Source organism: Solea solea, chromosome 19 (genome assembly GCF_958295425.1).
Source record: "Solea solea chromosome 19, fSolSol10.1, whole genome shotgun sequence".
Lineage (NCBI taxonomy): Eukaryota > Metazoa > Chordata > Actinopteri > Pleuronectiformes > Soleidae > Solea > Solea solea.
In genome coordinates, this window is record NC_081152.1 from 12,218,951 (window position 1) to 12,289,698 (window position 70,748).

The 70,748-nt window shown below is 40.7% G+C and overlaps 5 protein-coding genes across 10 annotated transcripts; 3 read left to right on the forward strand and 2 right to left on the reverse strand.

Moving 5' to 3' along the window:
* Positions 1–4,854: 4,854 nt before the first annotated feature.
* On the forward strand, positions 4,855–20,086 carry arvcfa (ARVCF delta catenin family member a). 3 transcript variants are annotated; one of them, XM_058618026.1, is made up of 16 exons: positions 4,858–5,340; positions 8,767–8,937; positions 10,150–10,766; positions 11,689–12,167; positions 12,247–12,430; positions 12,531–12,648; positions 13,249–13,417; positions 14,144–14,161; positions 14,299–14,370; positions 15,208–15,335; positions 16,235–16,385; positions 16,474–16,666; positions 17,392–17,503; positions 17,763–17,850; positions 18,857–18,933; positions 19,157–20,086. In XM_058618026.1, exons 1-16 carry the CDS (start codon positions 5,320–5,322, stop codon positions 19,247–19,249), a joined length of 2,691 nt encoding a protein of 896 aa, XP_058474009.1. In that variant the 5' UTR covers positions 4,858–5,319; the 3' UTR covers positions 19,250–20,086. The 3 variants fall into 3 exon arrangements, with proteins under 3 accessions (XP_058474011.1, XP_058474009.1, XP_058474010.1); XM_058618027.1 differs by lacking the exon at positions 14,299–14,370; XM_058618028.1 differs by lacking the exons at positions 17,763–17,850; positions 18,857–18,933; positions 19,157–20,086 and having other exon boundaries at positions 4,855–5,340; positions 16,795–17,481.
* Positions 20,087–20,780: 694 nt separating this feature from the next.
* Positions 20,781–24,810, forward strand: LOC131446395 (bone morphogenetic protein 10-like). Its single transcript, XM_058617586.1, has 2 exons — positions 20,781–21,279; positions 21,636–24,810. Exons 1-2 carry the CDS (start codon positions 20,940–20,942, stop codon positions 22,691–22,693), a joined length of 1,398 nt encoding a protein of 465 aa, XP_058473569.1. The 5' UTR covers positions 20,781–20,939; the 3' UTR covers positions 22,694–24,810.
* A 2,028-nt stretch (positions 24,811–26,838) lies between these two features.
* smad4a (SMAD family member 4a) lies at positions 26,839–33,907 on the forward strand. Of its 2 annotated transcripts, XM_058616580.1 has the most exons (12): positions 26,839–27,188; positions 27,584–27,643; positions 28,016–28,348; positions 28,457–28,631; positions 28,934–28,963; positions 29,052–29,255; positions 29,468–29,575; positions 29,676–29,726; positions 29,839–30,022; positions 30,131–30,299; positions 30,458–30,596; positions 31,701–33,907. In XM_058616580.1, the coding sequence occupies exons 3-12, from the start codon at positions 28,109–28,111 to the stop codon at positions 31,910–31,912; spliced, it is 1,512 nt and encodes a 503-aa protein (XP_058472563.1). In that variant the 5' UTR covers positions 26,839–27,188; positions 27,584–27,643; positions 28,016–28,108; the 3' UTR covers positions 31,913–33,907. The 2 variants fall into 2 exon arrangements, with proteins under 2 accessions (XP_058472563.1, XP_058472562.1); XM_058616579.1 differs by lacking the exon at positions 27,584–27,643.
* A 54-nt stretch (positions 33,908–33,961) lies between these two features.
* On the reverse strand, positions 33,962–50,421 carry rfx3 (regulatory factor X, 3 (influences HLA class II expression)). Its single transcript, XM_058616578.1, has 17 exons — positions 50,284–50,421; positions 45,822–45,934; positions 45,575–45,663; positions 44,538–44,796; positions 42,679–42,753; positions 42,197–42,378; positions 41,983–42,102; positions 41,783–41,907; positions 41,536–41,651; positions 40,759–40,874; positions 40,477–40,631; positions 40,262–40,359; positions 39,975–40,124; positions 39,662–39,870; positions 39,430–39,583; positions 39,242–39,284; positions 33,962–38,913 (listed from the first exon to the last, which is right to left on the reverse strand). Exons 2-17 carry the CDS (start codon positions 45,927–45,929, stop codon positions 38,633–38,635), a joined length of 2,280 nt encoding a protein of 759 aa, XP_058472561.1. The 5' UTR covers positions 45,930–45,934; positions 50,284–50,421; the 3' UTR covers positions 33,962–38,632.
* A 2,357-nt stretch (positions 50,422–52,778) lies between these two features.
* glis3 (GLIS family zinc finger 3) lies at positions 52,779–68,810 on the reverse strand. 3 transcript variants are annotated; one of them, XM_058616604.1, is made up of 12 exons: positions 68,515–68,810; positions 68,177–68,228; positions 67,330–67,723; positions 66,498–66,663; positions 65,295–66,411; positions 60,077–60,238; positions 59,882–59,992; positions 57,771–57,912; positions 57,587–57,659; positions 54,736–54,860; positions 53,798–53,968; positions 52,779–53,705 (listed from the first exon to the last, which is right to left on the reverse strand). In XM_058616604.1, exons 3-12 carry the CDS (start codon positions 67,700–67,702, stop codon positions 53,584–53,586), a joined length of 2,562 nt encoding a protein of 853 aa, XP_058472587.1. In that variant the 5' UTR covers positions 67,703–67,723; positions 68,177–68,228; positions 68,515–68,810; the 3' UTR covers positions 52,779–53,583. The 3 variants fall into 3 exon arrangements, with proteins under 3 accessions (XP_058472587.1, XP_058472585.1, XP_058472586.1); XM_058616602.1 differs by having other exon boundaries at positions 66,498–66,666; XM_058616603.1 differs by lacking the exon at positions 68,515–68,810 and having other exon boundaries at positions 66,498–66,666; positions 68,177–68,243.
* Between the last annotated feature and the right edge of the window lie 1,938 nt (positions 68,811–70,748).

Here is a 70,748-nt window from a genome sequence, read left to right on the forward strand (position 1 = left end):
TTAGTTATCGTTAAAAGTGGTCCATGGTGGTCCAACATGGCTAGAAACTGTTCCTGATATATAAATATATAGGAATGAAATCTGTGGTACTGCAATCAACTCACTGTACACTCAAAAAAAAAAGAAAAACGCCAGAGACCTCAGTTAAATTATTTTTATATGTCCATATTTGCCAAAATGGACATATTTTCTCCCCTAAATTTCACACGGTGGACCTTTAGGTTGTTTGACCCTCCACCTCCACCAAAACATCAACAACCTGTCTCTTCCTTCAGTCTATTATTACCAATTAAATCTCATAAATGGTAATTACCGTCAAGCAGTTTATGTGAGGAAAGCTGCGTTCAGGATCACCCCGTGACACGAGCTGATTTCAGTCTAATAAATCACCCTAATCTTTCATTATACTTCATCAGAAGCTGCAGAGTGACCTACATTTGTTGCTGCTGACTCTCTCTTTAGCAGTGGGTGTTCTCTCTCTCCTCTCTCAGTCTCTCTCTCTTTCTCTCCCTCTCCTCTCTCAGTCTCTCTCTCTCTCAGCTCATTGATATGCCTGAGCCTGATCATCTGAAGCATCGCTGAACTGGCTGATTGTCATTTTCAGCTGCAGTGCCTCTGATGCATTTCATTTCCTCTCTGCCCTCGTTGCTGGTGTGATTAAGCACTCGATGCACTTGACACTTGACAAAGATGAGTTGCATTAATAGCGACTACGGCTCGTTTCTGCCTCAGATGGAGTGGGTGGTGGTGGTGGTGGTGGTGGGGGGGTTACTTATCAAATCACAGTGAAGACATGTGCTGTTGCACTGCTGCTGTTCCTGTATTGTGCCGAGGGGGAGCAGCAGTTAGTTGACGTCAAAGTCAGGCTGTCAGTTGTTGCTCTGTTGTTTGTAATCTGGCCGATAAACTCCTCAGGTTCTCCTGCGGCACAGAGGGAATAGTTTGTGTTTAAATGTTTGAATGTGGAAACACAATAGTGACACTTTTTTCCTCTGCAGCTGATTTTCATGACCTTTTCTGGCATTTTCCAGTGGTCCCCCCCCCCCCCCGTACTGAAAGCATAAAGACACCGGCGGCGGCACCAAGTTTTATACATTTTTTCGTTTTATGTCTGTGTGTTCAACTGAGTTGACCTCAGCTTCACATGCCAGTCTGTGCAGAGCCGAGGTGGTCATGCAGTGCGGGGGTTTTTATTAGGATAACAATCTGCACTGACTGTGCCTCTGTGTGTGTGTGTGTGTGTGTGTGTGTGGCAGAATATACAGAGAAAGGATGTGAGTAAATGCTCGGCTGATCATTAAAGACTGTGTGGGCATTTCATATCAAACAATTCAGCACTGTTCAGTGTATAGTAGTCAGCAATAATATACAGTATATATATATATATTCATCTCTGTTACATGGTGGAGGCATTTGTTATCATCTAGTTAGTGTGTTGATTGCAACTGCACAACAACAGCAACAACAACAAAAGACCTCATATTTATCACTATACTGCCAGTTTTTGCAGGAATTATTCTCTCGTTCTTTTAGGAAGGAAACATTTTGAGGTGAGACTGAATCCGTTATTGTATTTTTCAGTATACGACATTCATTAGTGCATTCAAGGCACAAGGACACAAACAAGACGATATATTATTGGATACACTTTCTGTAAGAATGTTGTTCCTCTTTGAAAAAACAAAGCCTGACAACAGGGAGCAGCGCCAAGGCTGCAGAGAGTGACATGAGGTTAAAAAAGAAATAGGAACCCAAACATGCCTCTCTCTCAACCTCCAATTATTATTATTGTTATTATTATTATTACACTTACTAAATACATGTGCCAGACACACATTCTGCAAGTCTTTCAGATTTTTGTTGTTGTTATAAGTTCAAAAAAGTTAAAAGTTTTCATTTTTCATTTTCCATCTTGGTACAAGTGCAGTTGAAGCAACTCATGGTCTGTGATTTTGCTCCATTCTGCAGATTTACTATATATGTGGTTGAGCACTCTTGATTCTGCTGTGGTACACAATTTAAGGATGCAAAAGAGCTTTGATTTATTTGCAAAGAAGAAATGGAAGTCACTTTGAAAACAGGGTGGGATTTTATGTTGTTGTTATGTTACGTAAATCTTAAGCACAAAAGTATGAGCAGAACGATGGAAAACGCCACCTGTATATGACTATCACAGATTTATAGTGTAGAGCAGGGGTGTCGAACACAAATGACCTGGGGGCCAATGAGCATCTAGTCTGGTCAAGAGGAGAAAAAAAATAAAGAATACATAGAAATAGAATATTTATGATATAAATAGAAAATTTAGCAAACAATGACAAGGATAACTGTGATTTAAACAGCTTAAATATATATTTAATGTTGCGTGTAATACATTTAATAAAGCAATGATTGCTAGCAAATACATTTAGTCTTATATTCTGTCTATATTCCATCACCTCGCTGGCAGCTGTGTGGTGGGCCGCATGTAATCGATCGGAGGGCCACACGTGGCCCCCGGGCTGCCAACCAGAAATGAATCAAACCTGATTTTGGGACTTTGAAAATCCCAGACAGCTATCCATCCATCTTCCATCTGCTTAATCCTCAGGGCAACAGGTGTGGTTCTCACTGGACGGGTCGCCAGTCCATCACAGGGCCACATAGAGACAAACAACCATTCACGCTCACATTTACCCACAATTTAGAGTGTCCAGTTTGTCTAATCCCCAAATCTGCATGTTTTTGGACTGTGGGAGGAAACCAGGAGAACCTGGAGAAAGATCTAAATTAAGATTGAGATTAAGCAATCACGTCTCATGTGAGATTCACCTGGAATAGGAAAGTGGAAAGACTCTCATGGCGACTTGAATATATTTATTATTTTTCCCCACAGATATATTAATAAACTCAAGGTAATCTCCGTAAATCTCTCAGAAAATGTCAAAAGAAAAAACCCCCAGTCTATTGCCTTGTGATAGAGTAGAACGCTCCCATCCATCATCAGTGTCACTGTCATCTCACGCTGCCTTTTCTTCCACTCCACTTCTCCGTTGTTTTGACAGAACCAAGGTTAGATACAGTTCACGTCAATGTGCTACACGCAGTTGTCCCGATGACAGCGAGAGGATTTATCGTTAGGTTGTATAAATGTTCCTTATTAAAGCACAACACACTCAACTGTGTCTTTCATTTTGTTAATTTGTCCAAATATTATGGGTCTTTGAACAGATTATATGTCATTTTGTGCCTCAACAGTAGTACAGTGTATTTTGTAATATAAGCCATTTTCATTTTCCAGCAGAATGTCACTGAGTTTAAAACAACCTGCGGTATATAGTCGTGTAAGTGCTCGTCTGTCACAGACCTGCACTTGATGCTGGTGTTTTCCATTTGCTGGAGCTGGTATTTTATTCGAGTGTGTGGATGGAGAGAGTGAGAGCGACAGAGAGAGAGAGAGAGAGAGAGAGCAGTGAACATCATCCTGTCTGGAACAAATGGATGTCAGGAAATCTTTCTAACGCTTTACTCACATTTCACTACAGAAAGATCAAAGTTTTGGGTTCTTTTTCTTATTAGGGTTTTTTTTTAATTAAAAGCCTCTCAGACATTACCTTCTCTCCACGTAGGGAGGAGCTTTTATCTTTTCATTTTTTAAAAACGGATTTATTGATGAAACAGGTCACTTATCTTTTGAAGTCTGAATCCAAGGTTTCTGCTGCTGCTGCGGCACTGCTCTGTGAATTCGGAATTTTCCAACAAAGAATGAAAGAAAATGAAAACAGGAAAGGGCCAAGTATAATGTCACTGTATTATCAAAGCTGTAGAGAAGTCGTAATTAAAGAAATACCACAAGGGTTTCTCAATGTCGGAGGATTATTGATATCGAGAGCTGCTCCTATACATGAATCAATAAGAAGGATATAAATCTGATAGGCAGCACTGCTCTGTGGATGATTTACTTGGATTATTGCGTTCTCAGTGTCCTTTATGATTCCTCATTTTTGACAGTGAACGATGGTAAGACCCTGGACTTTGTCGTGGTCTGTGGGGCTGTGGATCTTCTTCCTCTCTTTTCGTGCACTTTGAACCATCGTGAGAAAACAATGTCATCAATATAAATGAATGAGCCAGGAGCTGGGGGCCACACGGTTGGTGTATAGTGGTCAGCAATCTTGCCTCTGTAGCAAGAAGATTGGAACAAGGCCCTTTCTGCATTGGAGTTTGCATGTTCTCCCCGTGTGTGTGTGGGTTTTCTCCCACAGTCCAAAAACATGTAATATAGTAAATTGGACACTCTAAGTTGACCGTAGGTGTAGAAGATGGATGGATGGAGTCAGGACATCTGGAAGTGATTCAAAACCTCATGATGATGAAATGTACCAAAAAAATCCAGAAGTGCTCTTATACCTAATCTGAATGCAGGATATGTATTCTCTGTTTACACAGTTGTTGTTGTTTTCGGGTGCTGTATTAAGAGGATTTGTGGGCAGACGGTTGACGGTTGGCAAGGGTTGATGATATTCCGTTAGGTTCGTCTTGCCGTGTGAAAGTGTTGGTCCAGGGAAGGAGTGTGTTCCTCCTGTGTCTGGTGCAGTGAAACTGTGCGTTAATGCACCTTCCCCATCCCTCACCCCTTATTATGCTGCACATGGGTGACACAGGACGTAGACTAGAGTGGGCTGCTCTGTACTCCAGCTGCATCTACTTGTGAGCCCACAAGGAATACTGCATGTGTGTGTGTGTGTGTGCGTGTGTGTGTGTGTATGTGAGTGTGTGTGCTCTGCCTGCTGCACACCAAGGCTGCCAGAGAATACGGGCATAGAGCGCAGGGATTGCAGGGCTCTGCACTTCCCCGAGCCATTCACAGGCTCAGCATCACACAGTTGATTCAGCATCTTGTTAATAGCGCACACATTAACTGCAGCACAGATCAGAGGAGGAGTGCAGTAATAAGAGAGAGGTAGAGAGAGTGTGTCTGGCATTGGAGTGTTTGTGTGTGTGTGTGTGTGTTTATGGATGTGAGAACGTCGGTGTTGAACAAATGTGTGCATCAAGTATGTCTTTGTGAGAGAGAAATAGAGCCAGAAAGAGTGAGGGAGGGAGGGAGAGAGAGAGAGAGAGAGAGAGTGAAAAAGAGAGGGGTATAGCGGACATGTGTTAGTAAGAGCTGGGAGGGAAAGGATGGCTGCTGATGTTTGAACAGCCTCAGATGCTCAACACAGACAGAGTCCGGGCAGAAAAACTGACCAGAGGCAGAGACGACGGGGACGTCTCACTGGGGGAAATAAACATCTTGCTCATCATCTGTGCTGGGAAGCAACAGAAAATATTTGGACCATGCCTGCAGAAGTGAAAGAGGTAAATGTGTGTATGTGTGTTGGAATGGCTCTATTTGCTCCATACCCTCCCTCCTCATCAGTTTTTTTACCCCCTCTCCTCCTTGCTGCAGAGAACTGTACTGTAACCGTTCACACGGCTTTTTGCGTTCTGCCTCAGTCATGATTGAATGAAGGAGGCATCAATCGCCTCACTTCCTCAGTCAGTGGCTGCCGCTCGGTGCAGTCTCCTTATGTGCACGGGGACATGATGCTGTAGCATCTTCATTCAGGTGTGTGTGTGTGTGTGTGTGTGTGTGTGTGCGCATGGCTATGCATGTGTGCAACATGCATATAGGCATAAAAGCATGTATATAAAGGTGGTGGTGGGGGGGTCTTTGATTGCAATACGAGGAGAGGTTGTCCCTATAGCTGGAGATGGTGCACACAGTGTATTGCCTTCATGTATCTGAGACACATTAAATCTGACCATGCAGTACTTAACTATATCAGGATCAGGAGCATAATCAGGAGTCGAGAAACGGAAACTTTAAAAACAGGAATATGCTTTTTCTTCCTTTAACAAAAAAAAAAAAAAAAAAAAATCATGTTGTTTTGAATCAGCCTGGTTGCATCGGGGGTAAACAATACAGTACTGCATTACAGAGAGTGCTGTTTTTGCAGGAAATGTGGCCTTTTTTTTTTTTTTTTTTTTAAACAATGCATCTGTTATTTCAGTGTCATTTTAATTCACAGAGGTACGTTGTGTAAATGAATCGTGGCCATCGTGTGCATCCAACAGATAGTAGAGGGCAGATGAGTTGTGACAAAGTTGTGATTAATGTTTTGTGACATCAGTGGGCTGATGTCATGTTTTATTATCCTGTGGTGGGAGGCACTACATGCTCTCTCTCTCCCTCTCAGACCCCACAGTATCATAAAGACAAACTGCAAATGGATTCACTCTGAAGTTTGGCCACAGTGAAATGTTTCAGTGTCTGATCTGAAATGGAAAGTGCTCAGTTTTATTTTCCCCTGAAATTGATTTTCAACAAATTTGACTCGTGGCTTGTGTCTGTCGTGCCCTTGAGCTGCATGGTCCCCAACATCTGACCTCACTCGTCAGCATCAGTGATCAAGAGTCTGTGTCTCTCGCTCCCAAAATACCCTAAAATACCCGGCCTGTAGCTCTGGCCTTGATTCTAAAAGTTGACAGGAGGAAGATGCTAATCGTGTCTTTCCATCTCCTGCATCGCTGCTGCTGCACCACCACCTCGATATACCTCAGTTATTTTCTTTCAGAATCATCCTCTTAACCTATTTGGCTCTGTGAGCACAGTTAGTTAGTGATGGTGCAGTGACTTATTTAAATGAGCCTTGACTCAGTGGGGCCCGGCCTTCCCGTGAGCTCAAATCAGAACACACAAGCCCCTGTCCACTCCAGCCTGTCATCATCCTCCAAATCCTTAATGATGTCTGTCTTCTTTTTTTGTTTGTTTTATTATTAGCCAAACAACCATTTACAATATCCAATCAACCGCCACCTCAGGTGTTCCAACCATGATCATCTCCCTGCTGCCAGTTTCTCCACAGTGATCCTTTCAGCTCCTCTTCCCTCTGACTCCAGCATTTTTTTTTTTGCATTTGTGTTTTGGTGTGGCGTTTAAGAAAGTGAATCTCCCTCCATGTTCACCCAGCTGTTCACTGCAGCCTGGTTTGATGCAGTGGAGTCAGACTTCGGGGGGAACTTGTTCGGTTTAACGGTGAAGCCTCAGACTGACGACGTTCAAGAAAGACATTTTGACAGTTTATTTAATCTTTTATTTTTTGTAGCTCACACTTTCATCTCAGCGCATCGTTGTGTCTGGATAATTTACATCAATGTCATTTTTCTTAAAAATGAAAATTGATTCCGTGAGCAGATAAGCAATAAAACGGGTCATAAATGATGCAGTGGAATTGATCTCCTCCATAATAGAACCTTTTAATTATGGTCTAATGTTTTGATGGGTTGTTTGCGTCACTGGTTGTCCTAGATTCCAGATAAATCCACCTGCTGCGACCTAACACGGTGTGTCAGATAATCAGATAGCGATTGAAATCATTAGAATATGATTTAATTTTTTTGTACGCACACTAAAATGAACGTGAACAGTCGGGGAAAAAATGCATTTACAGTCAAAAACTGCCTCCAGGTCTTTCTCAGACCAAGACGCTGAATAATTAATCCACTCTGTTAAAAGACACTTGTTTTGTTGAAAAGAGAATTTAAGCTTGTAGTGTTTGAAATGAACAAGTGGACATGACACTTTGATTTAAGAGTTGTGTGAGTTGAGTGTGTGCAAACAAGGAATATTGATTTCTGAAAACAACCCATGATTTGAATTTTTGCCAAAAGACATACAGGTACATATATTGTTGTATTTCAGGTGGAAGAGATGCCAGGTGCAGATACACCTACTTCTGAAATGGGTTGCTTTGCTTGCTCGCTAATGAATTATTACCACACACTACACCTGTTTATTTTTGTACCGAAGAAGACTGCAGCAAGCGCTTTTAACTGAACAGTGGAATTCATGTTGCCTGATGTGAGATTTTTGTCTCGTCAGTTCTTGCTCTTGAAATCATTGTTAAAACATTGTTTTCGTGTTTACGAGTTGCAGAAATTTCCATATAAATGTAAAATTCAACCACAACTAAAATGTATTTTCTAATGGAGCCTTCAGAGTAATTATGTTTGGAATCAGACAGCGAACACAACATATATAGACCAATGATGAACTATAAGATATGCCATTACCACTCATTTAATTAACTAGTTGTTATGGTTATTTCAGTACCATATATATATATATATATATATATATATACTGTATATATACAGTATATACATACAGACATTAATACAGTATATTCATCAGTTATTGGTATATGGACATAAAATGCAACATAAAAGCAATTCAACAACTAGGAGAATTAAAAATAATTAAAATTAAAATATCATTGGACAAGCTTCTAATACAGCAATACATTATTTGCTACAGTATTCAGATCATTTATTTTAGCAGATTTCAAAAAGACAGTCTGACAATTCAAATCATAAACCTTTACAATGAATATTTACTAAAGTGGACAACATGGAACATTTTCACCGCTGTTTGTTAAAAAAAATCTGTGTTTTTTTTTGAACATATGCTTTCTTTTCAACACAATCACTGCACTTTCTGTTTAAAAATCACTCCAATGATGTGATAATTGAGTGGAAGTGAGTTGTCAGCACAGCACTAGAGCCCCTCACAATGCAGCATCACATGCAGTTATCTGTCATGTGTAAAACAATCTCAGTGACATAGAGTGCTATGAAAACTGTAGATGGCGTGCATGTGTTTGTGTCTGAATGATGCCACTCTGCAACAGGACCTCATAATTTCTCTCCCTGTGTGTGTGTGTGTGTGTGTGTGTGGAGCAGAGTTCAGAGGGCCCTTCTTCACTGTCTTTGCACCAGGAGGCCAGAGAACCCACTCTGGAAACCCCGTCCACGACTGATGAGCTGGACACGCCCACCTCCATCGCCTCGGTGATGACCTCGACCAATGAGAGCTCCACGGAGACCGACACCCCCCAGCAGACTGATACTGAGGTGCGTGAATTTGTTTGATCGCCACCCACTGACTGTCCGAACAGCTTTGAATAATTGTGTTCTTTCAAAATAAAATAGTTAAAAATGCTAAAAATGTATATAGGAAATGTGATTTTTGACATCAAATTTAAGTGCTAATGATTTTAAAAGTTAAACTTTAACTTGGGAAGTGTAAAGACATTTTTATATTTATTAACAAAACATTTAATTAGTGGCAAACTTGCAATAGTCAACTTAGGCAACTGTTACGACTTATACTTGTAACTTGTAAATGCTAGTTAAAATAATTTGGAAGTAAACGTTTGCTTGACAAGATAAAGAATGTTTAAAGAGCAAGTGATCATAAGTTACCTTGACCTTCTTTGTTGAAACAATATGTATCATCAAGCTGAGTTTATACTGGGGCTTTTAAGGCAGCAGGTGAACTTTCATTTCTACTGTAAGTTCAACCACCTTGAAGGATGAGAAAATTAGAGAGAATAGTAGTTCAGCAAAGTATTTGACAATTTCAGTTAAGGCAGTAAAAAATCCATTAAAAGCTCTTTATTTAAATAATTTTACTCAGTGTATCATTTATTATATCAGTATGTGTGTATTGAATCAGTTGTGAACACAGAAAGGGGAAGCAACAAATAACTCAACAACAAGCTGAATTTTGTTGTGTGGAAGACAGCAGCAGACTGGGCTGTAACTCAGAGTTTCAGTTACTCTGACAGTCGGTGGATGCCAAACTGCCCTCTGGTATAAAGTCACCATGAAATCTAATCTAATTAGGTTCTATTTCATTGGGTTTCTACATTATCTGCATGCGATGCCCTCAAGACAACAGGCTTTGCTCACACTCTGCAATAAAATAGTTAAAATCAAAATCAACGGACTAAAGCAGACAATTACATTCTCTGCAATTTACTCAGTGGCTGGACTTCACAGATTTTCATCAAAGTCCAATCTAAAATCATTTTCAACAAGAGGGATTCATTATCTCGTGGCTGAAGAGAAGAATTCATTATGTCTGGTGGCTTGCAAGGCCAAAGTGCTGAAAAGATGATGACTGATCATTGCCATGAAAAAGGAGCTGGTATGGGCTGCGTGGTTTAAATAAGAAATAAACAGTGTGGGTAAAAACAATTAAGTCTAAATAATTCCTGCTGTGATGGTAAACAAACAAAGAGATGTTTTCTGATTGTAGTTGTGGTGCGTCCTTCGCTGTAGGAGTTCAAGGCTGTGGAGCAAGAGGGCCTGAGTGACACCCAAGAATCCTCCAGGACACAGCTACAGAATTTACAGATTGCCGACGCACCTGAGCTCACATCGACTCAAGACAAAACTCCTGCAGAGCAACCAATTCCAGAAGCAAACACTGAGCCGGCTGTGTGTCTCCCACAGCCCACTGAGTCTGTTACACCAACCACCACGACCAACACCACCACAGCACCGCCACAGCCTCAGGTGGTACTGCAGTCTGGAGAGCCTCAACCACTGAATCAAGAAAGCCAGAGCAGAGTGTACACCCTGCCAGACAGTTACAGGGGCATCGGGGGTGAATTGTGCCCAGGGTATGGAAGCCTCTCCCGTGCCACCCTCCACAGCTACTGGCCTGCCAAAAACTTCCAGCCTGGGGCTCACTACACCTTACCCTTCCTCAGGGACAGCTATGCTCCTGCAGGACTCAGTGGCCAGACAGAAGAGCATGGCTCCAGCGAGCAAGGAGAAAACCCTCTGAACATGAAGACTGATCACCCAAATGCCAGCTACCCGACACTGGCAGGGATCCACCAGTTCAGGCCTTTCACCACCATGGAGCTTCTCAGAGAGCCGTCAAGAACCAGGTAATGTTAGATCAGCCTTTATTCATCCCATTTAAGGAAATGGTGCAAACAGTTTTTGTGGTTTGGCTGGTGCCTTTATTTAGGATCAGGAAACTTTGATCTCACCCAGAGTCACTGAAATATCAATATGGTCCAAATAATGAGTCCACTTTTAACAGAGAATAGAATATATATACACTTTATTAATCCCCTTAGGGAAATTATTTTTCTGCATTTGACCCATCCTAGGGAAATTATTTCTCTGCATTTGACCCATCCTAGAATTAGGAGCAGTGGGCTACCACACTGAGTAGTGCCCAGGGAGCAATGGGGGTTGGGTACCTTGCTCAGGGGTACCCCAGCCCTTACAACCTGGTGGGGACTTGAACCGGCAACCCTCCAGTTACAAGCCAAGTTCTCTTTCCACTTGGCCACGGGTTGACAATATATCATAAGCTTAATGTGACCACATGTCAATTCAGAGAAGACTGCAACACTGGCCCATAGATGACTTTCTGTGATAATAATGCATGCTACATGTTACAGCCTCAATAATCACCTTTGCCCTGTTCCTGTGAGTGAGCCTGGACAACAGAAAGACAGATGAACAGCATTTAAGTAGCAGCTGGTATCAATCAGGCAACGTGCTGCAAACTCAATAAATAAGGAGGTTTCACCTGCTAGTGCCTGCCACAAGCGTTTCCTTAGCCCACATAAAGTGCCAGACCTGTTTACAAAAGATACAACTCACAGTTGCAAAGCTCAGTGAGGTAGTGAGAGTCAGCTCCTTCCATTCGCTCTGTTGAATACAAAAACAATTGTTTGACATTTTGGGGAGAAGCATATTCGTTTTTCCTCATCCCAAAGAGTCCAACTCTTCACTCTTGAATGATGATTTGGCAGGTTTGTCCAAAATGACACGGGACTTTCTATGTCTTCTCAGAGGTGGCTATGACGATGCTTTCATGGCCCAGCTGGAAGGGAACCTGAATCCTTATTTCCAGGCCATGTGCCGAGCGCAGACCCTGCAGTTTCCTCACAAGCGCAGCAGCATGGTCAGCCTGGACGGCATCCGCAGAGACCCGCGCTGGAGAGATCCCAACTTACACGAGGTCATCTCAATGCTCAGCCACCCAATGGACCCAGTCAAATCCAATGCGGCCGCCTATTTGCAGCACCTGTGTTACGAGAACGATCGCATCAAGCAGGAGGTGCGCCAGCTGAACGGGGTGCCAATGTTGGTGGAATTACTGGACCATCCAAAACCGGAAGTCCACCGCAAGGCCTGTGGTGCTTTGCGCAACATATCCTTCGGAAAAGACCACAACAACAAAATGGCCATCAAGAACTGTGATGGCATACAAGCTTTAGTCAGACTCTTGAGGAAGTCCAGCAGCATGGAGGTCAAAGAGTTAGTCACAGGTACAGTAACATTTCTTTATCCTTAATTTATTCTGCAGTTCTTAATTTCATTAACTTTTGTACCTTTTTCCTCCTGCAGGCACTTTATGGAACCTCTCCTCACATGAGCCTCTGAAGATGTTGGTGATCAATCATGGTCTTCAAACACTGACCGATGAAATCATTATCCCACACTCAGGCTGGAGGAGAGACTCAGCCGATCCCTCTAAAATGCAGAGCGCTGAATGGACCACAGTCTTCAAGAACACGTCAGGATGTCTGAGGTAATCTCTGCCGCTGCTCAGGAAAGGAACCAGTGACATTATTCTCTAAGTTCACCAGAAGGAGTTTGTGCACGTTGGGTAACATAAGATATTTCTGCAGGAACGTCAGCTCAGATGGTGCGGAGGCTCGGCAGAGGTTGAGGGATTGTCAGGGACTCGTGGATGCCCTTCTTCATGCCCTTCAGTCAGCTGTTGTCCACAAGGATATGGACAATAAGGTCAGCACACTCATTTACATTTGACATTCAAGAAAAACATCCACACCAAGATGTGTTGAGAACATGGTACTTTTAACTTTTATGTCTTTAAAATGATCCTGAATTGAGCTGCTATTTCAGAACACTCAATAATGAATCTTACTGAAATGAATTCTACACCTCCATTTTGTGCATTCACAAGGAGGCGTAGAGTGTCCCACTTTATGAAGTAGAGGGGTAGGGTGAAGGGTTAACTAGCTCACAGTGTTTTTATTTTTCTGATGGTGACATGTTGAATCTCCAACAGAAACGTGGTGTGTCTGTTCGGGGTGTCCATTTCGTAGGGGAGGTTAAAACCGAAAGTATTTAGGGTTAAAACTGAGAAGTGGGATTGGGCCTTGGTTCAGGTAGTATCGAGCTGAAGTTGATTGCCTGTACAAATACATCTGATTCAGAGAATCAAAGTTGCCAATGTATGGATGCTGTAGTGTTCCCCAAAGGGAAAAAACAAACAAACATCAATGTATTTCCATTTAAAAACCAAACCAAAGAATCAGTGAGCTGTGTCAGCTTCTGCACATTATTGCTGATGGAAATCGTGTGTAATTTTTTACTACATAGTCAGTGGAGAACTGCGTCTGCATTCTGCGGAACCTGTCCTATCACGTCCACAAAGAAGTACCAGGAGCCGAGCGATTCCAGGATTCTCACACCAATCATCTGATGAGGACGGTGGGACACCAGAAGAAGAAGAACGAACCCGACTGTTTTGGTGGGAAAAGGCCCAAAGGTTAGTTGGCCGTGACAACCAATAACTGGTTCATTATTGGTTATATTATTTTTGTTTAGTTTTTGTTTTCTTTTTGAGATTTGAATGTTTCGCTTTGCCTGCACCCCCCCCCCCCCATGACACTCTGCATACATTTTCACATTTTAATGAGATTGTGTGAGACTGACTATTTTTTATTTCCATGTACCCTGCCTAGAAGCATGGGTTTCACGTTTCTTGCCCGGCTTTACGCCAGTGAAAGCCTGAATATTTTAGCACCCTGTGAAAGTGCCAAGTTACAGAACTGAAAAGCTTGCTGTGTTTTTTTTCTTTTACACCAAACAACTGATGCAACAAGCGAGATGTTTTTTTTGTTTTTTTTTAACTGTAAAAGACGAGATGTTGGGTAGAGATGTATAACCCAAGACATATTTTCAGTTAGAGCTAATATACAGTAATTAATTGACTGTAGCTGTTTTGTGCTGGATGAGAACTCGTCGGAGAAACAATTAAAGTTTAAGTTAATTGTGATTTACAGTTTTATAGCTCCTTACCAGTGATAGCCTTTCAAAGCTAATTGCAGAAAATTGACAAATGCCACACTGAGCCAAACATTATCCAGGACCTGCCAGTTCCGCCGTACTGTCTCATCCCACAGAGGAGCTCTGTCTTTTGTCCTTCTACAGCATAATTCAAGCTTTGACATTTTTTTCTGTCTTGTTTTTCCTCTCAAACCTCAATCACCAGAGGAGTGGTTTAATCAAGGTCAGTCTGCTTGTTTTTCCCACAACGGAAATATGACAGTTACTTGAATTTGCTAACATTCTCTGTATCTGTGTGGACCTTATACACTAAAAACTGGTGTTTGTATTTGTGTGCATGTGTGCGTCTGTGATGTGCAGGTTGGAAAAATGGATTAATGGACAGAAAATACAGTACATTGGATTTACCAAAACGTACAGAGCAAATGAAAGGTATATATGAAGGTATATCTGAAAAACACAATAGAAATGTTACGCTAAGACTGCATTTCAAGTACGAGAGTACGGTGTGTACTTATAGTGAGCTGTACACAGGGCTGATCAATAACACGATAAAGGCAGATGATTCTATTATAGAGCATTAGCAGCTGCTGTCCGTGTTATTTGTTTTGTATGCATGACACTGGCATGGCCGGAAAGAAAATTAATTCAAATTCAAAGCCACACATCAGCACTTGTACCACTTGATGACAGTTTCATTACCACATTTAAAACACAACAACAACAACTGCTAAAAACGTTATTATTTAAAAACCTGTTGAATAAAGAGGTGGAACATTTACTTATATTTACTAATATTTAGCACTGGAATTTGGCCTGGATGACATATAGATATTGGTATTTATTTATTTTGCAAGGCCTTATGGTTGATTCTAATCATAGTACGGGCTGAGTTCTGTGTGTGGTCATTGTTAGAGCAGAGAGCCATGCTCATGTCTCTCATGCTGCAGCCAGTGAAATCAATTCAGAGTGATTAGTCTGTTATTATCCTGGGTCAGCTTTTATACCAATTTTCAGCTGTCCAGAGATGCTACTGCTGGCACGCAACAAAAGAAAAACCTAAAAAAAACCTCTGCTGGAGTTTTAATTTTCTTCCATACAATGTCATTAGTCTATATTTTATACTGACCTGCCAATAGAAGAGATTCTGGAACAGCTTTAATAGTTTTTACACAAATTGATTTAGTAAATGAAAAGGAAGATAATTGTGATAACACCATCATTTAACACTGCTTGAACTTTTTTGTGTGTGTTGCCCTTCCTTTAAAGGCTTGGAGCTGCTGTACCAGCCTGAGGTGGTGAGGCTCTACCTTTCCCTTCTCACCTGCAGTCACAACCATAACACCCTGGAGGCGGCTGCAGGAGCGTTGCAGAATCTCGCTGCGGGACAATGGGCTGTGAGTGGTTGAAATAGTGACACTTGGCTGCCCCCAGGCATAGCACATTACGTCCTTAGATGATTATACACTGAAATGTCACATATCATATATGTCATATTCACAAGAAACGTGATGTATATATATATACTATATCTAAAGAAGTTTGCTATTTCTGCTCTCACAATGTCCCTGTGTCTTTTTTTTCAGGTGTAGTCTCTGAAATTGCGTCAATATTTAAGTGTAAAAAAAGACAGCAATATGGGTGTGATCGTCTTGATCTAAGTAAAACCCTCCAGACTGACTTTGTCACCAGCCCACATGATCAAAAAAAAAATACTTTTACTGCTGTGTACCCCAGGTGGTTCCATAGTGCTGTCAGATGCCGTGCTTTGTCAAAGATTTATTGTGCCATGAATGTCACTATATTTTAAAATCAAGTGCTGAGGCACGGCTCAGATTAAAGGAGTGTTACAATACAGGGAGTTTGAAATTGGGTTACATCATACACAAGAGGGCAGTGGAGAGAGAACACTCACCCGCCACTTTATTAGGTACACAAAGACACATGAGGCAACTGAAATACATTCTGCATTCTTTGGCTGTAACAAGTGGTTATTTGAGTTACTGTTACAAGTTATTGTTGCCTTTTTTAAATAATCTTGAACCAGTCTGGCTCATTCTGATTTGAATTTCTACATGCCGAAATGCCTTGAAATTGCTGCCATGTGATTAGATATTTGTGTTAAGAAGCATTTAAGGAGGTATACCTAATATAGTGGATGGTAAGTGTAGATGTGGTGGAGAAGGTGGAGAAATAGCCCTCAAAAAGAACTCAGATTCAGATGCTTCCAAAAAATGCTAGGACTGATGTCACTCAGCTGTCATATTTTTTTTGGGGGGGGGGTTTGTTCTTGTAGTTGTCGAGCTACATCCGAGCCACTGTGAGAAAAGAGAAAGGGCTTCCCATTCTGGTGGAGCTCCTGCGCTCGGATGTGGACAAAGTGGTGCGAGCCGTGGCTATTGCTCTCCGGAACCTGGCCATGGACAGACGGAACAAAGAGCTAATAGGTTCAGACTTGTAATTGACATGAACAATACAAATGGCTCTCCACCTGCACCCTTACACTCTCGTTTTCTCCGCTCCCTGTCATCACAGGGAGTTATGCTCTCAGGGACCTTGTCGGCAATCTTCCCTGTGGGCAGCAGCACCCAGCGAAAAATCTTGAGGGAGATACGGTGGTGTCGATTCTGAATACCATCCACGAGATTATAACAGACAGCCCCGAGAATGCCCGCGCTCTCATACAGGGACATGCTGTGCAGAAACTGGTGGCCATCAACAAATCCAGGTATATAATCTCTTTATACGACAAAAGAGCTACAAAGGGATTATAGTAGTGAAACAGCCAGAGCCAAAGATAAAGGGGCTATATGTGAGATGTCTTCTACTGTTTTATCCTCCACATGGGGGTCGCAGGGGGTGCTGGTGCCAATCCCACATGACATAAGGTGAAAGGTTGGGTACATCCTGGACAGGTCACCAGTCCATCCCAAGGTCAATTAAGAGTGTCCAATTTGTCTTATCCCCAAATCGGCATGTTCTTGGACTGTGGGAGGAAACTGGAGGACCCGGAGAAAGGGTGCTGCAATCCAGGTTACAAATATTGGAGAGCATTGTCCCCGTCTCCCTCTTCCCCAGAGACTACAAAGAATTTCCCTTATACCCATTTTCCACAACAAAAACATAATTTGCAGGCTGTAAATGAAAGTTTAAATGCATCATTGTTGTCTGTAAACCCTTGTTTCCTTAATCACTAATGCTATGCCATGGTCATTTGACTTATATAAGGCTCCTTTAATCTCAAATGTCCTTTTGACAAAATGAGATGGAAAATAATAGAGCAAAATGTAGTTGCATTTATAGTATTTGCTGCATTTGTTCTGGCATTTTCTTGATGCAATAGCTCAAGATGCTATCAGCAACCAACATGACCCAGGGCAAAGGAAACATGGATTTTTAATAATTTAGGACAACATCGTCTCGCTGTTGTACAATAACTCCTGATGTTGTCAGCCAATCAGCACGAGAGACCAAGGCAGCCTCCCATGTGCTTCAGACAATATGGGCCTACAAGGACCTGAGAAATGCTTTAATCAAGGCAGGCTGGACCAAGAGCAACTTTAAGGTATTTATCACTGTTTCTGGGACATTTAAAGCTCAAAAAAATGTCAGCATGAACGATGAACTGCAGAAAGGTTAAGATGTGTCGAGAGATAATTTTGGCATTTGCCGTTTTTACACTGATAAAGAAAACTGCTATCTGTGATTGTTGGTACTTTTCTTTCATGTCCAAAATGTAAAAATCTCTCCCGAATGTAAAATAATAGCAACGATAATCATCATGCCATTTTGTAACCTAATATTGTATTTTCTGTTTGTCAAAGCCAACGACGACAGGAGTGGCTAAAAAGTCCAAGGGTGGGAAGCAAGGAGGCGATGACATCACCTTACCTCTCATGGACAAAAACCAAGGTCGAGCAAATCACATGCATGACTTCCCTCAGCAAAATGTCATTAAAGCATCGCCTAAATGAGAAAAGTGTCCTGAAGCTCAGGGAAAGAAGTGATTTTTGAACATTACTGTTGTTCACAACATGTCGGGACAAACACACACACACACACACACACAAAGAATTGGGCGTTTTCGGTCTAAGACCATGTCCTCCTAAAATACAGTCTTAAACCAATGATGTAGTGCCCACATTACATAGTGCAAAGACTTGGCTTATTAGCCTGAGCGGTCCCTCCCAGAGGCAGAGCAGGCGCATGGCACGCATCAGCAGTCACATTAAATTTGAACATTATTCCAAAAGAGCAGCCTGCTCTGCCACATTGAGAGTGACCTCTATCTTCCAGCTAAAACAGAGATTTCTGCTTAATTATATTTGCCTGTTGTGTTCCTCAATAGATTAGGGGGTTGTGTGGATTCCTTTATGAATCTTATTTTTGGATTCAGTATAATTTTTTAGCTGAAGGAATACTTGTATTTAGCTTTGCATGACTACAATAGGGATAGTATTTTTGAAAAATTGTGCTTCCCAACCTCAGTTTCCCCTGAGTCGAGAAATATCTTCATTCTTTTTTTTGTTACGTGCCCACCAGTGACACTTGGTCCGAGCCTTGGTCCGAGGCTTGAAACTGCAACGCTAATTCCGCACTTTTTAGAGTCACTCGTAGGGGGACGGGACCTTATTCCCAGAATGTAAACAGTGTCCGCCATCTTTGCTAACAGTTAAGCTAACAGGACCAAGTGTCACTTGTGGGCACGTAACAAAGAAAAGAAGATATTTCTCAACTCAGGGGAAACCTTTTCAAAAATACTACCCTATTCTAGTATTACAAAGCTAAATGCAAATCAATGACGTATTCCTTTAAGTGACAGAACTCACATTTCCAAAGGTAATTTCTTGTTATGTTCATGTACCTATTGCTACACATTTACTATATTGTCTTGGTAATGTGACCTTTGTTTTTGCAGATGTATATTCCAGCTTAGAGCCAAATGATAGGGTTGGAGATGGAAAAGGGCCTGTTGTGGAAAGAGATGCTCTCCAGGTATTCTGCTGTTTTCATGTAGCCTGTTGAACACTCCATGCTTCATACTGTATGAAGTTCTGCATATACTGTAGGTGGTTGTAATTAATTGCTGACTTCACGTCCTATACCCACAGGATTATATTTTAAACAATTACTTCCTTATGACTCATGCCTACTGTTGTGTTTTTATGCAAATTGGCTAACGCTGCCTTTTTTTATTTGCATATTTCTTGACCTATAGGCTATAAGTGAAAGGAAACACTTCATCAGAGCTGGCAGACCTGCAGTGGGCCTCATGGATAACAAACCTCCACCGCTGGACTCCTGGGTGTAAACATATCAACACGGCCACCCAAGCCGGTTAAAACCTGCAGAGACACCACTGGTGAAACACAGATTTGTGCCATTTGATCATACTTGTGCAGACAGAGAAACATATTACAGTTAAAAAACAATTTCCTTCGTTGTTAGGAAATAACGTGTCAAACTAAGTATGGAGATTATGTGACAATATGGTCTGGATTTTGTCATTTAGGATAACACTTTGTCTTAAATCGTAATGGATTGCTTATCTGAGAAAGCCTAATTATGCAAGCTGTGGTGAGACAAGACCCCAAAGAATATATTATGACATGTACAGTTTAAATTCTACTGCTATTCCACTGAGATAACTAATAACACTTACTAGTTTGTCAAGTTATTAAGACCTCAAAAGACATGTCAGTCTGTTACTGTCCATCTCCCTAAACTGAGGGAAATATCCGCGTTAAATGCTTTTTAAAATATGTTTGTCAGTGTTCGAGATAATTAGGAATAGGGCTCTTGTCGACATAGTCATCAAAGCATTCAAATCCTTTGGGAATTCATTTTGTTCTTGACAAAACTGTTATCAGACTAGTCTGTGCATCCGTTAATATCCCCCTATTACATTTGTTTTTTCACGGCAGGCAAAATGAGATTGTAAATGTGTAACTAAGGACTGTTAATAATCTAAATGAGGGCATTTATATTGTAATATTTATTGTAATACCCACATTATTAATTCAAAGTTATTGATGTGTATTAGCTAATACCCGTAAGTAATACTACATTCAGTACAACTCTGCTTTGCAGTGGTCCTTTTTGCATTGCGATGTCGAATGAAAAATAAAATGATGTGCATTATTTCTCATTTTTGTTCATGTTGTGCTTTTGTATCATGGGCTGGATGTTATGTATCGGTGGGTGACTGTTTGACTGAAATGAATAGATACAAGTATGTAGACTTTAACCCAGCCTTTCCCAACCTAACCTAACTTTGTCTACATCAAATGATAATATAGTATCATCATCATGATAATATAATATACTAAATACCAAAACACAGGTTGAGTCAAAAATCACATAATCACTTGAATTTAATGACCAAATGTTTCATAAATAAGTGATTATATATTATATTACATTTGCTGAAAATGATTGAACTTAATACAGATATCAGGTCTTCACTGGCAGAACAACTTTCACACAAAATGGTGTCCATTTTATTCAGGTTACTCAGTTCTGATGATTTCCACATATCTACATTCCTTTGTATTTCTAACTACAGTTTAATTAGTTATATTTTCAATTATCAGAAGACCATCTTCATCATTATTATTGCAGTTTGCGATGTTCATTTTAGATTTATATTAACTTTTGTCAAGAGAAAAGCATAGATTGAAATGAGACTCAATATCAGTGGAAATGAAGGTCACGAGTGTGGTGGAGAGAGAGAGAGAGAGGAGGGCTGAGTAGGACCTTAGTGACATATGTCAGGACAGCACATTGGACAGCAAAGCCCTGCCCTCACAAAGTGGAAGATCAACAAGGGCAAAGCCGTTTTTTTCTTTGTCCCCAACAGCAACCTGTTGTCCTTTTTAATGAAGGTCAGTCCTTTCTCAAAACGTTGAACGGTCCACAAGTACTCCCGTCTCCACAGGATCCATCACACCTTATCAACTGATACTCAGGCCTTCGGATCTAAAACTTTCCTCCACGCAACCATGACCTCTTCAGTCTTCTCCAACCTTGGGTTTATGTGCTCTCTGAATTTTATCCTGCTGGTGTTGACTGGTTGGAGCTTGAGCAGTCCCATCAGCTCTACCGTGAGCCATCACAGGGCATCGGCCAGTAGGGATGTGGGTGACCATTCACTTTTTGATGCACAGGACTTTCTGAGCCAGTTTCTGTCCACACTTAACCTCACGGAGGTGGGGCCCAAGCCAAGGCCCCTCACTGCCCGTAAGGAGCCACCAGAGTACATGCTGGAGCTGTACAACAGATTTGCCAATGACCACACTTCTGTGCCTTCAAGCAACATTGTTCGCAGCTTCAAGAATGAAGGTACAAGCTTGTTTTCTACAACACCATAAAATCCTCAGGAAATGTTGCACATTTTGTTAAATGAAGAAAAGAATTCATAAAGACAAATAATGCTAATAAAACATTATATCTTAGTGTTACATTTTTCATAGATAGTTGCTGGACAGAAAAGTGTGTGATGTATGTTTTTCTTGTAAATACTGGCTACAGGCTTCATCTTCAAAAATGTATAAAGAATATAATTCAAACAATCATAATAAACACATTATGATTGCTGTGCATTTGTTTACATTCTAACAGGCAGTGGCTGTGAATTTTAAAGATGTAAAATGCAAACAAAATGCATTGAGACACATCTATTGATATTTTAATTTCAGATTCCTCCCCATACAGTTTATCGACCAGAGGTGTCAGGATATTTCCTCTGCTGTTCAACATCTCCATGCCCCACTATGAGCATATAACAGTAGCTGAGCTTCGCCTTTTCACCCTGGTCCAGAAGGCCCAAAGACCGTTCCCTGGCCTTGACTGCAAGGTGACCATTTACAAAATACATGAGGGCGTCGTTTGGACAGAAGAGGTGGGGAAAGAAGGGAGAAGGAGGAACAAAGAAAAGGTGGTGCAGACGATGGATTTGGAGGAACTGGTGACAACGCATATTCGTGCCAAACATAACAGCTGGGTGTCATTTGACCTGACACATGTGGTTACTCTCTGGCAGAAATCGGGGTGTGCAACTCACAGACTGGAAGTCCATGTGGCAGGTCTGGTTTCAGCGGAAGAAGGAGAGGCCACACAAGAGGTCAGAGAGGAGAGTAAAAATTTGGTTGAGCTTGATATTGACCGGAGCACGGATGGAAAACAAAATGCAGTCATGATCGTGTTCTTAGATGATCAGAGCAAAGACCACAAAGAGGATAAAAAAGGGCTCACTCAGATGATTGAGCGCGAGAATGACCTTCCTGAAAACATGGGCCGGAGCCAACAAACTTTCTGGGGGCATTTGAATCACAACACTGGCCACGCAAACCAGGATGACCTGGACAAGCAGTCACTCGTGCTACTGCAGTCCAACCTTATCTATGACACACCTCCCCGAATCCGTCGCAATGTTAAGAGCGGGCCATGCAAGAGGACCCCGCTCTTTGTGGATTTTAAAGACATTGGCTGGGACACATGGATCATCCAGCCTCTGGGCTATGAGGCGTACGAGTGCAATGGCGTGTGCAGCCCTCCTATGACCTCCGAAGTCTCGCCCACCAAGCACGCCATCGTGCAGACTCTGCTGAGTGTTAAGAGTCCAGAAAGAGCATCGCGTGCCTGCTGTGTACCCACTAAACTGGAGCCCATATCACTTCTTTATCATGATAACGGCGTGATCACTTTCAATCACAAGTACGAGGGAATGGTGGTGGCAGAGTGTGGGTGCAGATAGTCCTGAAAGTGCTGCTGCTGCTGCTACACAGAGACTGCTCATTGCACATGTCTTCTCCTGTGCTAGTATCCACAATATCTAAGATCTCATACAGTGGTGTGCGTATAAACACAGTTCTGGACCTAGTTGTGAATGAGTGATGGACACAAGTTGTGTGCTTAATGTAAATGTGCAATTGTATAATTGTATAATTGTACAGTGGCTTGAAAAAGTATGGGAACCCTTTGGCATTTTCTGGTTTTCTGTATGATTGTGTCTGTTCTTCAGCATAGCCACACATATTAAAAAACACAATGTAATAGAATTTAAACTATTTAAACATTCACAGTAATGATGGGGTAAAGTATGTGGACCCTTGGACTTAGTAACTTGTTAAATCTTCATTAATAGCCTCAACCAAGTGCTTCTGGTAGCTGTGTATTAGACCTGCACATGTTTTATGAGGAGTTTTTTTTAAACTATTCTTCAGAATAGCTTCAGCTCACTAATTTTTTTCATTTGTCTGAGCTTGTTTGAGGACATTCCATAGCATCTATGCTGGTCTGGTCTATTGTCTTTAGTTGAAGCGATTGAATGAACGTGGATTCACTTAAGTGTCCTTTGTCCTATGACATTTTTATGTTTGTATGTAATGACATTTTGATGCCATATGTAAGTCTGTGAGTTCTTCCCAAACAATCCCACCTTGGTTTCATTAGGGCATAAAATATTTTTCCCAGAAGCAGCAGTGGCTTCCTAATGGACCCCCTGCATGTTCAGTGTTTTGTGCCAGGAGGTAAGCATTAATCCTTGGAGTCTTCTTGACTGGTCGCCCACTTCTAGGCAGAACAGCAACAGTGCACAATAAATTGTCTACATTTATAGACAAATTGTCTTTGTGACGACTTTGGAACCCTTACCAACTTCATAGAAATCAACAACTCTTAATGGTAGGTATTTTTGTAAGGCATGGTTCATATTCTTGTGAAGAGCAAAATCAAGATGTTTAAATGTTTCTTATCAGCCAAAGTAGTTCTTAATCACACCTCCAAACTTATTTTGGAAGTCATTAGTCTAAGGGTTTTCTTACTTTTTGTGTAAAACAGTTTAATTGTTTGTCTGTTATTAGCTCAGACAAACAAGAACAGATCGCTTTTTATGACAAATTTAGTCAGAAACCAGAAATTACAAAGGAGTCACATACTTTTTAGCCACTGCAGTGCAGTTTTTACATCAGTAGAGAATGTAAAGCTTTCATAGTACTGCTGCAAATCTTCTTAAACTGTCTGTTGCGATATATGATAAGTATTCGGTGAGTGTATGTATATTACAGTGCATTTAAAACAGATTCCATAATTCATTCAGTAACAGACCGTACATCACACAAGGTGAACAAAAAGCACCTGTAGCAAATATCTGAACATTAAACACTAAATATGTCTGCATTATTAAAGGGAGTCAGAAGGTTACATTCAGCAGCACTGAAGGTATATGTCGAAATGCATGTGAGATAATAAGATATTATTATATGTTATTAAAGAGCAGTGATTCAAGGTGCAGAATCAGGAACTTATTATATATTATTTCAGTATTTCACGCTGTATCTTTTTGTGTGAATAGTCATCACAGATCTTTCTCCAAAAAAATCCAAAAACCTTCCTGTGATATGTTTTATTTTGGCAGAAAGTCCTAATACAGAAGTTAAGAGGCTTTAACTTATCCACTTAAACTGAACTAGTCCGATAATAAAAATCTAGAGTAGGTACCATATCACAACAAGTTGCACTATTGTTCTTATGTTGTTGTTTTTTTAATTCAAACTCTCTTTAATTGAATTGTAATTGGCCAGTGATGCTACAATTCTATATAAGCAGATGCAGATGTGTAAATTGCTTTTGTGCCCTGTTGCATGCCGGAGCCATGGAGATTACTTCAAGACTGACATTTCTCCCTTTTTACGCTTGCGGGAAAATCTATTTTTGATGGCTTTTGAAAGGAGTGGATTCTCGCTGTGTCTTGGAGCTCCTCTGAACCTCTGTTTCTGAAAATATTTATAGATTTCTAACACTGCTGTTAATTCTGTAAAATCTGTCTCTGTATCTCATAGCCATACCCTGCTGCTTTTGGTTCTCACATTTATGTCATAATGGCTGCAAACAAAATAAAACATCTGAAAAACCAAACTTTGATCACATAATCCCTCGTTTCAATGCCAGGTGATCACAGCACTCCACACCTTAAACAACCTTAAACCCCATCCCTGTAATGTCACATGCCTGACGGGCCTCTCTCTACCATGCTCCATGCCATAGCGATAAGGAGGTGTCAGAGCCTGGAGTCTCGTAGACCGTCACTCAGGATGAGACGCCGCTCCAAGTGGCAGCGTTGTGAGAAGGTGGTGTTAGATTCCTGGTCTCCAACACCAACATGCTCTATTGACAATCCTGCCATCAGGTTGTTCAGTGCCCTCTGAACCCTTCTCACTTCCTTTTTCTGATATGAGCATGCTGACACCCTTATCGAGGGCCACAGGACCAGTACAACTGGAAAAAATACATGTCACATCATCACCCAGCCTCTGCTGTTAACAGTCGGAAGCAGATAACAATAATGGGATAACACCGTGGACCTTTCTAACTTAATGGGATCTTCACTCGGCATGCAGATTTACATAGGCCAAGTGTGCAGGGCAGAGATACTGACTTGCATTGAGGTGAATTTTATTTACTAACAGTGGCTTTTTGCTGCTTTGGTTTAAGGCAGTGTCTGTTCTTATTGTTCATCCAGTGATATGAGGATTTAAACAGAAGATCCACATCTAGCATTAAAGGTCAAAAACAATATGCAAATATTGCATTCCTTAAAATAACAGCTTCTAAATATGATTCATTCTGCAGCCTGGGCCCCTGTCTTTATCTAAGTTCGGAGAGTGGGTAGAAACACTGCAAGTAGTGAACTCCAGAAACTGCCAGATATTTATCATCAAACGGCTAAAAGAGGACTGGTTTTAAGTAAATATAGTAAATTTGAAGTTAATCACTTCATTTCAGTTGTGTACTTTTCCTTTTGCCAATCTTACAACATTATACAAAGTTATTAATGAAATACAAACTGTTACTGCAATTTCTGTAATAAACAAAAAAGTTTATTACAGTATACCCACACAAGGGGGAGACGTTTTGTTACAATAACAATTATCACATTGCAAACACACTAAAATAGAATTGTATTTCTATGGTGACGGGCAAGTTTTCTTGAAGATGCACATGAAAATAATGTTTGCTTTATCACTGGATAGAAGAAAGAAGGAAAGAGGAGGAAAATATGTTGATATAAAAGAGAGTAATAATAATGAATGAGTAATAATACTATAACATTTGTATTGCTTTATACAGATCCTAGTCAACCAGAAATATCAAACACATACAATAATTGATAAGTGGAATGTGAATATATTGGTTTCATGATTTTCTGATTATGGTGAGGTCACTTTCAAATAAGCAGTCATACATGCTACCTCAGAATACAAAGAAATACATTATTAAATATTTGTCCAATGGAATAGGATAAATATATTAAATTTCTCTTCAATTTAAAGTCTTACCCTTTTTATCTTGATGTAATCTGAGTAAATGTTGCTGTTGTAAATGTGTTGTTTACCTTGTCTAACCCTTTGCTTTTTCAAAGCACTTTGGCTTAATGAGCTAAATAAATAAATTTGACTTTATTTAAATGAAGATATTTTTCATTAACATTAGCAGGTGTCTGAAACTTAAATGATCTTGGGGTCATTGAGCATCTAGTCTGGCCAGAGCCTGTCAAGTGAAAAACTATGAGCTAAAAATGACTGTATATCGGAAAATTCTATCATGATATTTCAATTTCAAAATAAAAGTGTCTGTGTTGATTTGGAACAATGCATAGTTCATGATAAAAATGTATTTATGATGGAATAAATGATTGTGGCTGGGCCACATGAAATGGGCTTAGAGGGCCGCATGTCGTCCGCGGGCCGCGAGTTTAAGACATCTCACTAAGTAACGGCTCGAAAGTGTCTTTCTGCTGTGTACAATTTACAGAGTGTAGGTGTGTTGGTTGTATTTCTCTTGTCGTTTTTAAGAAATGAGGAAAAAACAGCAGCAGGGCCACGCCTGTCACATTTCACGCGCGCACGCGCAGTTGGACCGTGTGGTGGGTGGACAGAGATTGTTGTTTATTTTCGTGATTTGCTAACCAGTAAACGTTTTTTGCTCAAACGCTAACATTTAACGCATAAAAAGTGTAAACCGCTAAAGATCAACGTGAACGTATTTCACTTACAAGTGACTGCATTTCGCGAGGTAGCGTGTTTTAGCTAGCGGGTTAGCGTGAAGTTGATTAATGTCTCTATAGCGTTAGCTGTTAGCGGACTATGTTAGCACGCTAGCTAAGACTGGACACGGAATATCAAAGTTTAATTAAAACCACCCAGTTACCGTTCCATTCTTATTGGGTTAACGCCACGATAACATTCACGGTAAGTCCTCAAATCAGGGTGAGTTTGGGGCTCTTTGAGACAGTTAATGCTGCGGTACCAAGTCATAGCTAACACCGACATTAGCTGGGGAATCTCAGCTATCTGCATGTCCTCTCTAATAATTCCATTTTAATTGGATATGTTTGTGAAATCGACCAACTAGTATTTCAGACTAATTTCAGACTGGTTTAGCTACACAGTGCTGAGGCGTTGTTCGGAAGGATGAAGCTGGCTGTGTTTATCTGCTCTGGTGCCCATCAGGGCTAACATTAGCTTAGAAAAAGCTGCAATAAATGTCATCATATATTAAATCCCAATGTAGAGTATATGCGTATTATTGTTAACAGGGAAACGACCGTTTCTCAGACTATAAAATGTTTTGTTTTGCATTTCAGACGAAATGATATGGACATTTTTGCAGAAGACGAACTCTGAGGTGTTCTGCATGCATGAATGTGAGCTATTACTGCAGTGGTTATACTTTCAAATAAGGATTGATCCCTGCAAACAGACGTTATGTGTTTTTGTTTTTTTGTGTTTTTTGCACTTAATATACCACAGATGTACTTATAATCAAAGCATTTATCCCAAGAGTTTTTGAAAATTGTCTAAAAACCCAGAAACTACAGAGTATAGTTGTTCTGTTATTATTAGAATCTATAAACTGTTCTCCTTTTTTTTTTAGGTGTTTTTTTAATTGTAGTTAAATGGTCCTTGACCAGAGTTTTAATGTCGGTTAAATATTTACTCTAGAGGTGAAGTCAGAGGTATTTCTTATAATACAGTGTTTGGCGTACCCATCTTAACACATCTCTGTCTCTGTTCAGATTGCTAAACAGCTTTTGATCAACACCTCTACTGGTAAAGCTATAGAGGATACAGCTGGAAAGCCTCCCCTAGGTTGAAACCTAAGGAGCAAAATGTCCATCACAAACACTCCCACCAGTAACGATGCCTGCTTGAGCATCGTGCACAGCCTGATGTGCCACCGGCAGGGAGGGGAGAGTGAAAGCTTTGCCAAGCGGGCTATCGAAAGTCTTGTCAAGAAGCTGAAAGAGAAGAAAGATGAGCTGGATTCCCTTATCACAGCCATCACTACGAATGGAGCGCATCCCAGCAAGTGTGTAACCATACAGCGAACCTTGGATGGACGTTTACAGGTGCAGTAGCAGATGATGCAGTGTAAAGTTGGCTTTGTAATATGCTCCGTGAAAACTTCAGGAGAGAACACAGAATCATTGTCTCATTAGATTCTCTTTGTTCTTTAGGTTGCAGGGCGTAAAGGTTTCCCCCATGTTGTCTATGCTCGACTGTGGAGGTGGCCTGATCTCCACAAGAATGAATTGAAACACGTGAAATATTGCCAGTATGCCTTTGACCTGAAGTGTGACAGTGTTTGTGTGAACCCATATCACTATGAGAGGGTCGTCTCTCCAGGCATTGGTAAGTCAGTGATCCATATTTTTTTTTAGCCTGGCTGGATATCATTATTTTATGTTTTTGTGAATGTACAGTAATTGTAGAGATACATTAAAGGGTTGTGAAGTTTGATGCGAGTTCATTGATTTGTTGATTTGAGCATTGCTAAAGCTATTACTGGATTGTTATTCCTCAAATACATTTTTAAATATATAACATTGTTCTACATACTATTCTTAGTGATCATGGATTTCTGTACAATACAATAATACATTTGATAACGGTACTGCCAACCAACTAACATTTGTTACTTTATTATTTTTCAGACTTATCAGGGCTGACGCTTTCAAGTTCAGGTAAGGAGATGCCAGAATTTATGTTTTTGCTCTTTCATGGTTTTGAGAATATTCATCAGCTCTAACTTTGTTTGTTATTCTCTGATAGGCCCACTCATGGTGAAGGATGAATATGACTATGATAACCAGCAATCTCACTCCAGCTCTGAGAACCACTTGCAGACTATCCAGCATCCACCATCAAGGCCTGGTCCACAAGAGACTTTCAGCAGCCCCACTCTGCTCCCTCCATCAGAGAGCAGCGGTTCTGCTTCAACCTCTGCTTTCTCCACAATCAGTGCTGGACCCTCGAGTGAGACACATACCATATAAACTGTACTATTTTTGCCAATTAGAAACAAATACATTTGATCAACTTCAATAGTTCTGCTGAAGAAAATATGAATCTAAGGATTATCCGCCACCCCCACCAAAATACCTGGACATTTCTGTTGTACTGTTCATTAATTTATTTCAAGTTTGCACAAATATGGCATCACAATTCTTTTAAATTTATGTCTACAGATCCTACCCCCAATTGGAGCAGGAGCAGCAGCTTTACTCCTGCGGTGCCTCAGCACCAGAATGGTCATCTGCAGCATCATCCACCCATGCCTCACACAGGGCATTACTGTAAGTAGATGAGGAAACACCCCCCCCCCCCCAGTATCTGAATAATTTATGAATACAATTTATTAGAGATATCAAAATTAATATTTGCACATTTTCACAGGGCCGGTTACTAATGAAATTGCTTTCCAGCCCCCCATATCCAATCACCCTGGTGAGTGTAAAGAAGTGAATGAAAAAATATTCATAAATTTACCCTTTATTATTTATAAAATTGTAACTAGGATCACTATAAACCCTTTCACCTCTGTTTGCTTTTTTCCCAGCTCCAGAATACTGGTGCTCTATTGCTTACTTTGAGATGGACGTCCAGGTAGGGGAGACATTTAAGGTCCCGTCCACATGTCCAATTGTTACTGTTGATGGCTATGTGGATCCATCAGGAGGCGATCGCTTCTGCTTGGGCCAACTGAGCAATGTTCACAGGACAGAGAACATAGAAAGAGCCAGGTACTGACATTTGAAGGTTTTGAATAAGACAATATTGTTTATTCAAGCAGGCAGAGTTCTATATATAATAAGTTAGTAAGAGATATGTTTTTCTCTTTCGGACCTCAGGCTTCACATCGGTAAAGGTGTACAGCTGGAGTGCAAAGGTGAAGGAGATGTGTGGGTGCGCTGTTTGAGCGATCATGCAGTGTTTGTGCAAAGCTATTACCTGGACCGTGAGGCTGGACGCGCTCCTGGAGATGCAGTTCACAAGATCTACCCCAGCGCTTACATCAAGGTGATCTTTTTTTTTTTCTCTTTTATGTTATTGCCGTTAAGCCCAACTGTAAAACATGTGGAGCATCCTCAGAAAAGTTTAATTCTATCTTATTAAGGTCATACCTTTGCTCATCACAGGACTTACTTAGTGTTGTAACCAATCTCGTCTCCCACCAGGTGTTTGACTTGCGTCAGTGCCACAGACAGATGCAGCAGCAGGCAGCAACAGCTCAAGCAGCAGCCGCAGCTCAGGCGGCAGCAGTGGCTGGTAACATTCCTGGACCTGGCTCTGTGGGAGGCATCGCCCCTGCCATCAGTGAGTAATCTAACTGTTTCTTTTCTCTTCAGCCAGTGTATTATTTTGATTGCTTCTCAGAATCTCTATTTATACATGCATTTGGTGTCCAGACTAAAATCAGGGACTTTTATACCACCTCAATGCTCTGTGCAGACCTCCTGAAACCCTGAAAACTAAAGTAACTTCATCCATTTTATGTTTGGGTTGGACAAATTATGGCTTGTGCAGCTGTATCATGCAGAAAAATGTAAATATCTAGTCTAGACAGCTCAACTGTACAGTATAATACACAGCAAGATGATGACAAGGGAGCTGGATTCATTTTTTTCAGAGCATAGCAAAAACAAATTTAAAAAAAACCACTAAAACGGATATAAATACTAATTGAATTCAAGGCATAAACCAAATCAAAATAAATGACAAGTAACCATTGCCTTCAGGTTGTGCATCTTAACTTTCAGAACCAGTTCCTTAAGCCTAACACAAGTATTACTTTAAAGCACACAGGATTAAACACAAAAACCAAGAAACAAAAACAAAACCCCTTACAGTTAAGCAGCACTGGTACAGCAGCCGTCTGTTAATCTGAACGCAGACTGTTTCTAGTTATTGATGTTTCTGTTAATGCTTCCCTGCAGTTCTTAAATGATCTTTGAAACAGATGTAAATATCACATTGTTGTTGCTGGTGTGCCTTACCATCTCTACACTTGCTGTAAAACGACTTTGCCAGCATGGCTAGCATTGCATAGCATGCTGCATTTGGGCCGTTCATCTCTGCTTTTCCCTCATCGCTGTTTGTTTTGTCCCGCTTCATTTTGCTGTGCGTCAGCCTTCTCTCCATTGTGTCCACATTAACTCATCGTGTATTGTGTTTCCGCTTCTACTACTTCTTCTGTGTGTCGTGGTTGGCGTTCATGTCCTCCAAGCAAAACACAGTGCTGCTCTGTTTAAACAGTAGTGAAACGGAGCTTCGATGTGAAACATCTTTGCTTCGAGGATTATTATCGTTTCATCCTGAACTCCACCTTTGTACAACAACAGTAACTTTACTGACATGTCTTTGGTTTGGCCTGTGGTTGCCACGCTGATCTGAACGTTGCTGTGTGCTGCTCCTCTGCAGGCTTGTCTGCAGCCGCGGGCATCGGGGTCGATGACCTGCGCAGGCTGTGCATCCTGCGGATGAGCTTTGTGAAAGGCTGGGGACCCGACTACCCACGGCAAAGCATAAAAGAGACACCCTGTTGGATTGAAATCCATTTACATCGGGCTCTACAGCTACTGGATGAAGTTCTGCACACCATGCCAATAGCTGACCCTCAGCCTCTTGACTAAGTTGAAAGACACAATTGTACAAAAACAGACAAACACAAAACAAAAATCGGACTGTACACATTACAGACAACTCCACCTATGGGCCCGGAGTGCCGAAGGAGGACTGCAACTTCAGGGATGATGAGTAGGTCATAAGGACTAAGAGCGAGGACGTGAAGATTGGTAGTATACTCCAAACGCACTGCTTTTCCATTCTAGTGCTGGGAGCGGTTGTCAGTTTACTGAACTAGACTCCCAGGTCTGTGTGTTCAGTGACTTCCACACAACAGCTGGAGGAGCATGTGAGTCACACTGGGAGGAGTTGTAGCATAGTGGAAACATGCGGCCAAGAGGATGTGCATATGAAAGGAAGCCGGGATTGTGACATTGTTCAATTGGGACTCTACGGTATAATATGCAGTGAAGAAGGCTCTCGTATCTTGAGTTTGATTTGAAAAAATAACCTCACACCACTACGAGGAAAAGAATGTGTCCACACCGAGGTTGAAATATGCTGAAATCTTATCAATTATTCAATTAACCTAAATAATGCAGAGAACATGTTGGACTGTGGGTGTTTTCTACTATAATGGTTAATGATGTTGAATAAGACAGTTGATTGATCTCTATTAGACTAATTAGTCAGAACACAATCACTTTGGTTCAACGGAAACTGTTGAGCTGAGCCCGTGTTAGTGGATGCAGAGCTGTTGTATATCCTGTCAAATGTGAGTTTTGTTGGTGTATACTGCCACCGGTCTAGTCCTCCTTCAGTGGCTCTCTGGTGTGAATATCACTTCATGTAAGTGGAGTTTTATTCCTCCCTTTGCAGATCAGGACATGTATGTGAAATAATGTTATTCACCCCCACCCCCTTCCTTTTGTTGTAAAATATTATCTTAAAAATGTTTCTCAGAGCTAACGGTCCTCCTTGGTGATTTTTGATTCATAGCCCTCCCTTTTTGAATAGTTGTTTTTATTAATGTAAAGAACATTTACAAAGACCCTTTTTTAGTTGAGCTCAGCTTCTCTTTTTAAAAACAGTTATTCTAGCACCAGGCAAGGCTGTTGAGGCAGTGAGAGTTTTCTACTGAAGTTTTACTAAGTCCCCCAAGTTAATTGAAAAGATTAAAATGCATTTTTTTAAAAGAAAAATTTATTATACACATCAGCGTAATATTATTTGTTTGTCTTTTTTTTTTTTTTTTTTAAATTAGATGTATTTTAGTGTCTATTAGCACTTTATTAGTTTGCCTAAGTATTTTGTCTTGTTTTTGTTGTGTGGTTACTTGTATCCATATAATATCTTAGGATCCTAAGTGTATATATAAGTATATCTTAGGTCTGAGGCTACTTTTGGACCCCACAAGCGGTGTCTGCCCAAAATCTCTTTTCAGTATCAAATGTTTCACCTGCAGAAGGATCTGTAATGTTTCCTGATGGAAACGGCCACAATCTCTTATATTCTAAAGATACATTTGGGTGGATTATCATGATAAGTTAGCTCACTTCCACCCATTTTAAAATGCACATTTTCTTTTTATGGACAACTCATTAACGTAGGTAACAGCCGAGGAAAGAAGTTGAAGAGGGTTGAACTGTGAGAGGAAGTGTAGCCATATCGATGCCAAAAATACTGAAAAGTAGGACGTTCATCACACTTCAGTCATTTCAGTGTTAACGTCACTACTTTCAATTTGGTTTTTCATGCTCAACGGAATGATTTTAGTTTTTTGCTCAGCACTATTCATACAATACTTTGGTATTTTGGAGCTCTGTTTACAGCTGTTGCAGTATTTTATACTTTTTTGCTACCTTTACACTTATGAACCACTCTGGCTGCACCTGAAAATAATTATTATTTTTTTTAAAGTAAAAGAAATGCTGTACAATTTTCAGGAAATGCAAGTTTGTGCTCATTGTAACCCTTTACAATTAAGTCATACATAACAGAGTTTGAATGATGTTGGTGTTTTTATGTACGAATACGGTTGAATAAAATTTAATGGGCTAATACTACTGCGACATTTGATCGGTGTGTGAACTAAAACCAAGCCAGGACACTCGACGTTGAACAAGAGAACATTTATTACTGCAAAGACATGTCACAAATCTTAAGAAAACAACACTAAAGCTAGCCTGAGCTGAGATCTGAAATATTCAGAAAACCAAACTACATGTGTCTTTAATAGTTTCTATAATCATCAATACAACACACTAAATGATATCTTTAGAAATATAAAAGTCCCCCAATTGTCCTCATTTTTTATGCAAAATACACAATACAAATCACCCTACACGCATTGGTTCGCTTGCCAGTTTGAGAAGATAAGAAGGAAACTTAACAGCACACAAAAAGAAAGTTACATGAAATTTGTGTGTATATATTATATCAGATACTATACATAATCCCAAAAAAGAGGAAAAAAAAAAATTAATCACAAAAGCACTTGAGCCAACAAATCCGATAAAATGTTCACCAAAAAAGAACAAATCAAATAATTAGGACACAAATAAATAGAACTTTTTTCAGTTTTTGATATATATACATATTTTTGTCTAGGGTGAATCAAAATAAAAACCTTCCCCCAAATGCACCTGCCAAATGCTTGTGCTTGCATTAGAGCGTGCTACAGATGGCCACGACTCACTGCACTGTCAAATGGCACTTGAAAACATCCAAATACAAATCTCAAACAGGTCACAGCATTCAGAAAATATCATTTGACAAAAGAAAAAGTCACTATCATGAGAAAACCAGTCGCAGGAGAGCGCTTTCCTTACAGTAACTCTCCTTGTTCATGAGCCAGCTCTATACAATAAAACGTCGTTTTCAGGTCATCCACCGTGTGTTAACCACTCGGTGTTTGTCTCTGGTGTCACATCCAATAAATAAACAGTCCAGTCTGAGAACAGGGATTTCTTTTTTTCTTTCCTCAGCCATGGTGTGTTCTCAGTTGCAGCACCTGTGCAATCAAATGTCTGCTCTGATAAGCCTCTATCTGTAGCCCACTAGAGACCCAATCGTCACCCAGGCCATCTGCACTGGCCAGGGTGAAATTAAAGGCACTGGAGTCTGCTGTGGGTCAGTGAAGCTGCCATGTTGTCCAGGTGAGAAGGCATTTCTTCGCTTTCACTCTCCCCCCCCCGATTGGTTAGGAAACGGGCTCATTTGCACACAGCGGTTACGAGAAAAAAAACCGAAAACAAACAATTCTCAATTTCTGAGAAATTAAGTACAATTGTGTTGGCAGCATTAACATTAGTCCAGTGTCAACCAGGCAGGGTTGAAAATGCAAACAAGCTAAATCACTGTGTGGCACATCAGTCTATGTGAAAACAAAACACGATAAAAAAAAAAGATAGGGAAGAAAGAAAACCCGAACGACGAAACGGTTTCTAGCAGCACATGGTAGGCGTGCAAGACCAGAAAGCACTTAATGATCCTAAAGCACACAATTAAGATTGAAATAAAACCATTTATCTTTTTTTTAAAAAACAAAACAAAAAAAAACAAAAACACTTCCACTCCAGGCACAAAAGAATACATGATACCATCGACAGTGTTGTAGTTAATTCATACGACAAAAAGGAGCGGAGGCTCATGTCGGAGAACATAAACAAATAAAACATCAATCAGCAAGAGGTGGGATATTCTATCCTGCAAAACCCTTTATTCCTAAACCAGTACATATCCAGATTTGTGACAAAAATGACTTTTCTTTTACACACTGCATTCTCAACAACTCGAGGGAGAGTTTATTTTCCGCAGTTATAATGTGAACAAAACAAAGGTTTAGGTTATTTATGAGGCTCTGGACAAAGATCGAGGGCTTATGTTTATTGATTCGTTCATCTAGTGTTCTCTCAACTTGCATTTGGCCGTTAGTTGGGGAGCAGGGTCACAGTTCAATGTAAAAAAACAAAACAAAACAACAAAACACCCCAGGCCTTGCTACTGTACTTCCAGTCTTGTCGACGTCCTCGGGGGATAAGATAAGATAGCAAGATTTGTGTGTGCTCTCCGTTTCTAGATCTGGTAAACCAGACATTTCAAGCCAATAGGATCGGGGGAGGGGGGTTGAGTGAGTGATTCTATAGGAGTTGAAAATAAATTAACAAAACTACAAGAGTCGTTTGACCCAGTTACCTAAATGACACACAATATTTTCCCACCTTCCTTTACTACTGAGCATGTTTTCTGCACACAGCCTACAATAAGACGGAAAACAATGGCAGAGATCCTGTGCCTGTGTACTGGTAGTATTTAAAAGGACTTTTTTCTTTTAAAGACTGATTACAACAAAGAATAGTGCCAACCCTTCTTTAACATCCGTAATCAATCCACAGGGGGTTAAAAATGAAAATAAAAAAAAACACCTTCTGGTCCTCCTGTACAGTAGTTCTGCTCTTTGCAGTGCTTTAAACTCACAATTCATAACAAGTTCCCATGATAACATATGCAATTCAAAACAATGACAAAAAAAACCCAATAAATATCAATAAATAAAACTTTTCCGCAAAGAGACGTTTTTGCAGAACATTTCAACAGGCAAAAAAAAAGACATTTTAGTAGCAAAATCTTCCTATTCAGAGGATTAATCTCAATCTTCTCCACAAGACCGAAGGCTGTTACACTTCAAGTATAGATGTAGTCTAATGAACCAAAACAAAAGTTAGTACCCATGCCTTTCCCCATTTCAGTCTATAAACTAACCACAGAGGAGCTACCAAAAGAAACGAGTCACATATAAACCGATCCGATCAAAAACACGCGGAAAGCAACAAATATACGTAGTGTATCGTCATTATATATACTATACATATATATATATATATATTTATATATATAATCTTTGAATATCAGAAAATATCTACTTTTGGTCCACTGTACAAAGATGATCTCCAAACAGGGGAACAAAGAATGAAGCATTTCTTTTTTTTTTTGTGTGTGTATGGGCTAAAAACGGAAATCAATGTATCAGAGGTGAGAGAAAAAAGAGCAAATGCAGATTTTTTTTCTCCATCGCGTTGAGATTTGTGCAGTACAGAGGTGTGTGTGCAATAAGTGTTTGGTGACTGCTCTGCACGCGTCAAAAGGGCTGGCACCACTGGTTTGAGGTAGGGTGACTGACAGATGTGTTCCGACACACACACACACACACACAAGCACACAGACACAGGTATATATATATGTATATATATATATAGAAATATATACAAACACAGTGCAGACCTACACATTCATATACAGTATAAACGCACACACACACACATACATACTCTTCACCCAATAACGAAGGCTAATGCAAGAATAGGCCTCAGGAGGGCAGAACTAGGGCAGGAGCAAGGCTAAAAAGACCATGATTTAGGTTCGTAATAAGCTTAGTAGAGCTGATCCAGAGAAAACAACAGATGTGTCTGTGCCTGCATTCCTTGGTCTCAACGCTGATGAGCCAGCCCAAATCCAGCCACGAGTCACCAGAAAGCCAAATATGTGGCCGGGACAATGCAGAGGGGCTGTGGGCTGTCTACACCGCACAGTCAGGACAACAAGGACAGCTGCATTTAAGGATAAGGCACTATGATAAAGCCGAGGTACATTTAATCCCTGACATTCCTTCTGCTCTGCAACATGGCACTGTGGGACAGGAAACGGCTCTCGGGAGGCCCGGACGGCACACTCCCAGCTTCCTCTTGTTGCGTTTGGTTTTTGGTCCTTTTGTGAACTTAAGAAACGTCTATAATACAGAAACTGAGGGGAAAAAAAACGCAGGGGAACATAACCAGTTTAAGTTAGTTTTCAAGATTACGGCTCGTCACATAAACCACACTACAGAGCATCTAAAATGAATAAAAAAAGGCAAGCGTTATGCACGGAGTGCATAGGAAAGCTAGCGCTGAGAAAACGAACTTCTCAATCTCTACATAGACACACAAGTAGCAGCACAGAGATTTCCTTAGGGGGGTTTCCTTTTTTGTGTGTGGCTAAAAGCTATAAGTGGTTATCGGTGAGTGGCTACCAAATCATTTTCAAACCAAGCAGACAATTCTGCCTCATGATCCTTTAAAGAAACAAACAAAACAAACATACATAGAAAGTCATCCCTTTGATTTTTGTTGTTTTTTTGTTGTTGTTTTTTTGTTGTTGTTTTTTTAAGCTACATACAATACTCAAAAAAAACATTTTTGTTCAGCCAAAAGTTAATTAGCAGACTGTTGTAACTTATATTAAAATTAGGGGGGGATAACTGGAAATTAAAGCAAAACACAATGATAGCACCATGTGGTTTGGGTAATACCAATTAAGTACAGCATAACTATGTACAATCGACAAAATGTGTAGAGTTAATTCATGACTTTGTTCCACTGGGACTGGTGACGTGGATTTGAGCTCTGAGACATCAGTAGTATGAATGAGTGTAAACCTGTCGGCGTACACAGACTGCTTTCGCTGTTATGTCGCGATATACCGGGAAACGTGTAACGGGGTCAAACTAGTCCTTTTTCCTCCTTTTTTACCCCCCCACCAGCTGCTGCATTGTCGTCGAGACTTAATGGGATGACACCACATCCAGAATCTAAGCGGTGAAGACACGGACAGCACCTACACAGGTGCAGACAGACGACGCATGGAAAAAAAGACAGAAAACATTGAGGCTTACAGAGAGAAAGATATGTGGAGAGAGTGAAACGGTAACCAAAAAAAAATCAGCCAGGCAAAATTGGCCCTTCAGACCCTCAAACAGAGGCGTAGGTGTTGCCTGTGGCGCTGCAGTGGCGGATGGTGGGCGTGCCAGCAGAGGGCGTGAGGATATGCTCGGTGTGATCCTGCGGGGGCTGGGGCAGCGAGTGGAGGACGCTTGGCTGGACCACGCCCACCACGGGGTGGGAGCCGTCCTCTAGCGCCCCCACCTGGATCACCTGGATCACCTCGTGCTCAGATTTTTCCCGCTTGGCAAGAGGTTCCCCGCACTCCTCGGTGTCGTCTTCCAAGTCGCTGTCCATCCCGCTCATTTCATCTGGACAGGAGAGACGGAGACGCGTCAATGAAGCGACAAGCTCACACCTGTTTTTCTTCTCCCTCGTCGTCCACGATACAAACTTGGTGACATCGACAAATCTCAGTGAGTGTGTAAGTGATATTTAAAGTCTCAATTCAGTTTTCGGTGCATGCAACACACACACACACACACAATGATGCAAAGATGTTGGACTCCACTAGACATTTAGTTGTCTTCAATGATGCCACAATGTTGCTGTTGCATAAAAATAGGACTGAGACTTCGATAAATACTTGATTGTGCAAACACAAATAAGTAAAGTAAGTAAGTAAGCACTTCCACGTACCTTTATCAGTGTTAGTGAGGGATAAGGGGTTGAGGCTGTCAAACTGCAAACAGAGACAAACATCATAATTAGAGGATCAATTACAATTTTAAATGTTTATTTCTTCTGCTCTGGGAGAATTTCATCCCTGCTTTTAAATGCATCACAGTGGGACTATCAAAAAAAAACCCCAAACAAAACGGTTGTACCTCCCCCATGACACCAATGGGCGTCTCTCCAGTAGCTTGGGCCACGCGATGCTCCACCAGGTAAAACATGTACTCATCATACAGCAGGCGAATCAGGTGGAAGGAACCAAAACTGGCAGCACTGCGTAGGGTGAGGTCCCTGATCACCATAGAACTGCAGACACAAAAAGCACACTTAGTGGTTGTGTTGCGTTAAAAACAAATAGGTTTGTTGTTGTTTTTTGTTGCAGACCTGTAGAAAGACCATTTGAGCAGGAACTGTCGAGCCGCTCTGGGAAAACTCGGCCGGTGCTCATAGGGTTTGAGCACCTGCGTGACCACATTGTCCAGCCAAGCCGCCCATTGTTCCAAAGAACTTTGCTGCTGTAGTGTGGCCTTGAAGTCCTGCTCCAAGTGCTGTACCACGCCTTCCTCACACTGGCATACCCACGATGCCTGCTCCTGTACAGCGCCACAGTGCGACAATTTGGACGTTGAAATATGAGTGATATATTGGCACAAAAGCAACACCTCTGAATATTCAGAACACAAAGTAGTCCTCTGACCTGTACATTGGCAAAGTCAACACGGTTGAGATCACTCAGCATCTGGTTGATCTGCGAAGTGTTTTGCAACACAGCACGTGCCGCCTGAGCCAGGTGGTTCAGAGATGTGTATCTGCGCAGTGTTTGCGCAAAGGCACTGACAGCGGCAATCTGTGAAAACAAAGCATACAAAGACACAGGTTTTACAGCAGTCTCTCTCACGTATTGGTCGTTTGTTTTTGAAGAGGTGGCTTTTTCTGTAGCGTTATCACAAAGGTAGCCTCCGTGTGAATGCTGCAATAACGCACCTTGGTCTGGATCATTCTCGGTGGAATGGCATTCATAGCATTATTGAGCCAACCTTCCAAGCTTTTGGCAAAGTTGCGAATGGCTTGCGTCAAGGCACCTGACAGAGAGAGACGGCAGAGAAACACATTGATAAAAACAGTAAAGACCATTAAACGAGCAATACAGCAAACAAGTAAACATGAGTGGTGTTTTTTTTTTTTTGAGTGTGACTCACTGGGAATGGGTCTCAGGACATCAGGAATGAGGATCTCTACAAGGGCCTGGTACATTAGATGGTCACAGGTGCTCATCCATTTGAGCACTGCTTCATTTCTGCACAGTACCAGTAGTTGTAATTGGGGGAGCCGTGCTTCGATCTCACTAATGCCGCTGCAGAATAATAGTAATTATAAAAAAAAAAAAAACAACAAATCAGTGTTAGAAAGGGACATTCGTAAATGGTTTGAAAATGGACACATAATAAATGCTGTAGCAAAACACGACAGACAAATCTCACCTGTTTTCTGTTACTGTGGCACCCTCTACTGAGTCAGGGGGAGAGTAACGCCAGAACGTCTGCCACAGCTTCTCAATTAGACTGAACTGGAGGTTAACAACCACGTCCAAGATGGCCTAAATACAAAATCCAAACAAAACAAAAACACGTGTATTGATCCAGTCACTTGCAAGATGTGGAAATTATTCCAGAACCACCCGGACTAGGTCAAATTCAAATAGCACTAATAAAGTTCCATCCACCTCCATTGTACTCATGCCACAGCAGAATTTTCATTAACATGTAAAACCTTTTTGTTTATTTCTGACTTTGTTTGTAAGACCATACATTTTCTTTGGCATTGAGAACGTCACAAGACGAAGAGGAATTGAATTTTCTAAATGCCAGTGGATGGCATTTTATGAATCCCTTGTCACACACATGACCTTTGAGAAAGTTTGAGTCAAAGTTTACACGTGTGCCGTTTTGAAGTTTCACTCACTTAGGTTGCATAATTTCAGTCTTGCTAGCCTTAATTTTAGCCCTAAAATTAAAGACAACTTTAATAAACTCAATTTCTGCTGCGATTGATGTGAGGAAAGAGAGAATCTTTGCACAAAGTAAGTGGAATAGATTTACTGGGTGGGAAATAAAGCTAGTCTAGGCGGATCGATGGGAAAATGGACATTCCGAATGGCTGTATAGCGAGACATGATGATGTCAATGAATGCTGCATTATTGAGTTATTGTACATGTGGAAATGTGAAGTGAAATTGAAAAGAAGGGCTTTTATCTAACCTCACAATGCTCTCTGTAAAGGGACTGGAGAGCTTTCACATCCTCCACATTGATGTTCTCCGTATTACTCTGACCCAGGTCCAGCTCCATAAAGTCCGGGAGTGCCCGTGATGCATCTGTGGCAGTGACAAAATACGTTAAGTAATAACCCGGCAAGCAAAAGTCATAAGAGTACATGAAAAAAGTCGCTGCATTTCTTATATTTTCTGTTTTCCAGACATTCACATAAAGAGTGAAATCCACTGACCGAGAAACTGCTGGTGGTGCTGGCTCTGCGCGATGACCGTCTGCTCTGCTGCGCCAGGATGGTGCTGGCCACCACCCGAGTAATTCTCTCCTGAGCCACCGTCAAACTTCTGCACTGGCTTGAATCTGAAAATCGCGAGGCTCACCTTAGCACCAATACAATCGGCCATAAAAAGGGTAAGTCTGTGGCTGCCTGTGTACCTCTGTTTCTGCTGAACTGGTTGCTGTCTCAGAGCCATATACTGCATGTCCTCTTGGAGTCTATTGAGTGGGGAGTCTGGTTTTACACGTATACCATAGTAGTGATATTTGGAGTTGCCTCTGGAAGACAAAATCAAGAGTGAGCGCATGTTGACAGAGCCGTGAATGCAAAAATGAGTTTGAAGAGGAGAGGGAAGATGCTGATAACGCTAACCTTGTCCCAAGGCGCCTTGTACGGAGTCCCATGAAGATGGAGCGAATGAGTTTGCCAAAAGAGGCTGCGTTTACAGGGTCCAGTTTCTGCTCCTGGCAGTGCCGTAGATAATGATTGTAGAGGGTGGATCGTGGTAGACTTACGCCCTCTGCTGTCTCATAATTGTCCAACAGCCACTGGAGCTACAAGGCAACACATTACACATGCTGTTTTACTCGAGGGATTTACAGTGGTCCATATAAACTGTCTGTAAAGACCCCAGACTGAACTGATGCATCGAAGCCCTGCAGAAGCATTTCTATGCAGCCAGTGAGTTTAAAGCAACAGTAACAAGTAAAAGAAGCAACAAATACTGCAAACAAAAAAACAAACTGAAACATAGAGAGTGGAGAGGCAGAGCAGCGAGACAGTGAGCTGAGCAAAAGTCAAGGTAAGTCGAAGGCAAGCATTCATAAAGAAAAAAAAAAAAAAAAGCAACTTACATGGCTGTTGAGCAGCGAGCTTCTCTGACTGGATAAACCCTCAGATTTTTGGAGCGTCTCAATCGCCATTTCAATCTAAACCACGAATCACAGAACAACAAAATGTAAGAGGAGGAAATAAAAATAAAAATAAAATAAAAAGATAGCAAGAAAAATAAAAAAGTTGACATACTGTATTAGTGGCCACAAACAAAAAATAAAGCAAATATTGAAAAGATCCCAAAGCAAGCACCACTAAACCCAAGCAGAGCAAAACCACGTCTCATTTCAAGAACACCTTTGTCTGGCTGAGAACCAGGAACAAAGCTTCTAAAACGTGGACATGCCAGATACACACAACTCCCGGATTCCATTAGAATATTTCCTCTCATAATAAATAATAAAAAAGAGCCAAACTCCATTATGAAGACTAACAACTAATCAATACTCTCGCCTCTGTGAAATGAATATATGTGGCTATCTCAGGTAACAATCAGCTTCAAATAAACTACTTGTGTCTAGGATATGTCATATGTCTTTAGTATTCCATATCGTTATATACATTATTGTATTTAGGGAGCATGGTGGCTCAGAGTTTAATCCCTTTTACAAACCCTTTCTCTTTGGTATTTCATCATTCTTAAAAAAGCAGATACAATTCAATTTGTTAATCTTGTTAAGTAGCACATCACTTAGAAATGACAACTTTGAGATTACATTTGATCAAAGTGATTAAAAAACACATTTTTCTAAAACAAAACATTAAATCCTTGAATTGTCATTATTAATGTTTAAAACACTGTTATAAGTGATGATCACAGATCCGTTACCACAACACTGACACATTACATTTCAGTGTTTTTCTTAGAAATGCCTAATGAGGGATTCAGATGATAGATAAAGGCCAGGGCTTTGCTACTATGTGCAGGAGTTTGAACAATACACAACTCTCCTAAGAAGTGGGCGCATTAAAGTCCAGAAGGACATTCCCTCCCTTCTTTAAAACACCCATCTCTCAGGTTTTAGCCCCTCCCATTTTCTTCACCACATCGTGCTAATAGTTTAACAAATGATGAAAGGGATGAACACAGGCCATAATTAGATCACTACTGAGAGTCAGGACCAGCCTACACAGTTCAGCACATACATCAGCAAAGGATCATTACCAGAGATACACACAATCGTGAAGGAGGTGTACACAAAGGTTGTTTGTCTATATCGAAACACATTATCTGCAGTTTGGACAAACGTGAATGCATAGATTATTAAAGTCACAAAGCACTGGAAGTGTGTAAGCAAACTAATAGCTGTGTGAATGTAAACAGGGGAGGTTTAAAAGTGACTACAAAGCTACCACAAATCCTTCGCTACATCCTTGCTAGTCCATTTTTTTTATTTGAAAATGCATAAATCCTGCTGTGAATATTCCTGTCATTACCATTACATTGGCGACTTAGAGTGCCCGAAATGGAGAAGTCTGAAAATGCTGCTGCATCTATTTTCCTTTTAAAAACTCTGGTGCTGCATTCTAGCACGGATGGACAAAAAGCAGAGACTTTGAAAATGACAATGCAGATAGCCGCATTTCACTCACTGACTGACTCTTATCAGCAGTGACTCAACCAGCAGCTGTGAATGAAAACGTCATTAAGAACACTTGCATTCAGTTCAAGGTTCACCTCGTCCTCGTTTCTACTATTCACTATTGTTTCTCATTAGTGATACACTCGAAAACATTCTTTTTTTATCTGAAGATGCCATATTTCTAACAGAAACGTGGTAGCATGGATGTAGCCCTAGTCTAACAGTCAATCAACAAACACAACAGCACAGCTGACAAAGACAGGCGAATAAGCCAGTGACAGGCACTTTGTACTTACAGTAGCTGGGGAAGCTCGTGCGGTCTGGGTGGCAGGGTGTGGTCCAGTGCTGTCCATGAGGTAAGCCCCAGAACTGCTGCTGATTACCTGACCCCCCGCCAGACCCATGCTCATTCCTCCACTGCCCCCTCCACCGTTGTTGGTCATTCCATGAGATGTCACCACAGTGGACACTTGCGATGAGCTGCCCTGTGTGTCAAAGTAGCTTCCTCCACTGTTCTGGCTATACAGCTGTGGCTCTGAGTACGAGTAGGTTCTTCTGTTTTGTAAGAGAGGTACACAGTCAGTCAGTGTGAAAATGAATAAGGAATAAAACTGACAGAAAATAAACACAGAAGTATCTTCATTTGATATTTTAAATAACCTTTTTTTATAACTATTTTTTATTTTATTGAATTGTTTTTCAGCCCTGTGTGGCTTCTTAATAATGTGAGACACCTGTTGAGGTTGAGGTACAAATATATAGCACATCATGTTCGTTATTGTGTGTCCTAACCGAAATGTATTCTTTCAAAGTTTGGTAATGACTTTTTACATAATTTCTTTGGGGGTCTTTAACAGTCTTGTATTTTACAAGACTGTTGCCCAGCCCATGTGTCCTGCTGTATGCATGATTTAGTATTTCTAAGTAGTCTGTAGTATTTCCACCAGTAGCTGATGTCACACAGCTACAGCGTGTGTGTCTGTACAAACACTTGTGTGTGTGTGTGTGTGTGTGTTAATCACAGCAGGACAAACACAGCTTGGGCTTGTTAGTGAGGAGTGTATGCAACTCCAGTCCACAGACCCCTGGGGCCACCGCGTAGCGTCAGCACTTATACAGGCCTACTTCTGGTCATGTTCAGGTGACTGCACACAATCAAAGACTTGACTGCAACCCCTCAGAAAAGAAAACAAACTCCACCACCAACATCATGTGCTAGTGACATGAATGATGGTGTGAAGAGACTTAAGAGGAGGGAGAACAGGCTGCAGAGACACAGCGCTAATATTTGTTGAGTGGTGTAAGAGCAGAGCTGAGGAGCAGAGTGACTCACATGTTGCCATTGGTGTAGACGCCACTGTTTTCCTCCACATACTGCACCTGTGCTGGGTAAACATGCTGAACCTGTTGAACAGTCTGGGCCTGGCAAAAGAGATGGTGATACTTTTAAATTAATTATTTAAGCCATTTACATTACATGCTGCGCTGAGATATATGGACGTGCGTGAATGCAGGTACAATATGCACACTTTTGCAGGAACACCCAGACACAAATACACGCAGAGACCGGCTGGATGTACCTGTTGCTGGACAGGCACCTGCTGGGTGGAGCCGGTAGGCTGGACAGGCACGGTGGTCTGAAGAGGGACAGTGGAGGTGGAGTCAGCGCCTGCTTCAGGGGTCTGCATGGCGCCTAAATGAGTCAGAGAATACACACTCTTACTAAAGATGGCCACGATAACTGAAAACCAAGAGCACTGTAAACCTACCGGTCTAACTGGCAAAGCAACTTCACAACTCAATAACAACAAGGAAAATTATCTTAATGCATCATTGTGCCAACACCCATGCAGTGACATGGATTTGCAATTCATTTAAATAGAATATATGTCTACTAAACTAAAAGTGCCAGCAAGCTAAAATAACTTCTTAACAAATCCATCATACAACATTTGGAAAATAAACATAATGTCTATCCTCATGGTTTGCTTATTCCAGGACATAATACACTCCACCATCAGATACTAATCCAAGTATAAGAGAAAACACGAGGTGTCAGACTCTTATCTGTTCTGCCAAAATCAATGCAACTAAACTAACTGCTCTAGAGCAGCTCTACCCAAGCACCTGTTTCTGCCTTGTGGTACTCAATGTACTGAAGGCCTCATGCATCAATGACACATGGGCTTGTCTCCACGTTTACAGCCATAAAACAAGTTAATATTTAACAAACTCTAAATAGATGTCGCGTTCTGTTGTTTTGCGAGTCCCCACTTTCACAGGTTTGATGTTACTTCAGATCAGATAGTACCAAGAAAGAGACTTTACCAAATACAAAAACCTTACTACTAATAATAAAAGGGCTATACTGTGCATCAGTGACCATGTATACATTTATTACTAAAAAAAAAAAAGAAAGAAAATTTTCACAATAAGGAGACTGTTGGTGAATCTGTGTTTGTGAGCTAATAATAGTATGGCTAACATCAGTCGTTCCTTCCAGGGGAAGGCCACCTCCTCCCCATCACAGTTTCCATGAATAAGCCTCTCTTGGTTAATTAAGCTAGGTCTCTGAACAGCTTTGAATCTCTCCAGGGAAAGCCTTCCCTTTACCTTCAATATTATTCTGTTTTTTTTGGGGAGGATAAAGGCTATTACCTTATTTGTGTTGTGGTGACTAACCTCAAATTTGGATTACAAAGCAGCCCCAGTCTTAACAGGCGCAGTGAGATTGTAAGGAAAAGTAAAACGGACAGGAAAAATCTGCAGCTTGCTTAAACATACAGGAGAACTGAGATTCATTATCGCAAAGCCATCTGCTTTCAGTGTGACTATTTTGAACACCGTAAATGTGATATATATGCCCATACTATCACTGTCACACACGTAAGCAGACTGTTGATAGACAGGCTGCGGTCTGGCTACCAGAAAAACAAACTTCTATATATAGAAGTGAATATAAATATCATTTTTAAACATAAATATTCTGTGGTTTTGTAAAGGAAAATGTAAATTACGACAATTCACAAAAAATGAAAACCTGACAAAATATATGGTTAAACTACATCACACGGGCAGCTCCTTTTACTTTTTTTTGGATGCAGGCTACCAAAGTGATGAAAATGTCATTATGCACAAACTGTAGCTTTCAGCCGATTATATCACTTCACCAAAAATGTCTTCGGGAGGGAGGATGTAGACTTCTGTTCCACAGTGCAGTTAAAAAGCAAAAGTACATGTGCCCAACTGAGCCCACCTAATCGAGGAAAAGTGCCCCTGCATCACAACACACTCTTGTCACCTCAACCCATCCCCCTCCACAAACACACATCAACACACACATACACACAACACACCTCCTGCCTCACCATTCAGGCACTCCCTTGAGGTCCACTTAAATGCTTTGCTCCACTGAGCAAGTGCAAGCCCTACAAAGACACAGAGGAACAAAAGCCACAGAGGAGGGCAACATTTTGCCCCTGCGTTCTCTCGCCTCCCCAATTTCTCTTGCTAACATTTCAAGAAACAAATGGGAAGGCTGATAGATTCACAGTCACAGCCAGTGGAAAATCCACACAACCATCATTTGACCCTCTACTGATCATGTCTGATAAGGGTGAAGTTTGATGCACCAAGTACAGAAATATGAGCAGGTGAACAAGCCTGAAAAGTACACCGTACACAATATCTCACCCTTTCAGACACATTCAACCCAAGGCAAGACAGGAGCATAATCAGGCACTAGTACAACAGAACAGGTGGAGTGAGATGTAAGTGGGAGCTGAAGTAAAGGGAGGTATGCAAAGTACTGGCTTGTTGTAGCAGTCTGGTTTTAAATTCTACAATAAAAAGATTATTTTGCTGATTTTGATGACTGAAACGTCACATTAACATGTTACAACATGGTATATCATTTGTATTATTTGAGTAACAAAGCATGTAACATTTGAGATTTGATGTCAAGACTTGACAACAGGAAACAGAAATATGAACTGTGTCAAAGACTCCCTGAAGCATTATCACGAAGATGAATAAAGTCTAAATGTACACCGTTGAAGAGAGTTGTCTAATTTGGATTAAGGAAAAAACAAAAACAAGGACCTTTAAATCCCCTCCTTCCTCAACAGCATACATTATTTCTGACAGTCTGGGGAAAATAACAAACCAAACATGTCCTATTCTGCTAATCCATGAAAATGGATGACTGAATAATTGAATTAATCACTACCTCTTTAAGTGATTGGAAATGCAACAGGATCCAGGCAGCAGGTGGCATGGTACTATTTCTGGCTTAGCGGACTACAGGTAAGTGGTAACTTGATCTGATAACTAGCAGTTTCCAACATCCTGTTGATAATGTGTGTGTATGTGTATGTAGGGTGGGTGGGGTGAGCATCACCTATGCTGAGCTGCCAATAGATCAATATATTTGCATTCAATTGGTCTTTTCCTTTAGTGTGCGCAGAAATATCATCATTAGTGTTTCTGACCGATTTCAACCGAGGCTGTCAGGGACGCTTGGTCAACAGTGGCAGGTCTTAAACGGAAAAGTACATGAGTGGTACAATTAAAATTATTATGCAACCAAATTTAAATTATAGAACCAACTTAAGTTTAAACGCTGAATACCTTTTCCAAAATAGTCTAATCACTAATCACTACTAGTGCACCTGTCCTCCACTCACTTCTAAACACACACACACACCTGTTCTCCCCCCCCCCCCCCCCCCCCCCCAAAAGGAATCAGAGGTTGCAGCTGCACAGGAGACCCTGTGGACTCACGAATAATGTGATGCAACATTAAGAAACCGAGTCTGCACTTGTACGACCCTCCAACAAAATACAGAACTCACAAAAAGCAAGCACTGGATTTTAAGGTGATGAATGTAATGGTTTAAAATAAATAAATAAATAAATAAATAAATAAAAACTAACGTAATTAGAGTGAATATAACACAAAGCTTGCAAAGAAGTAAGCTTTTAACTTACTCTCATCCATGCACAGTGTAATGCTGCACTGAATAAACTCTTTCTCCTCATGTTTCCTGTGCTCCCTGGATAATACATGCACACATAAAGCACATGTCTATAACAAAAACAAAATATATAATATAATATTTTAAATCGTGGACTATTCACTCTGCAGTATACCTATGTTATTACAGAAGGGGCGGATAAACCCTGACGTTTAAATGCCCAGGCACGGAATGTGTGGTGAGGAATAATGAAATGAATCGGGATAAAAATAAAGTATATTAATGCGTATTGTTTTTTGTTGTTTTTACTTTCAGCTGCCAAACTTCGCCTTGTTGTTATCTTTTTAGGTTAGCATGTCAGAGCCTTCTGATGCCACAAAGAGGGCTAGCGAAGCTATCTTGCTCCCTAAGACAAAAGGGAAAGTAATGGCTTAGCTATTGTCAAAAGCACTTAGTGCAAGCAAAGCTAGCGCACAGCACTTTCCATTGCTGCTCGACGCGTTGTCGAATTTGTTTAACCAACAAGGTTCGAACCACAAGAAAACACAAACTCGCAATTTAACCGTAACGTTGGCTTTAAAAGGGGGGAAACACCAACAGGCATTGTCAGAGGACAGCGCTGGCGTTAGCAACCTAGCAACAACAGACACCTGCTCCAGCTCCAGCTGACCAGCTAGCATCAGCGACTAGCTCAAGCCTATGCTACAACTCAGCAAGCATGGTGAGTTTAAACAAATAAGTTACACAACAATGACATTTCTCACAATAACCTACAACATTTGGACAGTTTTTAATCCACAAATCACCCCGTGAGAGGACGCTATGCTCATGCTAGCGGGCTGGACCTCTCACATCTGTGGGTTTCTACAGGCAGCGTTAGCTTAGCATGTTACAAAGAAACACCCTCGCTAGCAAACTACACCAGCTATTCACCGAGCCTTCATTCAGCAGCGGCGGCGGCAGCAGCACAAAACACAAACCAGCATTACTGTCTCTTGCATAGAAAAAGAGATCCCTGCAAGCGACTTGAATTCAGGCAATAAAGAGTGAAGAATTGTATTCAAACCTGAGCTGTGGACTGGTTGATGAAGATGAGGATGGTGGAGGAGGAGGTGGTAATGATGGAGCGAGAGGTTGTTGTTGGTGGGTTACAGTCGCCAAGACTACGGTGGCTATGGCGCTGCTTCACTGGGCAACAGTTGCTATAAAACTCACCGGGAGCGCGCAACCTTATCTGGCAGGTGGGAGGAGATTAAAGCGCACCACTAAAGTGTTATTAACCGAAACTGTATTAATAACTCTAATAAAAATCACGCCCAAATACACTCTATTTTTGTTTTAATATAAAGGCCTTTTTTCCACCTCGAGAAGTTGCGTTCATTTGGAAACCTTGATTGCATTAGGTGTGATTGGCATGTTTGGGATGTTTAACTAAAGTCTAGCATTTGTTTTTCCGTGGAAAAATTCTTGCAGGCGTTTAATTCACTCTGTTTTCACCACAACATGCGCTCTAATGTGTTATCACTTTGTTATTACTGTGATTCAGGGTGAGGTTTTACATTTGAGGGCAGTTGACAGTTATGTGGACCAGTTGTCAAGCAAAATCTTTGTAATCACATTTTGACCTTGTGAGGACGATCCAAAATTTTTATTCAACAAAGTTGAGGTTTTCTATGACACATTTTATGTATTCAGGTTATTTTTATTTAAAATATAAGGGCTGAATACTGCCATTCACCAATCCATACCACACATCTGTCATACTGTCACATGTTGTTGGCACAGCTGCTAGGAACAGTTTGAGTTTCTGTGTCAAAGCAATGGACACACTGACATATAGACAGGAGGATCTATCCTCCAACCTTCTGCTTGGTAAACAACACACTCTACCACTGAGCCCCAGTGCAGACATAAAAAGGAAACTGGAGAGAAAGAATCTAAGTGTGTTTTTCGCAAAATATTTATTAAAGTTAAGCAATTTCATGTATCATATATTGGGAGATTTTGAAAGTGACTAGTGTATTTACACAGTTTGGCCAAAGAGATAGAAATAAGTTTATACATCTGTTGATTATTTTCTCGGAATCGTTTGGTCTATAAAATGTTAGAAAATGTGGAAAAATGACGATCGGTGTTTGTCAAACCTGGAAATGATGATGTTCTCAAATGTTTTTGTGATTTCTTTGTTATGTGGAGCAAAGAAACCAGAAAATATCCACATTTAAGAAGCTGAATCAATCAGAAATCAATTTTAATTATGTAAAAAGCTTCAAACCGATTAATAGATTAACAAAATATTTGGCGATTAATTTAGTGATCGGTTAATAATTGAGTAATTGTTTCAGCTCTATTCTTGTCAAGTCCTGCTCCACAGATCTGTTTCTAGGTTTGCCAATAATTGTGTTTATCTCAGCATCAACATCTGGGTGCTCCCCGTTTCTTTGACTCCCACATTCTCTCAGTTTTTGTTACTTGACCTTCAGTCACAAGTGAATAAAAAGAGTATCTTGTAACTTGTAACCATAGCAGATTGATGGAGCAAGGTTAAACTGAACTTGCCATTTATCTCATTGTCCTTCTCAGCACTTTTCCACCTGAACAATTAGATGTTTGCACTCTAGGCACAAGGTCTAATTTTTGTACATTGTGCAAAATCTGTAAAAAAAAAAGCCTGCTCCCATATTTTACAAATAATTAAATATAAAATATGCCACCCATACACTGCAACTTAAAGTGTTTTACCACAAAGTGCGAAAAACATGCAGAAAACTAATTTGAAACAGTGAACAAAACAAAGCCAGCATTGTTAGGAAGCTTCCTGCTGAATACAAAGCTTTACCAACCACCTGTGTCCACTGTGCAGCACACTTTTGGTTAGCTGTATTAGACAGATGCTTTTTGGAAAAGCTGTTGTTGTTGCTAAGCAACTAGTAAAACCCCATCTGAAGCATGACACTCTTTTGCTAAAGGAATTATTTTCAAGTAAAAACAGTTTGTCCTTTCAATAAAAAAAAAAAGAAAAATCTATAAATGACATTAGTTTATTGCCTTTACATTTAGTATATGCAATTCTGAACTTTGTCTTGTGTTGTGTGATGCAAGCAGAAATAGATACTGACTCTGGAGTGACTTGGACAATAAAATACTTTTTTTTAAATTAATTAATTTTTTTACTGAGAAAATGTTTCATAGTGTGTGTGAAAATGACTGCTTCAGTATCAGTGTCAACTAAAATATTAGAAAGCCACTATCCTCACAATGTCTTTAACCTTCATATTTTTTATTCCATAGTGAAATGTATAAATATTTTTCCTGTGGACTTTTGCGACCTCAATATGTAAAGCCAAGTGCTTGCCCTCTTTGTTAAACTTTGCTATGTGGTATTGTAAAAAAAAAAGCCTTAACACTTATCCTTGAAAAATGTAATTTACTAAAATGAATGTATCCAGTCTGCGACGCACCATCATATAACTGAGACAAGGAATGACAAATATTTAGCTTTTTTTTTAAGTTAACCCACCAATAACAAAGCATATACTTCACATGGACGGTGATTGCCTTTGAGTTCTAAATGTTTTTTTATTCACATATTCATTAAAAATTAACAGATATTTTTGTGTTGGGCTCACAGTAAACTTTACATTTCCCATTTTTAACTTGTATTTACATTTGGCTTATAGCTATGCAGCGACAGGTACAGATTGGATGTGCAAAAATAAGAAAGCAAAACATGCTAAAAGAAAACAAAAGCACTGATAATGACATTTTTGCAGTCACAGCACATTCTTTTCCACACCATGTGGAAATAACTGAAATGAATGTTTGCAGAAAAGGTCTGATGCTTTTTTTTTTAGAAAGGGTCATCTAAGTAGTTTTCGGTAAATAAACTTTTTTTCTTGTACAATCACTGACATGGTTACCAACATGAAATCATCCTCATGATAACACAGTACTATTGTATGTATATTCAGGCTCCATGCCGTTATGTGAATATTACAGTGAAATGGTGAGGCTGTCTTGTTACTATAGTTACAAAGCCACGTTTCTAAGAAAAAGTTGATAAATGATCTCTTGTATACTTTGCTCTGAGTGTTGAGTATCTAGCAAAATGTCACCAGAAACTATACCTGAAGTATTTACTGCATGTTACGCACACGCAAATAAAAGAAGACGCGAATGCCAGCATTATTAGTCAGATAGTACGTCTACAGAGGTTTAGTCAAACAGAGAGAAACTAATATTTAGATTGTTCAGTGTAAAATAAGCCATTCTTTATTCTGCTAAACGAACTGAAGCTGCCGCCAGGTTGCAATGTGATGTTCTGACTCAAATAGTGCAAAGGTACGAAGCCCATAGTTGTGTAATGTTATCCGTCTGTATAGATGTGGGAGCCCGGGCTTGTGAAGTGGTCAGCCATGGGGAAGAAATCTCCTCCATGTAATTCTTCATTAGCAGGCGTGTCATGTGCTTGACTGTGGATGTTAAACTCTGCAGATGCACACAAACACACACAAGCAGACACCTGTTGTTAAATCCAATGGCTCTGCGGTGCTATTTTGTTTAGTTTATATTTTCATTACCTGCGATGGGAAGAGAGCTTTGCGAGGTTGCGACCCCACTGGGATTATTGACTGCTGGAGCGAGGCTGTCACCAAAAGCGTCAACTTGCATCAGGCGACTGGAACTGGTCTGTGCTGTGATCCCACCGTAGTGTGGAGGTGAATATAACCTCTTCATCTGCCCCGAGAGCTCTAACAGAAGAAAGAAATCCTCACGCTTTTGTTGAGATTGTAAATAACATTTCAAGGGAAGCGTGAAGCTTTAAAGTACAAAAAAAAAAATCATAATTTTTAAAAGAAACACATTCCCGTTTTCCCTGCAAATACTCTACATTCACACATTCTATTTATCATTCAGCTATATTTATTGCCACGGAGGTTAAAGGTCATATCACTTAATAAGCGCATACTTATGTTTATATTCCATGTTAAGGTGTATATTTTATCTGCTGCAAACGCCTGCTGGGATCAATGAAGTATCCCGATTCTGATACTGATTTCACATTTCAGTTGTTTGTTTTTTTCTTTTCAAAGCCTATCTTTATCTCGGCAGTTAAAACTGAACTGTGTTTTTCGAAACACCTCGTCAACATCACTGTGGCTGTCAAGTCTGGGGGGGGAGGCGTGGAGGTGATGTCTATTTAAAGGTGCATAGAGTGGTGCTGCCTTATTCTGTCTAACTAGAAAATAACCAGCCACCTGCTCCACATCATAAAGATGTACTGCACAATTAATGTGCATGTGACAAAATCTGTTCAAACAGACTGTCAAACCGCCCACACATTTGCTAATAGGCTCAGATGTGAAACTTGCACTACAAACCAATTTCTAATGAACCTCCCATTCAGGGCGAATGTATTTCCATCTATGGAAGGAGTATTTTTGACAAATTTTGAAGATACACTGATTATAAACCCTGCGAGTACCCGAGGTGTGATCAGCTAAATCGGGAGGCTGACCTGGCGGCGTCAGATCCTGGTTGTTGTGTAGGGAGGTCCCATTGGGGGTATGAGGGAGGCAGGTGGAAGAGCAAGGCCCACACGGGTCCCCAGGGAAGAGCTGGTGAGGGGAAGGATCAACAAACCTGAAATATTTCAGACTAAATTAAAAACCCCGCTCATGGAACTGAGAAAAAAAAAAATGATGACGGGAACAACAACCTTGCTATTAAAAGAGTTAAATCTTTCATGATTAGATTTTATGACACTTCAAAGAAAATGTAATACATTCCACCGGGGCTGCTTTTACTGCATCATTGCTCTCTGAATATGATTCAATGCACAAATGTTTTTCTAATTAATGCACAATTGTGCGTGGGGTTTCTACGGGTTCTCAGGTTTCCTCCCACAGTCCAAAAACATGCAGATTTAGGCATTAGGCAAATTGGACACTGTTAATTGACCGTAGGTGTGATTGTGAGAGTGGATGGTTGATTTGTCTCTATATGTGGCCCTGTGATGGACTGGCGACCTGTCCAGGGACCTGTCTTTCACACTATATCAGCTGAGATTAGATCCAGTGCCCCTGCTGTGACCCTCATGTGGAGAATAAAGAGGTAGAAGATGATAACCCTAACCCACAATGACAACATTTTGTATGCTCACATCGCCATTAATATCTTAAAAGCAAACCACAGTAACTTTACATTACAGTAACATTATGGTAACAGACATTTGTAATATTATTATCTTATTATTATTATTATTATTATTATTATTATTATTATCGTATCTCTACTAAACTAATCAAGTGATAACTTGGTAATCAGAATGGAAAATGTTTGTGGGTAATAATTAACTTTGGTTCACAGACATTCTCATGTGAAGGTACTACCCTGATGACAGATAAGATAGACTTTATTGTCTTGGACACATACAGAATCTGCTTTAAAAAAAAAAAGAAAATGTAAAAAAACCCAAAAACCCTTAAATTTAAAAAATCCCATCGTGCATGATACAGTCATCATGAACATTTAAATTAACGGAACAGTTGTGCACGGTACATCCGTAAATCCATTGAAAAATAGCTTTATAGATGCTGGCCCTTGGTTAATCTGTTATTCAGGGTTTAAATGGAAAGGGGGAGTTCTCAAAGCAGTTTAGCCTTCACTAGGAGCTCTGAGGCATCACATCACCAAGCAATTTGATGTGTATATATATATATATATACAGTATATATATACGTATATGTATATACTGCAATGATTATTACCGTCCACTATCACCATGTTCTCTCTGTACTAATGAAGTGTATTAATTAGATGAACACATTAACACAGCTAAGTTTTGTCTTGAATGTCTTAAAGATGTACATTTCATGTTACTCAAACCAATTACTGTAGTTGTTAAAGCTAAGGAGACCAACATAGCCGAGATCACAAACTGAATTTTCCTTTTAACTACAGTCAAATTTACAGAAAACACACTTTTTTTTTTATTTGCCACAGTTTCACACACAAAAGCACAACGACCGGTCGTGCTGGTCAACAAATCATCAATCATGGCCACAAGATTGATTGTCTGTGCTTGGAAACTGATAGAAGTAGCAAGAGAGGCAGCCATGCAGCAGTTTATGATGTATTACACTCTGTGGCTTATATACTATAGATGACCTGAGCAATACAAGTTAGTGCATTAGTGTAAGTCTCTGTCTCATCACCTTTTATATAGATAAAGGATGAAGGCTAATCAGCACATTATTCTCTATGTTCAACACCACAAAAGCACTTCTTTGACCATTAACCAATTAAAATAGTTATTAAATAGTTTTTCTTGTAACTCATTGTTAGATACTGAGGCTTAAATATTGTTGAATGGCCATGGCAGCTCACACCCCTGATATGGCCAAGTAACACACGCCAATGTTAACTTGCCAATAACAAGAAAAACAAAAGAGCCAAAGTTTGCTCTCAAAACAAAGAAGAACCGTACGAGTTGAGAACCCAAATGATTCCCAGAGAACGAAAATGGCAACGAGGATATTACAATCGATTTAACATCTTAAAAACATAATTACACTATCTCTCTTCTCCCGCTGGACCTTCAATTGTATTTTGGGGATTTTATGATTCACTCATTGAATTCCTTAGCCACTCTCTTCGGTGGCTATAGCATCCATTAATACCGTGCGATCGAGACCAATGAGGGAAGGAGAAGTCTCCTTTCACAGCCCAATTGTCTACCCAGGATCCCGCGGTGAATGCTTTGGCCTACCGCTGATATGAGAACAATCACAGCCAGTGAGGGAACCATGAGCATCTGGCTGCTCAGAATGGCAGAAATCCTTTATCGCATGCTTTGAAGTGGGTAGATGAAGGGATGAGTTCCTATGGATTGACCAGGGAAATGTGTTTATAGCCAATCCCCAATCTCTCATGCTTCTTCTCAGCTACATCACCCACCTCCATGCACACACACACACACACACACACGCGCCAATCCTTTAAACTTCCCTTTTTAAAACCAGGGCACAAAAACAGCACTTTCTTTGAAACTAATGATTCTAATCATGAGTTTCTAACCTTGAAACCATGACAACCAATGTTAAACTTGCTTGTTGTAGTTCACTAAAGAGAAAGAAAAGATTTGTAAAGCACGAACATCAGTAATGGTTGAAGTCTGATCTGTGCCAGTTGGAATACGAGATGAAAAGAAAATACTAATTGAGTTAAGCTACGGTCGCGGAACCTGGCACATTACATTTACACTGGAAACGGTTTATTGACCTTTTCAGAACTAGTTGTAAGACCACATAAATCAGCGTTTGCACAATATGAAGAACACAAACTGGAAACACAAAAAGCCTCAGCACCTGTAATTATCTTGTAAGGAGCACAGCAGAGCCAGGCGAGGATCGCTGGAGGAGTCTTGTCCCTGGGGAGCAGCTGAGGAACAGGGAAGACAGACAGTTGTTATGTGCACATGTGTGTTTGTTGTTTTTTTTTGTTTTTTTTTACATTAAATGATTAAAGTAAAGAGCCAGACCACAGACGTACCAGTGTAGGATTCATATGATGCATCAGAGGCAAGGTTCAAGTTGTTGTCTATCCTTGCCAGAGGAGAAAGGCTCGACTGCAGAGGGTGGATGGTTAAACAGTCTGTCAGTGTGTCCTGGGTGACATCCATAGTAGATCTCATCTACACAAAGAGAGCGTGGAGCATAAACATAAGCAGATGTTTTGACAGCGTGAATAATTATTAGATGCTTATTTAATAAGCAGAATATAAAATAACTATACTGCTTTTGTGTTTTTCGAGTGCTCAGTCACCTCAATGTATGTGTAGTGTAGTTTCTATTACCCCAGACCGGGGCCACCATGTTTTTAATGGACATCTTTTGAGTTTTAATTAAAAGTAAACGGCACCATAGGTTCTCCTAAAACAAGCTCACAAGGTCATGAGCATTAATAAATAACAAAAACCTCAATACAATCAAATTCAATATTAAAAACTGAAATAAGTTTGGTTTTCTTAATGAAGAATCTTGCAGGAAAACCTCATATTTCCCATTATTCTATACCTTCAATCAGAATAACACAAAAAAAAACCAGGATAATTTACAGTGTATATGCACATATACAGTACATGTACAGTATACTCAAGCCTAGGATTTCTATAGATAGTTTTCTAACACGCCACATTTCATTTGTGAAATCATTATTACAGTAAACAATTGTTATTTGAGTTTTTGATGAAAGAAGCCGTGAGTGTGGGAGACTTTGTAAAATGTCACTTATTTTAGTAACTCCCACCTTCTTTGTCTGTATCTATGGTGACACATAACCCTCAGTAAGAGCTAAAGAGCAGGAATCTCACACACATGTGCTGCAACAAAAGGGTGTAATAATAATAATATATAAAACAAAAATCCATAACGAAGCCAACTTAAGATAATTGCGATCATAATTGTCTGAATTCTTCTATGACTTCTCTGTGTGTGTGTGTGTGTGTGTGTTAACGTGAGTCTGATGCACAGTGTAAATGGTCGTGTGTATTTTCATCGAGATGTGAGATTGTGAAAGTTAATTACCTTTCTTTCTGTAAGCAATTAAGTTGCAGAGCTTAAGTAAAGTGACACGGAGAGCACATTAGAGAGAGAGAGAGAGAGAGTGAGTGAGAGAGAGAGGAATTCAGTAAATACTCACAATAGAATTAAACATGAAACGTGTGCATATGCCTTTCTGCTTTGTTCAGGATTGTAATAAAGAAGTGATATTATATATTTAATTTCATATTTAAAAAAAAAAAAGAAAAAGTAATTGGCTGTATTCTCCGTGCCAAACATGAAATTAGCTTCAGACTGAGTACGATGATGGATTGGAGAAACAGCTCAGTCCCTTGTCACTGTCTTTTAAAATATCCTTTTTGGCTTATAATGTATTTCATATTTTTCATTCTTGAAATGCAGATATATTGCCGTGCGACATGCCTTCACGATATAATGTGATGTGACACACAGTAGAAGTAAATGTGAAATATCCTGATGTGGTTATAAAGCCTTCATCCGCATTTATTATTACGCTGTCAGAGTTCAAGCTGAATAGAAACCAACACCACGTGCCCCTGTCTTGGGATCTATATGGTCAGGATTGACCTTTTTACGAGGTCAGACCGCGCCGCACCGTCATCAGACAAGGATACAGTACTTTCCTGGGAGAGTCTCTCTCATTTACTAAGCTGTTGTAAACGTGTCACTTTAATTGGCACAGACGCTGCAGAACAATGAGCAGAATTATGCGACAGGCTGAGAGTTAATTCATTACTCAGCAAAGCCTCTGATCTATATTTATCGGTATCTTTTGCACTTTATACACCCGTGTGCATTTAGAGGCACAAACTGCATTGAGTTACTTACTGAGTTGTGGTTCTATTTAGTGTGAAGTCTACATACTTAAAATACTTTATTACAACCAAAATGCTCTCATGATGGCACATGGCGGAGTAGTGGTTAGTGCTGTTACACTGCAAAAAGACCCGGTTTAGGACAAGGGTTAAGTGGACACTCTAAATTGAATGTGAGAGTGGACGGTTGTATGTCTCTGTGTGTTGGCCCTGCAATGGACAAGTAAAAAAACTGTCCAAGTTTGAATTGTTAGTGCACGCGCACCTTCTTCCGTGACTGTCGCTCTTTCGTCGAGTGGGATTTCACGTGTTTCCTCAAGGAGCTGGGATCAGTGTAGCGCTTTGCACAGCCGGGCACCTGGCATGCATATGGCTTCTGTACAACCAAACACATTTAAATAATTAGTTTACATAGAGGCAAAGACACATGTACACGCACGCACGCACACGAACCACTCACTGTGTCCAGGTGTGTGCGCTGGTGTTTTGCTCTGTCACTCGAGTTGCTGAAGGCCTTGTGACATCCTGGGTGCTGACACAGATAGGGTTTCTCCCCCGTGTGGCTCCGCAGGTGGATCTTCAGGTTTTCTAGCCTAGAGAAAGCTTTCTTGCAGCCCTCGAACTGCAACCAAATATAAACACAGAAATGGTAATTTGAGCTGTCGGTTGCCGTCACATTGACACAGAGAAACGGGTTAATACTGTGCACGTTGCACACTGACACTGTACACATGCTGCACTTGGAGCTATGAACTTATGTGTTGAAATCACTGCAGACAAAAAGGCTGCTGACCTAAGTGTGTGGGAGGAAGGACATATAGACTCCACTTGAGTCGCAAAAAAAAGAGTAAATCTCATCTGACACTCAAGGACGCTCTAAAATGTGCAACTGCACAAATCAGTGGCTTGATCGTACATATTCTCTTACTTTATTGTTGGCACGCACCCTATTGATTACTGCACAATCAAGAACTGTGTTGCAGCCAAATTGGGTTACACAGTGAGAGCCTTGAGACACCTTTGTGTACATGAGCATTAAACTGCGCGATGACACAAAAGGCGACACGCTCACGTTGTCCTGCTCTCCTCAAATGCACATTCTAATTTGCCCCAGCAAATCTGTTGCACTGTTGTTCATCTCTGATGGTCATACATGTGCCCAGCAGGGGTCAGTGTTTATGCACACATCAATGAACGTGTCATTTTTTTGTGTTCTCACTCCCCAATCTCACATGACCTCGAAAGCAGCTGGTAATTATGACATTTCGTTCTAAATGGTAGTATTATTATTTTTGTTATATAGATATATACTTTTAGAGCAGAGCTTAGATGGATAAATGAAGGGCTTCCACCAGTGTCACAGAGATAAAGCTCATTTTTTTGGAATTGCATGCAACCACAGTGACTTCACTATGAAACTATGTGAGTCATCAAAGCGTTGCTTTTGTAAGACAAGAACTCTACTCTCCCTGTTCCTGCTCACACGGGGGGGTTTGGAATGTCCTTACTAAACTTTTATGGTGAAAACGCACAGAGCATGTCCAATTTTGTTATGTTGCCTCCAAGAGTGGATTCCTCACATACTGATACCTCCAGGTCATCATCAGTACCATAGACAAATTAATTTTTTTTCTCCCCCTGTTAATAATTCACTGATGACATCCCTCTGCATTCCATACGGAAATGCTCCACATTCCCTGTCACTACATCACAGATATTTCCTGTTGCTCAAACACCCCGACAAGCCCACCACGTTCCTCGGCTAAACCTCGTTTGGAAATGCAATTGTTATAATGTCCACTTCTTGTTCTGCGGATTTTAAAACTGCATGAGGTCCAAGTTGATGAGCAGTGAATTTGAAGAAGAAGACATGCTGTAAAATCAAGGGGAATAAATGGGAAACTGCTGAGTGGCACAAAATGAGAAATGTTTCTCTGGACCTGTCAGCCCTGTCCAACACGTGAATCTAAATCTTCACTTCCCATTTCAAGTGGACGCTCTTACATTAGATGCTGCACTAGAAAAGGACCTTCCCTAAACAAAAACAGCAGGATTAACACCGTGAAACAAATAAATGGTTTGCTTCGGAGCAAGAAAACAGCATAAATCTTGAAAAACACGGATAGAACTGGCTTAGAGTAAGTAACTGTGTTGCTCTCTGTCTCATAAAGCACACAGGGCGTTTTACTTTGTCGCAAAGGGACATTTAGGCCGAAACAAAAGCAGCGTGGCTCTTCAGTGTAGATCAGTGTTCCTGCCAGTTTCTGACAGGCCTTGGCAGGTAATCGTGCCCTGGCTCTACAATGACAGCTACGGTTTGTGCCAAACAGTGTTTGTCCAGTGCTCAGTCTTACTCTGAGGTCAGTTCACGCCACTCTCTTTTCTTTATTTTTATCCCATTTACTCTTTTTGTTTCACCTCTTTGCTCAACAAATCCAACGTGTTATGAAAGGCATCCGTTTTTGCCAGAAAACAATTCCCTAAGTAACATTTAACTGTTTCAAACATTAAATCATTTGCACATGGTGAGATGGACTATGGTGATTCACGTATGATTCCTACAAACATATCTCAAGGTTGGAATTCAGTGTTGATTACCATCATCTCTCCCTTCAAAATTTATTTAACATGTGCTTGTTCTACAGCAGAATAAGGAATCATAAATTCCAGGTTTGGGAGCACAAGTTCCCGGTGATTTTCCTCCGAACAACTGTGAGGATGGCGTGTAAGTTGTTGTCAAACCTGAAATCTGATCAGACTTGCCTTCAGCGACATTAGCATGGGTTGAATTACAAGCTGCTTATTGTCAGAAATTCAGATTAGGAAAGACCTACGGTTTTTGTTTACACAAAATGCAAATGCACTGTTTGGACACAACATTATTAATGCTGAAAATGAGTGAATTTATGTCAGCTGTGTTGACTTGTTTTTTTGTCTTATACATTTTGAATTTCTGTAACGATAACCAACAATAAAAACACAATTTCCTCAAAAACATTTTTTTTTTGGAGACAGCATGCAAATTCCAAAGAACAAACCATATCTCCACTTCTTAAGAAGCAGAGTCAGGCAATTACCGAAATTGTAACAGCACAGAATGGTATTGTAAAATATAATTAACATTCTGAGTCACAGAGACTGCGGCGCTGTGCTTTGTTTGGGGTTGAAATGGTGCTTTAAAACCCTCATGTTTAAATCAAAGTGACAGATGCAAATAGACTGGCGAGTCAAGGATATGTTAACAAACTGTTCAATCATCACGAAGCAGATTGTGAATTGACAAGTACAAGTCTGGGCCTGCCCTATATGTTCACTGTGTAACAGGAGTTGCCTCATTGTTCCGTTGCCGGCTCGCACTTCTTTTTAACGTCTATCAGTTTCACTCACCTGCCAATCTTTCCTTGAGAAAAACCTGGCATTGCATCTTAGATAGTGATATAATTGGAACAACTAAATAACTTAAAATGCTGGATATTTTCATGTACAGCATTACCTTCATTAGAGCACAGACTCTGATAGAGACGCAGATAAAAATGTCCATGCAAGGACAGAAAAAGTCTGCACTATTGACATTTCTCTCACACTTGACTCGAAGAAAATCCACACCGAATCAAAATGTCTCATTAAATCACAGGTAGGCAATGAAAAGGCCACTCTGCTGGATCTTATTTCTCTCTTTACTTAGAATCACCCTGTACTATAATTATTGTACACTAGTGGCTCTTTGTATCATTTCCATTTTTGACACTAGGCTGTGACCATGAACACTTTCTTCATTACTGAGTGATTATATGAAACATAGATCCAGCCGACGACTGGAGCTCCATGGCAACAGAGTGGACTTAAACTAATAAGTGAGTATTTTGGTACTAAAGGTTGACTGCAGGTATGCACGGTGTTAATAAATGACTTGTTCAAAACAGCGACATGAGGCATGTTTGGCGAGCGGTTTGTCAATTACTCATCCAACGCTGAAGAATTTTCTCGGTGGGGGTGAGGAAAAGCCAAAAATGGAGCAAAAGCTTGGGCGCGATCCACACAGCCCACATTATTTTTAGCCATACTTGGGACATTAATCTCAGGATGACAACATCAACAATTAATGAACAGATTTCCATGAAAATGAAAATGTGGAGCAGACGTTTGCTGTTCCCGATGACGTGTTCTAATGACTAACGATCCTCTAACCTTTCCTCCAGCACTGCCATGAGGTTGATATTTTTAGCTTTATTGAAATGTCTCAACAACAATGGGGTGAATTGCCGTGAAATGATATAGCTATGTTTCTAAGACGATGAATCCACTATACTCCGGTGGCTTTTCCTTGAACAATTCCTTTTTTTTAGGTTTATTCAAAAAAAAAAACATTTACTGCATGTATCAGCACTGACGTCCTCTGGAAGATACTACCAAGATAATGTATCATAATGATCATTTTTTGGTATTGTCGTTGATGAACTGGTCATCTAGAAACACCATAAGGGGAAACTTACTGCACTTTGTGTTTGGTATGATGAACAAATATGACCTACCTAACACTGAACATTGTAAAAACTACACCTTCTCAACATCACTGGCATATTAGCCTGTTAATGCAAGTATTTAATTGCATTTCTTGTACTTTAATAATCCCCTTAGGGAAAATTCCTCTCTGCTTTTAGCCCATCATATACTAGGAACCTTCCCAGAACTAGGAACAGTGGACAGCCACTGAGTAGCACCATCTCCCATTGTTCGCCGTGCTCAGAGGCAACCACGGTACTTTAACTGATGGGATTCGAACCAGCGACTCTCCAGTTAAAAGCCAAGTTCCCTCTCCATTGCTATGGGCTGCACCAACACTAGAACTCTAGAGGACTTCTGCCTATGACGCACCAGTTCTACCAACTGAGTTGTTCAGACATAAAGCACCTTTGTGTCTTAAGTAAAGTCCTACAAATTGGCAACAGCATTAGCCCGAGGTGGTGAACTCCACACTGTGACATCATTCACATCACCTTCAAGAATAAAAACTCATAAGCTTCATCATAAGCTTGCAAATCCATGAAAGAAAGATCATCCGTCTTGGAGAAACACAGCCAACAGTGCATCGCTAACAAGGCCCGTGGATGAATGCCAACTTTTCTGGCCACAGACACAGACCTGTAGAGAGCCTGACTGTGAGGCATCACCTTCCCAGAACAACAGCCAAGTACTTCAGACGGTGGCCTGGCAAATCCACCTGCTGCTGACAGGGTCAGCCACTACTACAGCAGAGAGTCACAGTGCCATGTTAGGCCTCCTTTGTGCTGATTTAATAACTACAAATTGAGTTAAACATCAATTATTTGCTAATTACCCAACAGCTATAGTTAAGAGTAAAAGGGAGCAGTATTTGTGATCTAAACCTTGGATATAAACACTGAGCAGCTGAATGCATTTATCCATAAAAGGTTGTTTTTTTCCCAGCCTCAGATGCCCTTTCTCTGTTATCAGTGAGCACCTGACAGTCTCTGTGTTGCAGCTGTGACAGCACTCAGGTCTCACAAAGGGGAAAATAATATTCATTTGAGCCAGCGGAAGCTGTGTTATCTACACAAAAAAAGATGAAATGGCAGAGACACCGGGTGTTGTATGAAAATAAAGAGATGACTTAAGTTGCGAGACAAGAGATAATAGCTGTGATTTGTGTGGTGTACCGTGCACTTGTTGGGTTTCTCTCCTGAATGGACCCTCATGTGGATGAGAAGCTTGTATCGGGCATTGAAGGGCTTGAAGTTGCGTGGGCAGTCCACCCAGTAGCATGTGAAATCCTCAGCCTTCCGCTGATCTATATGTAGCCTCTCTATGTGCCTTACCAGCTCCTCCTTTTGGTCATAGACTGCCCTGCAATCCAACCACTTGCAGCAGTGGGCCCCATAGTCCTCCAGCTCTCCTTCTTCCTCCTCCAGCATTGGGACCTGGGGTAGAAAGCTCACCCCATGCCTTGGAGGAAGCATGGGAGCGTGTGTGAGAGGTTCCTGAGAAGAAGGCTTCATTTTGCTATGACGCCTCGGGAGGCGAACGTGTTGGTGGGAGTGGTAGGGTGGCGGAGGCCCCTGTGGAGAGGCAGCTTCATGGAGTGTAGTCAATAGAGCTAAAGATGGCAGCAGGGTGTTGGAGGTTTGGCTACAGCTCTCTGAAGTTTTCTCCAGTGCTCCTCCTTCCTCTGGGAGGCACTGCTGCTCCACCACCATGTTAGCCATCTGACTCTCCAGACACCTTCCCTCTTCAAGAACCTGCATACGGCCACACACTGTCTGTGAGGCCATAGCCTTCGAAGAGCATGGCATGCCGTAGGGATGGACCTGGGGGATGCAGCGTCCTCTCACACCCAGGAAGTGACCGTACCCCTCAGACTGGACAGGTGAGAGCGTGGAATGGGAGGCTGGAGAGCTGCGGGAACCATTGATATAAGCCACAAGTGAGGTAGGCGAGGTGCGTATGATTGAGTTGAAATCGGTTCCTATGACATCGGACAAAGGCGACATGGACAGAGCCCTTTTCTTAGCACGAGATGGACTGCGGCTTCCACCATCGCCAGCAAACAGGTACGAAGGCAGCGAGGCAGAGTTGCTCGTGCCTCCAGACATGGCCGTGCCCGGTGAAACGCTGAGTTGCTCGCCTCCCTCGCTGGCCTGGGTGGAGCACTGAGGTAGTCCCAGTGAAGGAAGCACGCGGTAGCCATATGGCCAGTCATGTTTCCCGCTAAACACTGACTGTGTTTCAAACAGACTGAGGGTAGTGGATGCCAGGGATTCTCTGGACAGCACGGATCTGAAACACATTGTTATTATCCACTTTAATTACACTCTTAAGGTTTAGTGAGCTCATCATCACACACTGTTAATGATATTGCCCACCTGGCATCAGTGTGGGGAACTGTAACACCATGGAAATGAGATGGAGGATGAGGCACAGCAGGACCGGCTGTACATGTGTGGCCTGTGATGGGAATACTGGTGACTGTCTGGTCAGCCGCAGCTGCTTTTCCAAATACTTCCATGGTGGGATGAGACACAGGGCAACCTGCTGGACATAATGCAGAGCAACAACGTTTGTCCACAGTGGGCGAATCTCCAAAGATCCATTCAGAGTGTTGATATTAAATGAGCAACACACTAGAAAGACAAAACAAAACACACACACACCACCCTATTTATATGCATCACATTTTAATAAAAGTTGTGGAATTTCCCTCAACAGCCTGAACAGGCCAGGGACACTTTCTGCTCTGTTAATCACTAATGAGCTTTTCACCTCGCTCCACTTTTTCCTCAGTAGAAATTTAAAGACAGCCTTTATGGCTAGTTAATTATCAATACATGAGAGATGGAGAAGTCAACCAAGAAGACAAAAAAAGGAGTGAAGCATGAACATGAGCATATTAAATCATTTCGCTCTGATATTGTTAGCATTATACAGTATATAGGATGTGTGTGTCCCGTCCTGAATACTGCAGTATTGAAACACTCTTCTAGAACAATTGTTCCCAGTGAATGGGTCAGGACAGATACATAGGTAAAGGGAGTTTTTTTTTTTTTTTTTTTTTAAGTTGTTATGCACAAACTCAGTGAACTGGGGCACAATCGTTTGTCATCTTAAAATAGTGGGTCCCCATATATAAATGTTTGGGAAACGTTGAAAGTTGTCTCACACCATTTAACTTGACTGTTAAATTACTTTTATTTTTACCTTTAAAGCTGATGTTAGAGGAGCAGAGCCCTGTATGAATGGTATTTGCCACTGCTGTGGTTGGAGGATGATGGGTAGGTACATGCTGTGGTGGGGATGCACTCGGCATGTTTAGATGTCTGCCATTAGTCAGCACCTGCCGCCGGAGGCTCAAGATTGGTAGAACAGCATGGCTTCTGCTCTGTGTCCCAGAGGCGAGGGGGTGAACTGGTCCTTTTTTTGCTTTCTCTGTTCCTGAGGACGGACTGAGACTGGCCCGTGGCGGGGGAGACATGGGAAACCTGATGGACTGGGGCTGGTGTCCTCGGATCATGCTCAGTGATGGGGACACGGTGCAAGGAGACACCAGGAGCTGACAACTATTTCCACTCATGGCTGAAATCTTTAGAAACTTCTGTGCAAAGAAGGACATCACTTATAATCTGAAATGCATACAATTCACTTCAGTGCAAGTGTAGGGCTGAACGATTTTAAATAAATATGTAATTGCGATTATTTTGACTGAAATTGCGATGTGATTTGCGACATCTTTTTTTTTTTACCATATTTAAAATTATTACTATGTGATATTTGTTCAGATCGATGAGAAACAAAGATGTTTTCTTCAGTCTGTAGAATATGATGTGTATAGGACAATATTTGATCGAAAATGGTCATTTGACATATATTTTGGCTTAAAGAAATATTGCAATTGAAGATTGCAGTATAGGCCATATTGTGATTTTGATAACATTGCGATGAATTGTTCAGCCCTAAGTGCAAAGCCGAATACTGCAGGATTTAAACACAAGAAGTCATGGAAAATATACAGAAATGAAAGCAGCAAAATGAAAAAAATGAAACTAACCTTGAACAGCCTTGATACTTTGAACCAGTGGAGAAACACTCTACTGTGCAATCTTTCAGGTTTAGGAATAAACAAATAATTAATAAACACAGTCAAAACAAAGACTTCCACTACAAGAACATAAACATTATATGTTACCAACAAGCATGTCTAAGCAACTCTTTACACAAATAACAACTTTGGACTACATAATATAATATAATATAATATAATATAATATAATATAATATGATGTAATATAAGTCGACATTGTGTTTACATTTGGGATTTGAACAACAACAACAACAACAAGTACAAGTATGTCAAGTTTTTCATCACACGACGGTGCGTTCACTCACCTATTGTTGTTGCTGTTGCAAACACTTTCCCACAAGTGACGCGAGTCACGATGAGTGGCTGCTTCAGTCCGCTGAGCTGTGAATGTGAATACTAGGTGAACTTGAACAGACCAGATGTGTCGTGTCGTGTCTCACTCAGACTTTGTGATGTCTGGTCACTGAACTGTGTACTCAGTCCAGTGTCTCAGTGTTAGTTTGAAACGCAGCGTCCCTCCTCTCTCCACTCTCTCTCTGTTTCCAGGAACTTCTTTTCTTTCCTGATCGCCCTTTTGCCCTTGACAGGGTTTTAATGTGGACTCTCAGACACAGCAAACCTTAACAGTAAATAATTAAAAGTTGTTCTTAATTATTATTTTATTTTTTGTTACAGGTTTGTTAGTTACTGCTACTATCGCCAATAATGTGTTGGCGCGCGCGTGTAGAGTGGCAGTCTCCCGGTCAGCGCGTGCGCAGCTGCATATCGATAGATCGTTCTTATTATTGGTGATTTTTTTCTTTTTATCTAAATGCATTACTGAATTTAAAAGCGGCTCTGATGAGTTTGACTTTAAAAAAAAATGGCAGCAATGATATATCTATGAGTAAATAACCAATTAACATTATTATCACTATTTTCAGTTCAATAATTGACACTTAATGTTAACCAGAAAAATGACAAGTTGGTTTGATAAAGTTTTTACTGTGCACATTTCTTAGATCAAATACTGTATGTCATTATGCATCTCTATCAATTTATAATTGAAACTTTGCCATGTACCTGCTTACACTTCCGCTCCTCCTCCTCCTCCTCCTCTTGCCTTCCACCTAAACTCAGGCACCATTATTGGTCTCCTCTCTCCTCCTGGCTGCTGGACTGCTGTGTGGATCCTGCTCCCGGTTGGCATGGAAACCAGCATGTTTACAGGAGGAGGGACTGTAGCAGTTCCTTGGGTGCACACATGGAGTAAGGTGCTCTTCAATAATGATAAACTTATATTTTGACAGACAGCATTCACGTGATGAAAACATGTCACTGCAGCACTATTATGGACTCTCAAAAATAAGAATGAATTATAATGCTTATAATGCTTTACACTGAGCAGAAGAAGAAAACCTTTCTCTTTTCTTGTCTTTCTTTATTTTAAGCAAAACCACATCAAATATTGAATACTAAGTGGTAGTGACCCCTGGTGGTTCTTGAGAGGAAGCAATTAATTGCCACAGTTGGGTCCAAGCCTTAGAAAGTTTATGTGTCAACATTCAGGCAATTTCACTCCCCAAACTTACATTATATTAACTTCCACTCTTATATTTATTTATGATCTAAGATCTTGAAAAACATTTCACTATTGCCTTTTTTTTAAAAAAAAAAAGAAAAGAAAAAAGCAGTAATGAATTCCAGAAAAGAAGACTCTTCTTTCTGTATCAATTCTGTCTGTGACATGTTCCCTCTTTTGCCAGCAGGGGATACTCTAAGTTCACCAATGGGGATGTATAGATGCAGTCTGAGGGGGGGCACAAAATTGGTGTGGAAACGTGTCCGAAAATATAAGGTGGAAAAAAATAAACCAAACAGCACAAAAACAAAACAATAATCTCCCTGGAACTTGCCTTAAGCTGCAATCCACCAGCCCTTTTGTGGCCATTTGGCATCACTTTCCCCTCACTCACTGAGTCACAGAGTGTAACACAATGGTAAAACGTCCGAGCTCGAGGCACAACACGGATGTAGCCACTTGCTATTTCATCTTTCTCTTTGTTTTCTCAGTGGCACGAACGAAACACGTGCGTCTGTGTGTCCGTACAGTTCATAAACTCATGCTTTTCACACCCTTTTTGGTCAAACTGATGCAACACGTCACAACGCTTTTTCTCCCCCTCCCCCCTCTGCTCAACATATTTTAAGGACAGTAGCATATAATAGTTGCAGCAGACCCGATGAGATAAAAGTGGAGACCATTTGTGAAGAGCTCCATTTGTAGTAGAATTAATGCTCCTAATAGACTCTGCAGCACTTACAAAATCCATTTCCCCCCATTGATGACAGCACCAGCACTCCTGGCAGTAGGAAAGCATTCATTCTGGTGTCAAGATGAGAAATCATGGGTGCTTTCTCTCTGTGTTATATTACAATAGTCACTTAAAGTAATGCACACCCCTGTGGACCTGTGATTAATTAATATACTTCTGATTTGCTAATGACAGTTCAAGTCAAATGCAAGGTTAGTGAAGGCTGAGTCAGTGCTTTTAACTGC

Excerpts from the sequence above, each read along its gene's own strand:
- smad4a (XM_058616580.1), top strand. The coding sequence starts at position 28,109 with ATGTCCATCACAAACACTCCCACCAGTAACGATGCCTGCTTGAGCATC. Across the intron at positions 28,964-29,051 it reads GCTGACGCTTTCAAGTTCAG|GCCCACTCATGGTGAAGGAT; the intron begins GTAAGGAGATGC and ends ATTCTCTGATAG. Across the intron at positions 30,300-30,457 it reads ACCCCAGCGCTTACATCAAG|GTGTTTGACTTGCGTCAGTG; the intron begins GTGATCTTTTTT and ends GTCTCCCACCAG.
- rfx3 (XM_058616578.1), bottom strand. The coding sequence starts at position 45,929 with ATGCAGACCCCTGAAGCAGGCGCTGACTCCACCTCCACTGTCCCTCTT. Across the intron at positions 42,379-42,678 it reads GCTCGCTGCTCAACAGCCAT|CTCCAGTGGCTGTTGGACAA; the intron begins GTAAGTTGCTTT and ends GTTGCCTTGTAG. Across the intron at positions 39,871-39,974 it reads TTGACTTTGCCAATGTACAG|GAGCAGGCATCGTGGGTATG; the intron begins GTCAGAGGACTA and ends GGCGCTGTACAG.
- glis3 (XM_058616602.1), bottom strand. The coding sequence starts at position 67,702 with ATGAGTGGAAATAGTTGTCAGCTCCTGGTGTCTCCTTGCACCGTGTCC. Across the intron at positions 53,969-54,735 it reads CCAGGATCTGACGCCGCCAG|AGCTCTCGGGGCAGATGAAG; the intron begins GTCAGCCTCCCG and ends TTCTTCTGTTAG. Across the intron at positions 53,706-53,797 it reads AAGCTCTCTTCCCATCGCAG|AGTTTAACATCCACAGTCAA; the intron begins GTAATGAAAATA and ends GTGCATCTGCAG.
- LOC131446395 (XM_058617586.1), top strand. The coding sequence starts at position 20,940 with ATGACCTCTTCAGTCTTCTCCAACCTTGGGTTTATGTGCTCTCTGAAT. Across the intron at positions 21,280-21,635 it reads TCGCAGCTTCAAGAATGAAG|ATTCCTCCCCATACAGTTTA; the intron begins GTACAAGCTTGT and ends TTTTAATTTCAG.
- arvcfa (XM_058618026.1), top strand. The coding sequence starts at position 5,320 with ATGCCTGCAGAAGTGAAAGAG. Across the intron at positions 5,341-8,766 it reads TGCCTGCAGAAGTGAAAGAG|AGTTCAGAGGGCCCTTCTTC; the intron begins GTAAATGTGTGT and ends TGTGTGGAGCAG. Across the intron at positions 17,851-18,856 it reads TCTCATGGACAAAAACCAAG|ATGTATATTCCAGCTTAGAG; the intron begins GTCGAGCAAATC and ends TTGTTTTTGCAG.